General features: G+C 50.9%; 6 non-coding genes across 6 annotated transcripts; all 6 read right to left on the reverse strand.

The window, feature by feature from the left end:
* Positions 1 to 4413: 4413 nt before the first annotated feature.
* Positions 4414 to 4486, reverse strand: TRNAK-UUU. Its single transcript has one exon. It is a non-coding gene; the product is annotated as a tRNA-Lys (tRNA).
* Positions 4487 to 5714: 1228 nt separating this feature from the next.
* TRNAP-UGG lies at positions 5715 to 5792 on the reverse strand. The gene is given in 2 exon segments: positions 5715 to 5750; positions 5757 to 5792. It is a non-coding gene; the product is annotated as a tRNA-Pro (tRNA).
* A 6093-nt stretch (positions 5793 to 11885) lies between these two features.
* TRNAE-UUC lies at positions 11886 to 11957 on the reverse strand. Its single transcript has one exon. It is a non-coding gene; the product is annotated as a tRNA-Glu (tRNA).
* Positions 11958 to 33374: 21417 nt separating this feature from the next.
* TRNAF-GAA lies at positions 33375 to 33447 on the reverse strand. Its single transcript has one exon. It is a non-coding gene; the product is annotated as a tRNA-Phe (tRNA).
* A 1056-nt stretch (positions 33448 to 34503) lies between these two features.
* Positions 34504 to 34585, reverse strand: TRNAS-UGA. Its single transcript has one exon. It is a non-coding gene; the product is annotated as a tRNA-Ser (tRNA).
* A 15757-nt stretch (positions 34586 to 50342) lies between these two features.
* On the reverse strand, positions 50343 to 50560 carry LOC120393655. The gene has a single exon (XR_005592107.1). It is a non-coding gene; the product is annotated as a small nucleolar RNA U3 (small nucleolar RNA).
* Positions 50561 to 66144: the final 15584 nt, after the last annotated feature.

Below are 66144 nucleotides of genomic sequence, written 5' to 3' on the forward strand. Positions count from 1 at the left end.
GCAAGACATGCAGGGGTATGTCTGTGTGCTGAGACCTCCGAGGCTTTTCCATGCCCTGTGCTGTGAAGCTTGTGTTTGGGACACAGGAAGTACAAGCCACATGGCAAAAGGAATATAAAGGGCAGCTGCATCATCTCCATTTTGTCTTCAATCCCTCTTCCTACCTCTGGAGCAACTTCTCCACAAATTGAAGCCTGAAACAAAGGACTGAAAGACCCATCGAACTTGTGGATGTGTTCCAGACGGACTTTCAAGCCAGCAGCTCAACAATACTGCTAATAACCTGATATATAGATTTTGGAATGCATCTCACTGCTTTTCCATTTAACAACTTTTTTTGTGTCGTGTCCTGTCTTGTCTTTCCATGCTAAAGGATTGGCTGGCAGTGTGGTCTTTTGGGTAAGATCCAAACCTATAGTGATCTTGTAATGTGGCTGACCTTTTGGGGTCAGAAAAACATTTTGTATATGAGCAGAATTTTTAGATAACCTCTCACTGTACTGGACCTAGGTGCTGATTGGGAGTCGGAGAACTGGAATGCAATAAAGGGGGCCGTGTGATTTCTTTTTTCAGCTTCTCGATAACCCGTGTGTGGGATCAGAAGCACAGTTTGTGACTGGTCGTTAAACTCAACTTCAGTGTTAACCACCAGTTTTGGGAGCATCTGCTCTCCCTTTTTCATCCTGCCCTGACCCTGGCATTTTCAGTGTGGACTGCCCCAGGCACACCCGTTACACTAAGCACTGAAGTTAAATTAATAGAATGTTTTTTATGACAAAGTTATGAAATCAAGTGACCTCCTTTGTTTTCTTTCATCTGAGCAGGGTTTCCAATTTCCCAACCTGATGTGATCTCCCAGCTGGAACAAGGGGAAGAGCCATGGGTCCCAGACCTCCAGGGTTCAGAGGAAAGAGAGATCCTGAGAGCTCCCTGCACAGGTGAGGAAATATTAAACCAACTCAGAAGCTGTAAGTGCCTGAAGGAAACATCTGGGATGCCCTACAATGCCCTTGGAAGGTCTCTCAGTTCAGTATTGTCCCTAGCAGGGGTCGTATCCTTAGGGTAAATATAGCTCATGGCTTCCTGTAGACACTAGCAGACACCAGGCAGTAGCTTCCTCCCTTCCCCCTGTGAATTTGGATGGGATGTGAAGCCTGAATTGATCCCCTCCTCTCTCCTGTTTGGGGAAGAACTTGGGGGAGTTCAGTTCCTGGTTTTTATTTGACCTCTCTCCAGTACTTGTTTTGGTTTGGCCTTCCCCTTTCCATCCCTGTTTGAGGTTTCTGTCTCTATCACAGCAGGTGACGCAATGGTAGGTGAGAAAGAGGAGCAGAATTCTCAGCAGGAAAATGTTGAGCAAGTGGATAAACACAGAGCATTATCACAAAGATCGAAAAGGAATGTGTCCTGGAGTCATGAGCAGGAAAAATCCTATGACATTCAGCACAGACCAGAAGGAGAGCAGGGAAACCAGCCAGGGGAGAAAGTGGGTAAATGTATTTCCTGTCAGGAAACTCAGAAGGACCTCAAGGAAACCACAACACAACAGGGAATCCTCAGCAGAAAGAGAAAAAATACATGCAGTGAGTTTGGGGAAAACGTATGTGATTACTCCATCCTTATAAAGCATCACAGAATCCACCCAGGGAAGAGGCCCTATGAATGCAGTGAGTGTGGAAAATGCTTCCCTAGCAACTCAGCCCTTTCCGAACATCAGAGAATCCACACAGGGGAGAGGCCCTATGAATGCAGTGAGTGTGGGAAAACCTTCAGTCGCAGTTCACACCTTATTAGACATCGGAGAATCCACACAGGGGAGAGACCCTATGAATGCAGTGAGTGTGGGAAAAGCTTCACTAGCAGCTCAGACCTTTCTAAACACCAGAGAATCCACACAGGGGAGAGGCCCTTTGCATGCAGTGAGTGCGGAAAATGCTTCACTGAGAGCTCAGCCTTTTCTCAACATCAGAGAATCCACACAGGGGAGAGGCCCTATGAATGCAGTGAGTGTGGGAAAACCTTCAGTCGCAGCTCAAACCTTATTAGACATCACAGAATCCACACCGGAAAGAGGCCCTATGAATGCAGTGAGTGCGGGAAAACCTTCTGTGGGCACTTCGCCCATGTTAGTCATCAGAGAATCTGCAAGGGAGATCAACAACATAAACACCTCTAGGGCTATCAATACTTTTTTTCTTTAATAATTTTCCTGATTCCCACATAGTAACTTTTAAAGCTGATTGAGCTGTTTGCAACATGGTTATCCCTCAGTTTGACCAGATGAGTGGCCCATTTTTGCCTTTTGCAGTTTGCCCTGTTTTGAGGTGGACCCATTTGTCCTTTCTATCAACTCCATTATCCCATGAGTAATTCTAGTGTGCCCTTCCTATCAGGAATCAGGGAGCATCACATTTATACTATTCCTCCTATTTCAAAATTATTGTTAGTCACCAGTGATACAGATTGTATCATTGCCACTTGTTCTCACGTTGCTCTGGGTTGTCCTGAAGAGCAGATATAATGGGAATTTTTCAAATTATAGTTAAATGAAGAGGAGCAGGGGCAGGAAAAAAATGTAATTTCAGCCTCTGTGACACTGGAAGGAGATGGGGAGATGCAGAGATTCCTCCTTCCCCATCACTGCAGAACTGTTACCTTTGTCTGAGCCATGCAGAGGTTATCATCATCCCATTCTATCCATCCACTTCTCAAAGTGTCCTGTGAGGAAGAGTTCTCAGCTGTCTGTGCTTGGAGATGATGCTTTGACTTCTTTAATCCTATATCAGAGTCGCTATGACTGGAGATGAAAGTGTTAAAGACCTGGAAGGGGAATTCAAATGGATCCCAAACACAGTGTGCTCATTGGGAGTTTAAATCCCAGGTTCCATCTATTGGTAAAGCCACTTCTGGCAAGGTGAGTGGTTTTGTCCCCCATTAAGGCAATGCTCGGATACTAAAAATTTTGTAAATAACATAACTGGCTATTGAGACAGTGCTGAGTGAAGTATGTTTGAATGGATCAGAGGAGAATGTGATGGGAAAATCTCTTGTCCTGATTCTGAATAATCAGATGTAACCTGCTCTGGAATTTCACTTCACACTTTCATTGCCGTATTCTATCTCTCTGCGATGTGGGTTTCTATCTTTCCTGAAGGCTGTTTGGTCACTCAATTGGATATTAGTTCAGTTTGATAGGATGTAGCGCAGATTTATTGGAGAATTTAAGACAAATGACTATTTGCTAAAATCATCATTTCTCACTTCAGCTTTGCTTTTTCCCCATCCCTGCATGATGACATGGAGAAGGTTGAGGTGCAGTTCTGTCAGCATTAGAGAACTCTCCAATTTCCTGGACAGGCTAACAAAGAAACAGCAGTGATTTAAAATCTCTACTCAGAAATGGTGAATAACAGCGAAACCCCAACTAACTGAAGGAAGTGCATATGATCACAGTGTAGTTCAATTGTTTAAGTCAATATTGTCCCAGATGATCTGGGGAGAGAATTCCATGGTAAGTGATTTTGAACTAGGCACAATGCCCATGTATTTGGTTCCAAAGCCTTTGTAACCCAGGCCCTACAGAAGATCTTTCCTAGCTAATCTTATTGTATTGGAGATGCTGCCCTTCATGATGCAGATATTGAGGAAATAGAAGTGGAGTTTTGTTGAATTTATCCTTTGTAGGTGCTAAAAATGTGTAGTGTAGTGGCTTTCATGGCCTTTGAGAAAGCAAGACAGAGCCTTGGAAGACCCAGCAGGGTTTGTGGCACAGGAATTGTTTTCAGATTCTACTGAGACTTCAACTCAGATTGCAGGATTCAAAGTCCTGAGTGCTGGCCCTTACACCATGGGACCAGCAGAGCACCTGTTGATTACTGTAGACTTCCAGCAGGGAGGACTCTGTGGGCAGGGGCGGCTCTAGGCATTTTGCCGCCCCAAGCACGGCAGGCAGGTTGCCTTCGGCGGCTTGCCTGCGGAGGTCCGCCAAGTCGCAGGACCAGCGGACCCTTCGCAGGCATGCCGCTGAAGGCAGCCTGCCTGCCACCCTCGTGGCGACCGGCAGAGCACCCCCCGTGGCTTGCTGTCCCAAGCACGCACTTGGCGTGCTGGGGCCTGGAGCCGCCCCTGTCTGTGGGGACAATTTTTTCTGGCAGGAAGGATTCAGTGGGAACATGCCTCTCTGGCCAGCCCTGCATTTGTTCAAAAAGTCAGCACCCAGCACTTTGCTGCAGGCCCAGAGGCCTTTCTTCCTCCAGACTGTGAGGCCAGTGGACAGGTGAGGCAATAGCACCTTGAGTCCCAGGCAGTAAAGGGCCCTTCCTAGGAAAGGCCATGTCCTGAAGAGGAAAAACTAAAGTCAAGGAGAGTCCTTCTAAAACCCTTTGGGGAAGTTACAGGAAGAAAGCATTTCTTTGCCTGACCAGGGACTTGAACCCTGGACCCTCAGATTAAAAGTCTGATGCTCTGTCAACTGAGCTAGCCAGGCTCACATTTGAAAAGTGGCAAATTTCATGCAGAAGAGAAACTAGTCAAGAAAAATGAGGGCAGGAAACTATGGAAAACCTGCTACTTTCGCTCTCTTAGCAGTCCTAGCCCCAGCCTGCTCCTCCATCCGGTGCCCTGAGGCCTTATTGTTTTTTTCATTAAATATCAAATCCAGGAGAAAACACAGTTATACAAAGCAAAACGAAATCACAAACAGAAATGTCATTGGAAATACAGAAATAAAAAAGGAAAATGCAAACCACATCACTTTATCGTGTCGGGGCCATTCCTGTATCGAGAGCACCCGCCAAGGTCCCTGTGTGCTTACGAGAAACCTGGACGAACTCATACCACAGCCTGAACATGAAACTCAACTGCTCCCAGGTGCCGCAGTAAAACCCTTTCCCTGCTGTGACGTTGCACTCCATAGGATTTTATGAAAATATGCTAATGAGTGTGAATATAAAGTGACTGGACTATGCTTCATGCAAAAGGTCTCTTGTAAGGTATCATTACAAAGGTTATAATCTACGATGTGTGTTCATCCTATTTGTATGAACCGATCATTCTTGGATCTGAAACTAGAAATATGAACTATAGCTCTGAGGTCCTGTTGTAATGATGCAAAGTGAGAGCCATTAACAGTGGTTTGGACTCTTGATGGCTCCCATTAACCAGGACAATTGACTGGAGATGGCTCTGTCCTGCACCATCCCTGAGTCAGGCCAGGAAGAATGAAGGCTTGGGGGTCTCACGGGACATGTGACCATGTCACCTGGTACAGGAATCCATCTTAAACCTGGGGCTTTTCCCCAGGAGAGAGACAAAAAATTCCTGCCTTGTACCAAAGCTCTATAAGAGGGTGGAACTGAACAAACATGGCTGCAGTCATGAGACATCCCCAGCTACCACCTGAGCTGGAACAAGGACTATACCAGGTGAAAAGATTGGGCCCAGACTAGAAATAAGTCTAGTCTTTGCCTCTCAGTCTGTGCAGATGGGACCTTTCCTCCAGTGCTGGAGGATTCTCCCTTCTCATCTACTCTTGTCCCAGGCAACACAACTGATGGGAATCTTAAACGTACAGAGGAGACTTAGGAGCAGAAACCCCCCCTCCACCTTCCATGCAATTGGCACTTATCCATCACTGAACAGGATTGAAACTCCTGCAGGGAGACTGCTGGGCCACATCCTCTGGGCATGAGCAAAGCAGCAGGGTGAAAAGAACTTGGAGATGCTGGGGATTGAACCCAGGACCTCATACATGCAAAGCCAAAGCATGTGCTCTACCACTGAGCTACATCCCCTGGAGGGTCATGTATGCTATAAGTTACACTCAGAGCCCTCCTGTTTCCAGAGCACCTAGTGGCCTAAAAGGAGCATGGGGGACACATTCCCTGCTCAGAGGCCAAACCTGCTGTCCTGGAGGTTGCTGGTTCTTAGAGGTCACTTTGCAGCAGGGCCAGATTCGATGTGTGGGGCAGAGCGAGTGGGTGCCCTGGGCTCAGGGTGCAGAGATACACTCAGCCCTCTCCCCTGCATTGGGTGGGGGATGCTGACACCCCCTGCTGGAAGGTAATGGGAGGGGAGGGGCGCTGTGAGTCGCCCAACACCTGACCTTTGTTGCAGTAGTGCTGTGGGGAGCTCCAGGTGTTTCTAGGATCTGCTCTTTCCACCTGCCTGTGAAGTCCAGCTTTCCCCAGCACATTCACTGCGGTGCAATGGGGTCACTGTTTCCATGGCTGAGCAGCAAAGAATCACTCCCAGTTTCCCTTCTATCTGCGGCAGGATTAGCCTGTGTCAGTGGTTAATGAGGTGGCTCTTGTTGTAAATTGTTATTCATTCCCCACCTTGACAATTCACACAGTCCCTTTCCTACTCAAATCCCCAGCACCTCGGTGATCCTGGTAGCAGGGGTTGGGTCCTGAGACTTTCACGGTTCTTTCCCCCTCCACCTGGAGTGAACTCAGCTTTTCCCCCATCCCAGACAATCCATGAAATAACAACAGGGGCATAAAGAAAGAGGGGAGGGAACATCTCACAGCCAGGGCTGGATGTGCCCAGGGCCCCCTGCTTGTCCATTGTTTCCATGGAATTTGGCCCCCTGCTTTGCACAAGGGACAGAGAAAGATCTTGCTGTTCCTGTGTCTGTGCAAGGAAAATTGTGCTTCCCTAGGAAAGAGAGGCAGGAAATGGCCCCATGGTGGGACAATATCCTCAGGATTAAGACCTAAGGACTCAGACTGAGAACTGATAGACCTGCACTCATCTGGGATTTAACAAATTATCTTCCATGGAGCAGGGCCAGTTCCAGTGTTTTTGCCACCCCAAGTGGAAAAAAAAATAAAAAAGCTGCAGCTCAACCTCTGCCGCTTTTGGCCTCAAGTCCTTCCCTCTGAGAGGGATGAATTGCTGCTGAAGTCTCCCCTTTCCATTGACCGCCCCAGGGACCTGCTTGTTGTGCTGGTGCCTGGAACCAGCCCTGCCATGGAGACACTGGGGCCTGGTCTACACTAGGACTTTAATTCGAATTTAGCAGCGTTAATTCGAACTAACCGCTCAACCGTCCACACCAGGAAGCCATTTAATTCGAACTAGAGGGCTCTTTAGTTCGAATTTGGTACTCTACCCCGACGGGTGGAGTAACGCTAAATTAGACATGGCTAGCTCGAATTAGGCTAGGTGTGGATGCAAATCGAACTTAGTAGCTCCGGGAGCTATCCCACAGTGCACCACTCTGTTGACGCTCTGGACAGCAGTCCGAGCTTCGATGCTCTGAGCAGCCACACAGGAAATGACCTGGGAAAATTTGAATTCCTTTTCCTGTCTGGACAGTTAGAATCTCATTTTGTGGTTGGACATCGGGGCAAGCTCAGCAGCACCGGCAGCAATGCAGAGCTCTCCAGCAGAGGAGTTCATGTAATCTCTGAATAGAAAGAGGGACCCGGCATAGACTGACCGGGAACTCTTGGATCTGATCGGTGTGTGGGGCGAGGAGTTCAGCTTTCGAGCTGCGCCCAACAAACGGAATGCAAAGACCTACGAGAAGGTCTCCAAAGCCATGATCCAGACAGAGGATACAGCCCATGCAACGATCGCTGCGTGAAAACCAAGGACCCCAGACAAGGCTACCAAAAATCAAAGCGCAAACGGACGCCACGGAGCCTGCAACCACTGCCCCACCAGTGACCATGGACTCTGATGATGGGACAGTGTCGACGGACAGTTCCTCGACGATGTTCGCGGACGGGGAAGATGAGGAAGTGTTTGTGGAGGACGAGGCAGGCGAGAGCGCTTACAACGCCGTTTCCCAACAGCCAGGATCTATTCATCACCGTCATGGCATCCCCGGCCATGAACCCGGATCCTGAATCAGGGGAAGGAGCAGTCGGTAAGTGATTTAACAATGTTAACTTTTATTCTTAATATAACAGGAATCAGAAGTGTGTGAGAAGGAGGTCTCTCTATATATGGTGATAGAACAGAAATCCTCCTGGGAGATCTCCACGAAGCTCTCCTTCCGTTAATCGATAAGCATCAGCAGGAGGTTCCTGGGGAGAGCTGCCTTATTGGGTGCTCCGTGATAGCACCCTTTTCCGCACGAGGCTTTCATGCGGTATTCAGGGAGCATTGCCTCCCCGAGCACGGCTGCATAGGTCCGTGGTTCGTGATAGATTTCACACAGCATGCGCCTCTATCTCCTTCAGTGCCCGTCCTCACGGTGATCTCGCTAGGAGACTCATGCATCTAAGTAGTGGAATTACTGTTATGGTGCGCCTGGTCCAAAGTATTTTTAATAAATCTGGACAGACGGCATAGCACCGACTCAGCACGCAGCTGCATGACGAGCGTAACGGAAAGCCAAAGAATCAAATGGACGCTCATGGAGGGAGGGGGGAATGAGGACGCAAGGTATCCCACAGTTCCTGCTGTCTCCGAAAATCATTTGCATTCTTGGATGAGCTCCAAATGCTTCTAGGGTCAAACACAGTGTCTGCGGTGGGTCAGGCATAGTTCGGCAATTTGCGCACACACCCCACCCACCACCAGAAGTGAAAACAATCCTCTGTTGACTCTTTTACATGTCACCCTATCTTTACTGAATGCTGCAGATAGACGCGATGGTGCAGCACTCAACACCAACATCCTTACTCCCCCCACGCTATGGATGGCTGATGGTACAAAAAGATGGGTATCCGTCCTCGTCATCAGCCTATTGGCACATGGGGCAGTGCAAAAGGGCTGGTAACCATGCCGACTAGCATCAGTAAGGTCGATCAAGGGCGCCTGTCCCTAATTTTTCATGGCAGATGGTGCAATATGGCTGGTAACCATCCTCATCATTGCAACACGGGGCTGAGCTCCATCAGCCCCCACCCTTCATTGTAAATAAAAGATTCAATTGCCCCTGGACTAGCAGAGGGATGATGGGCTCCTTCATCCACAGTCCTTAATGTCCTGCCTGGACTATCATTGCAGCTGGAGGCTTCCTTCCACTCATTTCTCACAAACAAGTCACTGTGTCTTATTCCTGCGTTCTTTATTACTTCATCACACAAGTGGGGGGACAATGGTATGGTAGCCCAGGAAGGCTGGGGTAAGAATGGAATGAACAGGTGGTGTTGTTGCAGGAGCACCCCCTGTGAATAGCATACAGCTCATAATTTATGCAGGATTGGACACAGAGCAGCTGTGCTCTCTGGTTCTATGATACAGTGGTTCTCTAGTACACTTGCCCATAATCTAGGCAGGACTGATTCTATTTTTAGATACCAAAAAGGAGGAATTGACTCAGGGAGTCATTCCCAATTTTTGCTTTTGCGCCCCTGGCTGCTCGGCCAGGGGCACTTATGACAGCACCAACTGGGGCAGTGCAAAAGGACAGGTAACCATGCCTATCTTATTACCATCTTATTACCAATTTATGGTATGGTTGATGGTACAATATGGCTGGTAACCATCTCTGCTGTCATGCAAAAGCATGCTACTGTATAGCGCTGCTGGCCCGCCTCTGTCAGCGGCATCTAGTACACATACGGTGACATACACAAAAGGCAAAACAGTGTCCATGGTTGCCACGCTATGGCGTATGCCAGGGCAATTCTGGGAAAACGGGCTTGAAATGATTGTCTGCCGTTGCTTTCCCGGAGGAAGGAATGACTAGCGACATTTACCCAGAATCCACCACAAAAATGATTTGTGCCCCAGCAGGCACAGGGGTCTCAACCCAGAATTCACAGAGACAGCCTAGACTCAGTTAATTGTTCGCAAAAATGTATCTTTGCAAGGAATTCACTCCCTGTTTCCCATCTCACAGCTTCCACTGTCTCCAGACCTGCCACAGCATCCTCACTGCAGAGGCTGGCAAAGATTAGGCGGCGAAAGAAAAGACAAGGGACAAGATGTTCGAGGAACGTATGGGCTGCTACCTAGCAGAGGCGGACCAGCAGAGCCAGTGGAGGGAGACCATCTCTGTGCCAGCGCTCACACAGCGAACGGGAGGAGAGGTGGTGTGAGGAAGACAAGCAGGCGACTGAAACGCTGCTTGGACTAGTGAGGGAGCAAACGGACACGCTCAGGCGCCTTGTGGATGTTCTGCAGGACCGTAGGAGGACAGAGACACCCTGCAGTGTATCTGCAACCGCACTCCCCTGCCACAAAGTCCCATACTCCCCTCACCGAAAATAATCAGGAGGAGGGGCGGCCGGGGACGTGAATACTGTCACTGCACCACAGCACAGTGCTCAAGTACCCAAAAGCTCTCATACCCTACATTTGCCGAAGTCCTTCACTTCCAGACTCACAGTAGTCCCAATCCCAGTCCCATCCCCTAACTGTCTACTTAATTAATAAAAATGCTTTGCTGTTAATTACTGTTTCTGTTATGTTTTTTCAAATAAGACTGTTTGAATGGGGGGCGTGGGGAAGGGGGTGGTTAATTACATAGGACAGTCACCTTTCCCAGGGTACAGACACGGGGGCAGGATCAGCAGCGGGTCACACACATGGTGCAGTCAGTAGGCACCCTGGTCGGTATGGGAGGTGGTTTCCAGGATCTGTGTGGGCAAGGGAGATGTGACTTTGCAGCGGGGGAGGGCGGTTACAGATCTTATACAGCGGTCCTTGTCCTGGACCGCTGAGTCATGCAGCTGAGGAATCTGTATCCGTCCTCCTCCACCACAAGGTCACATATCCGCCCGCACACAGAATTCCATAAAGAGGGATGGCAGGCTCCGTTGAAAGAAGCATTCCGGCACTGCGGACCGCTCTAGGAGCAGGAGCCTGTCATTCCTTGAGTTTAGAGGCGGTCTTTACATCACCGCACACCCTACCCAGCACAGCCTGCGTCCCAGTTTCAACCCTTTCATGAAAAGTCATGAATAAAGAAACCTTTGTTAAGTAATAATGGGACATGTATTTTATTTTTACACGTGTGCTGGAAGTGGGGGTAACGGGGTGAACGGGTATGTAACCGAAGAGGAGAGTCAACAGTAACTGGGTAAAGAAACAGGGGCAGGTTCAGCTCCTCTGTAAAGAAACTGAACAGTCACAGGTCACGCTGCTCGCTGGTATTTGAAGAGTTCCTTGTCGCTGTCCCAGGCGCCTGTATAAGGCTTCATGAGCAAGTGCATTAGCAGGCAGGCTGGGTCCCCGAGGATGATTATAGGCATCTGCACATCCACAACAGTTATTTCGTGGTCCAGGAAGAAACTACCTTCCTGCAGGCGTCTGAGCAGCCCACAGTTCCTGAAAACACACGCATCATGAACCTTGCCCGCCACCCGACGTTGATGTTTGTAAAACGTCCCCTATGGTCCCCAGTGCTTGCAGCACCATTGAAAAGTAGCCCAATTTCTCATCAGCTGACTGTGGAAGAGGTGGACGATAAAGTGCGAGGAGGAGAAACGGCGATGATCGCAGCGGGCTCCATGCTTGCAGTGCTGTGGCGTCCGCGCTGTCACTGACCAGAAAAGTGCACGAACAGATTGCCCGCAGGCGCTTTCAAGGAGGGAGGGAGGGAGGTTGTGATTGACGGTTCAATGACGACACTTACCCAAAACCACCCTCGACACATTTCTCCCCCCAGCAGGCATTGGGGCTCTACCCAGCATTCCAATGGGCAGCGGGACTGCGGAACTGTGGATAGCTTCCCACAGTGCACCGCCCAAAGTCGACGCTGGCCCCGTGAATGTGGGCTCAGAAATTCGAATTAGTGTATTTAGTATGGATACACAAATTCGACTTCATAAGGTCGAATCCACAAATTCGAACTAAGTTGATTCGAAATAGTCTTGTTGTGTAGACAAGGCCTGGGAAGATGGGAGAATAAGGATAAAAAAGTGGATTTATTTACATTGCAAGTGAAGAATAACTGAAGTAGTTTCAGTTTAAAGTCACTTTTCTCTGACTGGGAATTGAACCCAGGCCGTGGCAGTGAAAATGCCAAATCCTAACCCCTAGATCACCAGGGAGGTGATGATGTTGTTTTTCTTTTCACTTCTGTTACACTTTCTTAGGCTACTTTCTAGCCAATTTCTGAAGCTGCTCCATTGTCCTGAGGGGCTAAGAGCAGAGAACCCCTGTTCTCAGGGTCACAACCTCAGCCCAGCCCAAGCCACTGAAAAAAACTCAAATCATGCTTCAGCTTCCTCCAGCAGGATCACAGAGCAACACAAAGAAAACCCATCAGGAACAATCCTCCTCTGCCTTCATTTACCCCATTGCAACCCTCTCAGCAGCCCACTCTTGCGGGAAGGACACTGAGCTGATACGAGCCCTGACATAGAGACCAAGGAAGGGGTGTTGCTCCCCCTGGGTGTGAGCTGATCACATTCTGACTCCGTGTAACGGGGCTCTGAGCTTTGCCATCTTGTGAGTTCTGTGTCCTCAACAAGCAACCACAGCGCTGACCCCTCCAGATCCTTCTGCTGGGACCATGGGGATTACACAACAGCTGCCAGCCCTTTTTCCCTTTCCTTGTCCTCCTCGGCTTCCCAGACCTTCCCCACAAATGGTTCTATCAGGCACTGGAGGGATCTAAGGACCTGCAGGTTTCCCGAACCCACCTCTTAAGGAAAACAGTGATTCCCTTCTCTGACACTCCTGGGCCTGGGCTTCTTTTGAGTTTTTCCCCAGGGGGCCTGATTCCTGTGAAAATGTGTGTGGGGCACCAGCTTGTTTGCCCCGACTCTGGGAGCTGAGAAACTTTTTCAGACTCTCCCCCACTAGAGGAGTCCAACAGCACCTCCCCTTGGTGGGAGAATCCTAAATTCCACCCTTTCACCCTGGTTACTCTGACCAGCTGATGGCGGCAGCATGCTAAATCAACCCCAGCTCTCTGGTCTAAAAAGCAGCATTTAACCAGCCTTGTGACAGCTCCGGTTTGCTCACTGGAGACATAACGAACCAGGAAAGAAGGCAAATGTCAGACAGGGAACCTCAGCTCACAAATAAACACCTCAGGCTCTTTCTACACTGCGACTATTCGAATCTCCACCATATCATTGCAATAGCAGGGGTCAGGATTTCTCTGGGGCACTGAAATGTTTCAGGATTGGTGTGTGAGCTCAGCCTTGCATTCCATCCCTGATGTTTCATGGACTAACAACAGCAGCAGAAAGAAAGAGCCGAGCCAATATCTCACTGTCAGAGGTGAAGGTGGCCATGTCCCCTCTGTCTGACCATCGCCATTGCAGGAGAGAAGGTTTCAATACAATTGAATGCCCTGGCTCAGACCAGAGACACAGGGAGGTTTTGCTGTTCATGGTTCTGTGCAAAGGAAATTGTGTCTCTGTGTGAAATTTAGGCGGAAATGAAACGTCCACATGGTGGCTCAATGCCCTAAGGAATGTGAGTGATGGACTCTGGCTGAGAAATGATTTAACAGGAATTTGTATCAATGTATTGCCCTGATTAAAATCTATGGCTGTAAGGTGCCACTGTTGTTAGTACTTGAACTCATGTGGAAACACCCGAGTGGGTGTCAAGTCCATTACCTTAAAGAGGCGTAGTTGAATATTTTGTCAAGATCCAAATTTCTTGGTCAAGGTCTAGTCAATGTCTAGATGCCAGAGAAAATAATACAATGATGATAATAAGAAGAATATAGAAAGATTTTGCAGTCACTATAGGCATAACTATGATGATTGTTTCGTGTTTCACTCTTTATATCTGACACCATCACTGCCTTTCACTTTAGTCTTGTAGTTTACCAAGGGTAAAACTAAACATCTCTTCAGATACAAGGGAGTGTTTGTGTTCATTCCTGTGAGCTACACAGGGGCTTGATGTAGCTGCTTTCAATCCTCCAGCTCCGCCGGGATAAGTAGCATTTCAGGCTGCCACTGAACAGAAGAAGGGAGATCATTTTTTGATAGATTATGCCTCCTCTTCAAGGTGTTTGTCTGGCTGGCAGTCCTGGTTCCCAGGTCTCTCCTGAGGGAAGAAAGTTTCTGTGCAAAATACTAAAACTTTTAAGAAGAGAGGCGGGAAAGGCGATGGCCACATGATGGGGCCAGTATGTACCACAATATGGTTCTTTTATGTGGGATGACTCTGAACACTGACTGATCTCCACTCCCTTGTGTTTGAAGAGATGTTTAGTTTTGCACTTGGGAACCTGTAAGGCTGAAGCAATTTTATGGATGGTGACACTATGATTGAAGGGTTATTTAATGTTGTACAAATTGTTAAAAACACTGAGCTTAAACTGGAACTGCCTGTTATTAAAGGCTGGTTTCCCCACGCCAGTTCCATAAGCTCTGCTAGAAACACCCTGGCTTCTCTCCTGCCTCGGTGGGAACTGCAGGGAATCATCCCCTGCTGCCCTTGGCGCCAGGCTGGTTTTTCTGGGGAGGGGACGTGGAATTGATTTGTTTGCTGTTGAGAAGGGAGCCAGGCCAGTTCTCAGGGAACGTGAACTCCCAGCATCTTCCCAGCTCAGCCCAGGCTGCTGCCCTGTCCCAGCCTCTGTTTCCCTGGGGGCCCCGCGTGTTTGACTCTAGAGCAGGCCGAGCAGCAGCTGAGGCAGAGGACAGCCTGGGCTGGGCAGATGCTAGGAGCAGAGCACCAGAGGCCTCTACTGGCTCCCTCCCCAGCAGCAAACAATCAGTCCCCACCCGCACCCCGGGACAGCAGCCTGGCACCAAGGGCAGTGCCCAGTGTGGGTTTCTCTTTTTCCTCTTCCTGGGGTGAGCAGGGACCTGGGGGTGTTTCTAGCAGGGCAGTTGGAACTGAATTGGGGAACCAGCTTTTAATAACAGGCAGCTCAAGTTCAGACTAATTTTGTTACAATTTTCTTTATAATGTAAAATAATTCAAGAGTAAACAGGCAGGAATGATTGGAACTCTTTTCTCCCGTTCATAGACAGAAACGGCTTTTTGGCTTTTCATGATACGGGAGTCAGGTTCATTCACTGTTCAGAAGCAACGTGCTCAGAAGCCTGTTGTGTTTCACTTCTGAGGTCCTGCTGCCATCGTGTGACCATTTCCTTCCCTCCTTTCTGTCCAAAGCGCAGAGCCCAGTTCCTCCAGGGAGAGGACATCTTTCTTCTTTCCTTCCTCAACAGCCCCTTCCTTGGAGAGCCCCGTGCTGGGGTCTGGGTGGGGAACAGCCGTTTCTGAGGATTAATTTCACACCATATTTGGTGTTGATATATAGATTTTACAGCCAGACTAGATCACTAGGTACCTCTGCTCTGACCTGATTCAGAACAGCATCCAGAGAATTTTATCCAGTGACTCCTACAACCACCCCAAGATCTTCTGGCTGAACGAGGAGGGTTCATTCAGAAAGTCATCGTGTTTGGATGTAAAGGTGTGAAATGATGGGGAAATTGGCCCTCTTTCAAGTTTAAATGTTGTATCTTCTACATCTAGACCGGGGTGGCCAACCTGAGCCTGAGAAGGAGCCAGAATTTCCCAATGTAACTGCCAAACGTGCACCTTTGTATGCAACTGCTGAGTCAGTTGTGAACCTTCCCATCATTATCATTATCCCTTTGAAATGATGATGGTGATGGACACTTGGCTCGATATCCCAGTGTGCCCTGGACGTCTACAGGTTGCATTAGCCAATCCAACCATTCGGCACTTGCAGATGGGCACCTCTGTATTGTGCCTAAGTCTTGTACAGCTATGAAAGGCTGGTAGATGCCAATATTTTCCCATCTTTTTAATCTGCACTAATACCAGGCCAGGCCAGAGCTGGGAAGAGAGAGAGAGCAGCAGGTTTCCCCAATTGTTTCCCGCTTGCTTTTTCTTGACTAGCTTCACCTCTGCACCAACTTGCACTTTTCTACGTGAGCCTGGTTAGCTCAGTTAGAGCATCAGACTTTTAGTCTGACGGTCCAGGGTTCAAGTCCCTGGTCAGGTGATAAACTTCTCACCATGATTGTAAAAATCTGACTTTCTGGAGTCTTCTTTGGTGTTACTCTTTCTGTTCAGGATTTTCCTTTCCTAAGAAGGGCCTTTGTGTGGGGGGGATTGAAGGAACAACTCCTTGACATCCCCTCTGTCCTTGCAGCCTGGAGGAATAAAGGCCTCTGGGCATAGAGCATGTTCCTCCCCTGCACGCGCACACACACACAGACAAACACACAGAATATCCCTAAGGAATTAGAATCACCTGCTGCCTTCCCCTTTCCTGCTGGATCCCCAAACGAGGATGCTCTTCAGCCTAAACCCATGTCCCCTCTTTTCCCAGTGCCCTCAGTCCCAACCCTCAGTCCCTCCTATGCTCACTGCTCCTCACTGCCAACCAGAGCCTGCTCCTCTTCACCCTTCTCCTCTGTCCCAACCCACAGCCCCCTCCTATTCCCAGTGCCCCTCAATCCCAGCCCACAGCCCCCTCCTATTCCCAGTGCCCTCAATCCCAACCCACAGCCCTCCTATTCCCAGTGCCCTCAGAACCAACCCACAGGCCCCTCCTCCTCACGCTGCCCTCAATCCCAACCCACAGCTCCTCCTTCCTCCAGCAGCAGGTGCTTCAGACCCTCAGGAAGATTTTCTGCAAGGTTTCGTGTACGAGTCTGCAAGTGGATTTTACGATATGTTGGAAATAGGTTGGGTTGTTTGCCGAAATGATCACTTGTGGCTGGTGTTGGATTCCCAGTCTCCTTGTTATTGGGGCAGGAGAAACAAAGGGTCGTTATCCTTGTTGTGTGAATCAAGGACTCAACCCTGGGTGCAAACTAAATGAGTTGCCCACAGATTCTGGCAGCCACAATCAGCATTTGGTGCAAGAGCTCAGACCTATCCCTGTCCCAGAAGGAGGGGGCCATCCGTGTGGGGCTTGGACCACTGACCTATCAGCTCTTAACTCCCAAACTTTTAGTAACTCTATTATCAGTGCCAGTGAGTGTAATTTAAACCATAAGAAAACCACACTGGGCTAGATCAAAGGTCCATCTAGCTCTGTATTTTGTCATAAGAACATAAGAAAGGCCGTACTGGTCAGACCAAAGGTCCATCTAGCCCAGTATCTGTCTACCGACAGTGGCCAATGCCAGGTGCTCCTGAGGGAGTGAATCTAACAGGCAATGATCAAGTGATCTCTCTCCTGCCATCCATCTCCATCCTCTGACGAACAGAGGCTAGGGACACCATTCTTACCCATCCTGGCTAATAGCCATTTATGGACTTAGCCACCATGAATTTATCCAGTCCCCTTTTAAACATTGTTATAGTCCTAGCCTTCACAATCTCCTCAGGTAAGGAGTTCCACAAGTTGACTGTGCGCTGCGTGAAGAACTTCCTTTTATTTGTTTTAAACCTGCTGCCTATTAATTTCATTTGGTGACCCCTAGTTCTTGTATTATGGGAATAAGTAAATAACTTTTCCTTATCCACTTTCTCAACATCACTCATGATTTTATATACCTCTATCATGTCCCCTTAGTCTCCTCTTTTCCAAACTGAAGAGTCCTAGCCTCTTTAATCTTTCCTCATATGGGACCCTCTCTAAACCCCTAATCATTTTAGTTGCTCTTTCTGAACCTTTCTAGTGCTAGAATATCTTTTTGAGGTGAGGAGACCACATCTGTACACAGTATTCGAGATGTGGGCGTACCATGGATTTATATAAGGGCAATAATATATTCTCAGTCTTATTCTCTATCCCCTTTTTAATTATTCCTAACATCCTGTTTGCTTTTTTGACCGCCTCTGCACACTGCGTGGACATCTTCAGAGAACTATCCACGATAACTCCAAGATCTTTTTCCTGACTCGTTGTAGCTAAATTAGCCCCCATCATGTTGTCTTCTGACAGTAGCCAATACCAGGTGCTCTAAAAGCATCTCAACAAGGCACCACTGGGAGTTGAATCCAGCATCTCCTGTTTACAAAACAGGTACTTTAACCAGCTAAACCATGGTGCCTGCCTGTGGCCAAAGTACAGTGTCTGCTCACACCTGACTCCCTGCATCCCCACCTGGGCCCTACAAAGCAGAGGAGCAGGTGAGGTTTTTCTTGCAAGCTCTGTGTGTGTGTGAATCTTTGGCCAGGTCTGCACTACAAAGTTATTTCAGCAGAATTATATTGCTCAAGTGTGTGAAAACACACTATGCTCCTCGGTTGGCACTGCAATGCCACATCTGGTGACAAACTGCCCTGTTTTGGTGACCAAATAAAACCACTTCGATGAGCTTTTTGCAGCAAACTTAAAGTGACAGAGTGTCAGTGTAGACGCTGCTGTTCATTATATCACCATAACTGGCCTCCTCCTCCAGTATCCCACTACGCCTCTGTGAACTCGCTTGCCCTGCATTCCTGCTACAGAGCCATGGGCCCTCCTTTCATCGCCCGGGAAGTTCTGACAGCTGAGCCTGCTGCTCTGCTGCGGCAGCCAGGAGCAAATCACTACTGTGGATGCTGCTCTCTCCCGCACTGCGAACACAGAGCAGGGTGGTGGGAACTTCCTTACACGGGGAGCACCGCATCCGAACTGTGACACCCCCAGGACACCCCTTCCCTAGAGGAGGCTCTTACCCTCTAAACAGGTTCGACTGTTTTCTAGTAAAATCACTAAAAGGGAAGGAGAAAACTCGAAAGAGGTTCCTCCTGGTGCTCACGTCCGTGAACCCGAATACTCCCTCTGTTCTCAAAGAGAGACCTGGAGAAGGAGACTGGCTGAAGCAAAGCCACAGGGTCTCTGAGGTTTCCTGGCCCTCGCCCCGTCCTGCCTGGCTGATGTCAGCATCTCTCTGTGAGGTCACCACCTCCCCACCACCTTTGACCAATAGTCTGAGGTCCTGCAAAAGGCCTTTGTGATGTCACTGCCTGTCACGGACTCACAGATCGTGCCCACTCATGGCCCTGTGGGGTCCGTGGGGGGTGCCCCTTTCAGTGCGACAGCCCTTCTCGGGGGTCCACTCTCTCTTGGGGTCAGGCCCCTCCACCTCCTGGAGCCGCACCTCTCTGAGCCTTAGCACGTCTGTCTCTCGCCGTGGGCCCCATCAGGGAGTCCACGCGCTCTGGATCCCCTGGGCCTCCTCACCCCCGAAGGGGATGATGCCCCCTGTTCTCTAGCCCGGAGTGACTCTCAGCCAGCATAAAACAGGAGGGTTTATTGAGAGTTGAACACAGCACAAGAAACTCTCAGGGCCTCAGGCCTGGCCTCCCTCAGCCCAGCACATCCCAGTCCCCCTGCAGCCAGGTGGGCTCTGCCTGCTTCCCCTCGCCAGCCCAGAGCCCCCCTGCTTCCCAGCTAGGCCTCCGATATCCCCGGCCCCAGGCCCCGCCTCTGTCCATTGTCTTTTCTCCAGGTAAACAGGGTTGCCTGGGCCTCCTCTCCTCTCTGCCCCCCTCTGGCTGGAACAGGTTGGTCACGGGGTCCTCTCCCCGCAGCCCATTGTCCTCTCACTGGCCAGAACCGGCTGTGACTCCTGAGCTGGGTCTCCGGGTCACCAGGTCACCAGTCGCTGGGGTCTCCATCCTCCAGGCCATCAGCCGGGGTCCCAAGTCCCCCTCCGGTCCTCTGTAACAACAAACTCCATTTCCCCTCACCTCGTTAAACCAGTAACACCCGGGGACACTGAGTCCCACTCCCTGTGCATGCAACCCACTGGAAAACACAGAAAACCCTAAGAAAATCCCCCACTTCATCAAAGAGCCCAGCACCTCTCCTCCTCTGGGCACCTAGAGCAGAGGCGGCTGGTGCTGATGGCTCCAAGGGAAGGCTTAAAAGCAACAGAGGGCAGGGCAAGAGGAGGGCAGGACCATGCCTAGGTGCGGCCTTCAGACAGGCACAAAAACACCCAGCCAGGCTGCTCCCTGCCATGACGAACCCCCACTGAAGCATGCGGGGTGGCTGCTGATGCTCTGTAGCCAACATCAGAAGACAGTAGGAAAGCAGGGCCAGCCCCCGAGTGGGGCCTCTGACCGTTCCCACTCAAGGTGCTGACTTTGGCAGTGGGGCAGGAGATTTTACCCCAAGAGGCTTTTCCCCAGCTGGCGAGAAGCAGAGAAACACCCAGGCTCCCAAGGCGCTATGTAGCAACCCCCCTCCAGCACAGGGACAGGCGCACACTTGGAAGAGGGAAACTGCTCCACACGCTAGCCCGGGCAGCTGCCCAGTTTCTTTGGCAAGTCAGGAAGTGTAGTAATGACGGAGCCGAGTCAGTCAGTCTGTTCGTGAGCGCTGTGGAGCCGCCAACGGGCTGTCCACGTCTATTTATTATAAATGGTTACATAAATCATGCTATTATGCGCATGTGCTAACATAATCCAACTACTTCGCCCCCTCCCCTGATTGGTGCCTTATGCATTGTGTACTCCCAAAGTATGCACCTGGTCAGCGCTTTATCTGTGTGTCTCCTGATCGGGAGCGTGGGGGTGTGGGAATCACTTCAGCCGCTCTAAACTGGGCGCATTCCAACCCCTTAGCGCTTAGGAAGTGTAACATTCCTACATCCCCTCCTTTTCTGTTTTGTCGACCCGTGCCTGGTCCACATGTTTCATGATTTTATGGGCATACATGACGGCTTGGAATGTAGGCAGGGGTTTGCGCCGACAGGGTGTAAAACACATCCTAATATTATTAGGAATACACTGAGCAAAGCAACAGAAACCAATCCAGCAGGCAATAACAATCAAAGCATATTGCAAAACAATTTGGACCCATCCCATGGATGGCAGCCACGCCCAAAGGTCATTCCACCATGATGGGTTCCTGTCCTGCTGAATGTGTTGTGCCAATTCTTGGAGGTTATTTATGTGTGCATAAATCCGTTTAGAATTGTCTGTCAGATTAAAACAACACATGCCATATACTTCCTCACATCCCACATGGCTGAGCAATAGCAGGTAATCAATTGCCGCTCAATTATCTAATATGGCATTACAAATTAAACATCCCCGTTGCATGTGCAGCACTGCCCGGCGCCTTACATACTGGGACCAGGCAGGAGCCTAACAGGCCATGCATTTTAGGGGCCTGCTATAAACAAAAGGAAAATTAATAGGCAAGGATCACAAGTTAAGCCCATATATTATAACACATACGGTTATGCTATTCAGGTTCGGCCCTAGCCTGTAACACACAAAAACAACACAACAATATGGTAAAAAAATTAGCAATCAAACAAGCAAAAATAGCAGCAGTAAAATTCTCGGGGGTAGGCTTGGACTTGTTATTTTCCAGCGTTTGCTGAGCCTGCTGCGCTAGTCGTTTCACCTGCCCCCAGGTAACCTCTGGTGCCGTCTTTGTGGCTCGGCACACTGGAAAGGTCTTGGTTAGGCAGATTGAAGTTGGATATCGGGTTTTTGAGGCTTTGATGCCACGTCATTGTGCCACGGTCGCACGTTCTGGCAGGGACCCACAACGGACCTGTGGGAGTAGCACAGCGGCATGCCCCGTCCCCAAATTCTCAATGGAACGGGGCCATACCAATTAGGGTCTGGGCTCTGCCTATATTTGACAGATGGGCGTGGGAGTGGGGTTTTTATCTTAAATGTCATTCAGTGACTATAAAATTCTGAAAGACATTTAAAATATTTAGGTAAACAATACTATCGCTAATTAATTTTGCTTGGCTCCCATGGTTGGCCCATCATCCCCACTGTTTTATTTTGCTTTTGTAGGTACTCTTAAGTGTACGATTGATCCGTTCACAATGGCTTGACCTGTGGAATTATACAAAATACCAAAACGTGGTTAATTTGCTACCGCGCAGAAATTTGCAAATCTGTAAAAATGTAGGCGGGCCATTATCGGTTTTTATCTGCCGGGGCGGCCCATTACGCCACCGCAGCAAGAACATGATTAATCACGTGTTTGGCCTATTTGCCCGCTGGGGTGGCCCAAATGTAATGAGAGTAGGTATTAATGGTAACATATAAATATTTCCAAGGAAAAAAGGGGAATAAAGCGTGACATCCATTTGCCAAATTTGATTGAATTAAAGGCCGAGGGGTTAACACCCAATTCAAAATTATAATAAAACTGGCACAATAATTACAGGTTTAAACAATATATTGGGCTTAAATTAAAGGGACCATAAAATGCTTCACTAAAAATTTAGCAATTTAATAAAAAAATGCATGACTATCAATGGGATCCGAAAAGAACAGAATGGGTTAACTGAAAAAAAGCTAAAAAAAAACACTGGCCAGTCAAGGACACCTCCGCAACTGAAACTTGGCGGACAGCCAAGAGGAAGGGGAACTTGGCGAAGAGCCAAGAAAAGCTGCAATGAAAACGGCAGGACTTGGCCGGGCAATAGCAAAATATATTAACCAAAAAGGGAAGGGAAGGATCACCATCTGGGCCCATGAGTCCCCTTGGTGCTGCTGTTTTGGCATATGAGCCCAAATCTGAACATAAATTCTTCCCACATAATTACTATCTATTACCCTGGGGACTATCTAAACGCCATATTTCCCGGCATGGGAATGAGGGAAGATTAGCCCCATCGTGCCCGGGGGCAGGGGTCCCGAGAGTTGGGTAAGAACCGCCACCACCTCCCCGGGGAAAGTGAGCTCCTTATCTTCCTGCAACAACAAATCAATTCCCGCACTTTCTAGGGTGGCCGCCGGGGTGTCATAGACGGTACCTCCTCCCACCTTTGGGCCGGGCTGGGGAGCGCCCGTGCCCTGTTTTCCGGAGGCTGGGCATTGGGCGGGGGATTGCTGCGGCATTGATTTGCCCAGTGGTAACCCTTCTTACATCGGGGACAAATAGACCTTGGCCTATTGAACTGCTGTCGCATCCCGGTATTGCCCCCCTCCCCCAGGGGCCCGACACTCCCTCTTAAAGTGGCCTGGTTTCCCACAATTAAAACACTTTCCCTGGGGTCTGGACCCCTGCTGCATGGCTGCTGCCAGCAAATTCATCTGATGCACTTGAGTGCCCACATCTGTGCACGCTTTTAACATTTCTGCCAGAGAGTACTCCGGTTTGGTCACAATGGACTGCAACGCCTTGCAGCAGTCCGCATTAGCATTCTCATAAGCAAGTTTCCTCATTAATTCCCACTGGGCATCAGGATTATCTACCTGCCTCTGGATAGTCTCCTGTAGTCTGTTAATAAAGTCCACATACGACTCTTGAGGGCTCTGGCGGGTGACGGTAAAGGACCGGGAGGGTGTCCCCGTCACCGGTACTCTAAACAGAGCTTTTAAAACACAGCGCCCCACAACCTGGAGCGTAACGAGAGGGATGTTCGCAGCCTGCTCTTGTAAGCCGGCAAACTGTCCGGCTCCATACAAGGCTCGGGAGTATAGGCCCCGAGGCCCGCGCCTGTTGTAATGCCTGCTGTTGAAATTCACTATCCCAAATAACATACTGCGCGGGGCTTAAAAGCATCCTACAAAAATCCTTCCAATCTTGGGGGAGCATGTTATACCCATTTGCAATCCCTTCTAACATGCCTCGAGTAAAGGTGGATTTCAACCCAGACTCGGTAACTGCTCGCCTCGCCTCTCTGAGAACAGAATAGGGGAGGGCTGTGATTTCCACTATGACCTCCCCCTCTGCGTTGCCAGGGAGATGTGTCACCGGGAAGGCAGCCAGTAGCTCTGTTATCTCCTGGCCTGTCAGCTGCCCTGTTTCCTTCTTCCTCTGTATCATTGCCTGAAAGGAGACAGCCGATAATTCGCTGTGAAGAGCCATCCGCACTCGGACATGCATCATGGCAGTCGGGTACCGCCTGAAGCGGCTTGGGAGGCAAAATCTGAGGGTAAGGAAGGGGGCCGAAGGCGCGGGGGCGAGAAGGCTAGCCCTGGAGGACGCTCCAATCCCGATTGTCTCCAGAGCCTCCTTGCATCGCTGCCAAAGCAGGAGCCACTGCACCGCAGCTCTAGGCTCTGCGTGCAGTGTCGCCCTATTTTTATCCAATCATCTACCAACAATGACCCGCGATCTGGGTACCAAGAACATTGGCAATTGATTTCAATTAACAACTGTTCTAACTGGCCAGAGAGGCTGGCCCGCCAGCCTGTTTTATAATAGCTTGCAACTCTTCGCATGAACTTTCTGCCAGCTGACAAATCCGCCCCATACTCACGAAATGAAGCTTTTCTAGCGAATATCGGTGCACCGGGGCTGTTCCAGCCGATGAGCAGGGGTATCACGGGGGTCACCAGATGTAGTAATGACGGAGCCGAGTCAGTCAGTCTGTTCCGTGAGCGCCGTGGAGCCGCCCAACGGGCTGTCCACGCCTGTTTATTATAAATGGTTACATAAATCATGCTATTATGCGCATGTGCTAACATAATCCAACTACTTCGCCTCCCCTGATTGGTGCCTTATGCATTGTGTACTCCCAAAGTATGCACCTGGTCAGCGCTTTATCTGTGTGTCTCCTGATCGGGAGTGTGGGTGTGGGAATCACTTCAGCCGCTCTAAATCCAGGGGCGGCATTCCAACCCCCTTAGCGCTTAGGAAGTGTAACATTCCTACAAGGAAGGGCAAAGGCGAGACTGGAAGCACCTGGGGCTCATGCCCCAGCCTGTGTGACACCCACCCCAACTCTTCCCGGGCTCTAGCTGAAGTTAGAGCATTGGCCTGAGCGGCCAAGAAGAGGTTCCAGCCCTGAAGGGAGCAGGACGTTCAGCCCAAAGGTAAAACTACACAAGCACAACCACGAAGGACTCAAACCCTCAATCGCCTGATCCGAAGTCAGACGCCTTATCCATTAGGCCACATGAGAAAAGGCCCTCCAGGCACTTCTTTGGAAAAGGCAGACACTGACGCCTCCAACGAAGTGGGGATTCACCCACGAAAGCTCATGCTCCAATACGTCTGTTAGTCTACAAGGTGCCACATGACTCTTTGCTGCTTTTGCAGACACTGTGTTTCTCAGGTCAGCTACTGAGGGGGGCCAAGACTCTCTGGGCACAAGAAGTCGAGTTCCCAGTGACATGTGAGACTTAATTCTCTGGAGCCAGGTGCAGGGCTTTGGCAGGGAGGCTCAGGCATGGGGGACTGGGGTGCAGCGGATGGACCGGCTGTCTAGGTGAGGAGATTTAGTCGCACTGAGGAGGAGGAGGATGAATCCTGCTGATAGGCAGTGGCCAGGGCCGGTGCAACCACTAGGCGAACTAGTCGGCTGCCCAGGGTGCCAAGTGGTTGGGGGCACCAAAAATCGCACTCAGGGGAGGCAGTGGAGTGGAGGGGAGCTGGGGCAGGGGGCTGGGTGGTGGGGGGGGCGGGCGGCCGGCCGCAAGCAAGGGGGGGGGGCGTGCAGGGGAACCACTCCCTGTCCCAGCTCACCTCTGCTCCGTCTTCTCCCCTGAGCACGCCGCCCCCGCTCTGATTCTCCTCCCCTCCCAGGCTTGCTGCACTAAACAGCTGAGTGGCACCGCAAGCCTGGGAGGCGGGAGACGTGGAGCGGCACCGCGAGCTCAGGGAGAAGGTGGAGCGGAGATGAGCTGGGGTGGGGAGCTGCTGCAGGGGGGGCTGCCCGGCTCTTCCCCATGGCCCCCGCCCCTGCACTCACTGCATGGTAAGTGGAGTGACCCAGCCCCAGCCTGGTCCACTCCCCTGGCTCCCAGCCACACCGCCAGCGAGTGCTGTGGGGCGGTTCCCCCCCCCCAAGCTTGGGAGCCAGGGGAGCAGAGCAGGCTGGGGCCCCCGGCCTCCATGGGGGGAAGCAGAAGGGGGCTGGTCCCAGGCCATCATGGGACATGGGGGGCCGGCTAATTCCTGCGGGAAGTGGAGTGACCCAGCCCCAGCCTGCTCTGCTCCCCTGGCTCCCAGGCTTGTGTTGGTGTTGGCTGGATTTGTGCGGATGTTTGTGTATATTAGCAATTGTGTGTGTGTGGCTGGATTCATGCATGTGTTTGTGTATGTTTGCAATTGTGTGTGTGCGCGTGCCCTGCTGCCTTCTGCCGGCACAACAACTATTTCTCTGTATGTCACAGCCCCATACCACTGACCCCAGTGGAGATTTCCATCTTACAAGGGCTGGCTGGCCTGACCCTTCTCCTCTGCAGAGTGTGGTGGGGCTGCAGCTTACCCCCTGTGGGGCAGGAGTGCCACGGTGTGGGGTGCTGGGCTCCAATGCACCTGGAGAGCAGCTCAGGTGAGGCAGGGCAGGGCGTGTGGTGTCAGTTCTGCGTTGCCTGGTGCTGGGCCATTGCACAATCCCCAGCCACGCCGCACAGCACACCCTGAGAGGGAGTGGGGGGCCAAGCAGATGATCCTGCATGAGGGGATCATTCTCATTGGTAGCCATCCAGTGGCAGTGAGTTCCACAGGCCTTGGCACATGCTGTGTGGGGAAGCATGTATTGTATTTGGAGCAGTGGGAGTGAACTGTGTGCAGTTGTGTCTCTGAGCACGATTGTGAATATTATGGTGTGTGTGGGGGGGTGATTGTGAGTGTGGCTGGGGGAGTGATTGTTGCTGTCTTTGGGGGTTGGGCTAGCATGTCCCTGTGGGTGTGTTGAGTGTGAGTGTTCTTGGGATTGTGTGAGTCCCTTTGTGTGTGTGTGTGTGTGTGTGTGTGTGTGTCACTTGCTGCAGGATACAAAATCCTGCAAAGCCATTTCCTACTGGTTAGCCCAGCAACACACTGATACAAACAGTGTCACAGACGCACACACACACAGAGTAGGGCTCAGCCCCACCACCAGGGGGCAGCAGGGACACACACCTCTCCCCTGGGCCAGCTTGGACAATTTCCCATCACGACCCGGCACAGTGCTGGTGCCCCCACACGGGGGTGGGCAGTGACTGAGCAGGGCGGGCAGATGTGCTGGATCTGTAAAAGCAGCAAAGAGTCCTGTGGCTCCTTATAGACTAACAGACGTATTGGAGCATGAGCTTTCGTGGGTGAATCCCCACTTTTCGTTGGATGGATTCAGAAGGAAGCACTTTGGGAAAATCAGTCAAGGCCCTTAGCAGAGCTGGGACACGGACCCAGTGGCCCTGCACCACCCTGGGAGGGGAGTGGGTTCTAGTGGTCAGAGCAGGGAGGGGGCTGGGCACCAGGACCCCTGGGTTCTATCCCTGGCTCTGGGAGTGGAGGGGGTGTAGAGCAGGGGGACTGGGAGCCAGGACTCCTGGGTTCCATAGGGGAGACTGTTTTTCCCTGGGCTCCCCTCCCTAGAGATCCCAGCCCAGCCCCCTAGTGGAGAGTGAGTGGGAGCCGGGGAAGTTGCTCTCCCACTTCAGAAACATGATTCAAAACCCTCCCCCATGGGCTGTGACATCATGGAACACCCCCCCACCCCGCAGATAGTAGAAGCTCCGCCCACCAGAGAAGGGGGGGTCTAGTTGCACCCACAAAACACCCACTCATGATTGCACAGAAACACCACACAGCCCTCTGCTAGGACAGAATCTGCTGCTCCTATTGCTTTCCTTACCACCATGAGCTGCTCCCGGCCAGGCACCACACCCCATTCACACGCCTTTGGTCACTATGCAGCTCAGTGGCAATCACTGCCCCGAAGTGACTCCGGCGCAGGCACCCACAGCACGAACTCCCCACACCGGATTCTGTCCACACGCAGAGAATTCTCTCCGCCGGGCTCCTTCGGTTCCTCTCGCTGCTCCCCGTCCTGCCGCCAGCCACTGCTCATCTGCATAGCCCCGCCCATGGACACGTGACACCTCCTGTCGTTTTGCTCTCCAGTGAATGAGTCGCCTGCGGGGAGTGAGCCCGTCAGCGCACGTCACAGCCGCCGGGCGGGGATTGTCTGTGAGCCCCGCGCTGGGGGCGGGGCTTCAGGGAGAGACCCAGCCCCATAGACAGCCTGGGGCAGGGAGCTATTGGGAAAAGGGATGAGGGGATGGGGGGAGAGACCCAGCCCCATAGACCTGTAGGAGCAGGGGATATTGGGGTCAAGAGGGGAGAACGGGGGTTGGCAGAGACCCAGCCTGGGGTGCAGGGGAAATGGGGTGGGGTGGAGGGAGACATGTCGGGTGGGGGTGGGGTGTGTGAAATGTTGGTCCAGGGAATCTGAGTCACTCCCAGGACATGCTGTGCAGGGGGGAGCACAGGGGCAGGGAGAGAGCCCCAGCCCCAGCCCCACAGAGCCCCAGAGGGATATTGGGGGCAGGGGAGGAGATGGAGGGAGGAGAGACCCAGCCCCATAGACCCCTAGAGGCAGCGGGATATGGGGGGGCAGGAGAGGGGATGGCAGAGGAGACACCCATCTCCATAGACCCCCCAGAGGCAGGAAATGAGGGGAGAAGGGGGGAGGGAGGGATCCAGCCCTATAGACCTGTAGGGGCTGGGAGATATTGGGGGCAGGAGGGGAGAAGGGGGGTTGGCAGAGACCCAGTCCGGGGTGCAGGGAAATGGGCTGGTTTGGAGGGAGCTGGGGAGGAGAAGAGACACAGGGCAGGACACATGTTGGGACAGGGAAACTGACTCACTCCGAATACATGCGGAGCAGGGCAGGGCGGGGGCAGCTCATGCTGGTCGCAGGGTAATTTCGGGGGGTTCTGATTCCTCACTCAGCCTGTCACTGGGCTGAGGAGACCTGGGGTGGGGCGGGTGCAGGGGCTGTGTGTGTGTGTCAGGCTGGGGGAGCTGCCTGGGCAGAGGGGCTGGAACCAGGGGCAGCTCCAGGCACCAGCACACCCAGCGCGTGGTTGGGGGGGGCAAGCGGAAGGGGGCTCTGCTGGTCGCTGCGAGGGCAGCAGGCACCCCAACCCCTCCCCCACTCTACCCCCTAGCCCCACTCCCCTCCCAGAGCTGGGGGAGAACCCAGGAGTCCTGGCTCCCAGCCCTGCCCCTCCCCCGTATTTCCACATGGCTCCATCCAACAGCCCCGCCCCTGAGTGGGGAGAGCCGAGGCCAAGGGAGAAGCAGGCAGGGGGGGCGCTGGGGGCGTGGCGCTGCGGGGGGGGGCGCAGGGCCAGGCCGAAACCCGGGCCACGGGAGTTCGTGTCAGGAGCCGGAGGGGGGCGGGGCGGGCTCTCTGTGGGGCGGTAGCTCCTGTCCTAGGAGTGGGGTGTGGGGATGTGGGGGTTTCTTTGCAACCATGAGTGGGATTGTTGTGGGTGCAACTAGACCCCCCCTTCTCTGGTGGGGCGGGGCTTCTGCTGTCTGCCTGGGGGAGGGAGGGGTCCATGATGTCACAGCCCATGGGGGGGTGGGGTTGAATCATGTTTCTGAAGTGGGAGAGCAACTTCCCTGCTCCCACTCACTCTCCACTAGGTGCTGGGCTGGGATCTCTAGGAGGAGCCCAGGAAAAAACAGTCTCCCCTATGGAACCCAGGAGTCCTGGCTCCCAGTCCCCCTGCTCTAGACCCCCTCCACTCCCTGGGCCAGGGATAGAACCCAGGGGTCCTGGTGCCCAGCTGCCTCCCTACTCTGACCACTAGACCCCACTTCCCTCCCAGGGTGGTGCAGGGGTCACTGGGTCTGTGTCCCAGCTCTGCTAAGGGCCGTGACTGATTTTCCCAAAGTGCTTCCTTCTGAATCCAGCACATTTGCTCCCCCCCGCCCGGTCACTGCCCACCCCCGTGTGGGGGCACCAGCACTGTGCCGGGTCGTGATGGGAAATTGTCCAAGCTGGCCCAGGAGAGACGTGTGTGTCCCTCTGTATGTGTGTGTGCATCTGTGACACTGTTTATATCAGTGTGTTGCTGGGCTAACCAGTAGGAAATGGCTTTGCAGGATTTTGTATCCTGCAGCAAGTGACACACACACACACACACACACACACACACACACACACTCACAAAGGGACTCACACAATCCCAAGAACACTCACACACAACACACCCAGAGGGGCATGCTAGCCCAACCCCCAAAGAGAGAAACAATCACACCCCCAGCCACACTCACAATCACACACCAGAATATTCGCAATTGTGCTCAGAGACACAACCGCACACAGTTCACTCCCACTCCTCCCAACACAAGGACCTCCTGCCCCACACAGTGTGTGCCGAGGCCTGTGGAACTCACTGCCACTGGACAGCTACCCATGAGAATGGACCTTTCCAGGAGACCAATAGACATGGCCGTGGCGACAGAGGGGGCTGGGCTCCCAGGGTCTGACCCGGGCTGAGACTGGTTCTGACCTAGAGGGGTCTATCCAGCAGGGGGCAGCGTGACCCACACACAAACCCACCAGAAGCGCCTTTCTGAACGGGTCTCCCAGGCCATCCCCCACCCTGCCCCGGGTTGGGTAACAAAGGGGCACGGGACTCTGGGCCGTGTCACAACCCGGCCCCAGCCCCTCGCCTCCCACACGCTGGCGAGTTGGGTAACTGCCGAGGATTGCACAAGAGAGAGTCAGAGCCAGGGAGAGAACCCAGGAGTCCTGGCTCCCCCCCGACACACACTCTAACCACTGGCGCCCCCTCCCCGCCCAGGGCTGGAGATAGAACCCAGGAATTCTGACCACCAACCCCGCTCTGACCACTAGACCCCACACTCCCCTTTTAGATTTTAGTCTCGCTGCCTCTTCTATCCACCCACCCCACCTGTCCATCCCTTTGCTGCAGGTTTCTGGGGTGTCACCGCTGCTCTGCGCTCCCCCAGTGCAGCCCAAGGCTTTTCCTCCCCCCAACCACACATCTTCACCCCCCTCGTGCTGGATCATCTGCTTGGCCCCCTGCCCCCTCTCAGGGTGCGCTGTGCGGCGTGGCTGGGGATTGTGCAATGGCCCAGCAGCAGGCAACACAGAACGGACACCACATGCCCTGCCCTGCCTCACCTGAGCTGCTCTCCAGGTGCATCGGAGCCCAGCACCCAGCACCTTGGCACTCCTGCCCCACAGGGGGTGAGCTGCAGCCCCCGCCACACTGTGCAGAGGGGAGAAGGGTCAGACCAGCCAGCCCTTGTAAGATGGGGAAATCACCACCGGGGTCGACGGTATGGGGGCTGTGACATATAGAGAAACGGTTGTTGCGCAGAAAGAGGGCAGCAGAGCACACGCGCACACACACACACACACACAGACTTGCAAACATGCACAAACACATGCATGAATCCAGCCACACAAACACACACACACTTGCTAATATACACAAACACCCGCACAAATCCAGCCAACATCAACACAACTGCTAACAGATGCAAACACATGCACAAATCCAGCCACATGAACACACACACTTGCACAGCCACAAACACAACCCCCAGAGCTGTAATAACACCCCCCCCCACAAAACCCTTACAGAAAACCACACATATACAAATACATGCAGAAATCAATCCATCCATCCATCCATACACACACACACACACACACTCCATCCCCATTCTGTGCACACACCTTGGGTCACTGCAACACTGAATACTTCAATTGGATGGGGGGCCCAGCACCATGGCTATTCCCTGCCCCCCAGGGCTCTCAGGGGGTGGATTGGGGGGGCACAGGGGGCACAATCCAGTGCCAGCCAAGGGGGGCGGGGTTAGAGGTGGAGATGAGGCCATGGTTTGTGCACCACTCGGTTCCTGGCACAGTCTCCTTTTCGGATTTTCATTTCTTGGTCGTGTTCACCTCATCACCACTTCCGGCCCAGCTCCCTCCTGCTGTGCACGATGGTTGGGGGAGGGGGGGGAAGGGGGGGTGGGAAGAACCCAGGAGTCCTGGCTCCAGCCCCACCTGTGCTAAGCTACGAGACTCCACTCTAACCCCAGCGCTGGGACTGGAACCTAGGAGTCCTGACACCCATCTTCCTTTCCTCTAACCACTAGACCCCACTCCCCCCCTTTTGGGGAGCCAGGACTCCTGTTCTGGCCCCAACTCTGGGAGCAGAGTGGGGTCTAGTGGTTAGAGCAGGAGGAGCCAGGACTCCTGGGTTTTGCTCTCAGTGCTGCTGTGTGACACTGGGTCTGTTTCTCCTCCCACTTTTCGGGTGTGGAGCCTGTAAACTCTCTGGGGCATGGCATTTATCTTGCTGTGTCTGGGCAGCGCCTGGCCCAACGGGGGCCTTGATTCTGCCTTGTCAACGGCAGCGCAGAAAGCCCTAGTGCCAAAAGAAGATGTGGGGCGGGGGGGGGGCAAGCTTTGCAAAAATCGGTCACACCAATAGGAAACCAGCCCAAGCAGTTTGTGACTTCACTTCCCAAAATTAGACACACACACACACACACACAGAACCCTGCTCAAACAGCCCCCTTTGCCAGTGCACCACCTCACCTCGTCCAGGCAGGTCTAGGTGGGACGCTCCATGTGGGAGCGGTGATGGACGGCACCATCAAGGTAGGTTCTGCAGATGGTCCTCCAGGTATGGGCGTCTCGGCTCCAACTGGCACTGGGCTCACACTGGGCTGCGTTCAGTTCCTCTCTCTGGTGTGCACCCCGGCTCCACAAACGCCCCCGCCCCCTGCTCTTTCCTTCTGGTACTAAAAATATCCTCTTCCTTCGCCCCAGAGAGACACACCCACGGTGCTGCTCAGCACACGGCTTCCCCCCACCTTCCCCCATTCCCAGGAGTGTGCAGGAAGGGAGTCATGATTGGGGAGAGCCCGTGTCCCGAGGGGAGGGTATGGGGGGGCTTGTCCCCTCCTCGCAGCATGGAAGTGCCAGTAGACACCTATGGATGGTCAACCCAAGCAGGGCCAGGACGGAAATGGGAGGACTGTGCCCCCAACATGGAGAATCGGGTGCAACCTTACTTAACGGGTCAGTCTGTCCTTTCTCTGACTCTCCCATTCCAGCTTCAACTAGCGCAGGTTCATCTGTTCTTTTTCATTCCTTTCCTTCTCTAGCTTGCATGTTCTTGCTTTCTTTTTTCCCCTCTACCTTTCATGCTCTTCCTTTCTTTCCTTCTTTTTCTAATTTTTTTCTCTCCCTTTATTTCTTTCTCTGCCTTTCACGTTCTTTTCTCTCTCTCTCTCTCTCTCACTCTCACTGGTTATTTTTTTCACTCGCTCTTTTTCCTCTCTCCTTCCAAGCCAAGTGTGTTCTCCTTGCACACAGATTTTGACAGGTTTTCCTCCTGATCAGCAAGTGGATTAAGCACGTCTTCAGTGGGGGTTTGGCATGGCAGGGAGCAGGCTGGCTGGGTGTCTTTGTGGCCGTCTGGTGGCCATGCATAGGCATGGTCCTGCCCTCCTCTGGCCCTGCCCTCAGTTGCTCTGTAGCTTGTAAGCCTTCACTTGGAGCTGTCAGCACCAGCCGCCTCTGCTCTAGGTGCCCAGAGGAGGAGAGGTGTTGCTGGGTCACTTTTACAGATGGCCCCTTCCCTGGTACTGCCCTTGCTCAGCTGCGCAGAGGAGCTTCCATCCCCAATCCCTGCCTGTCACTGCCCAGCAGCCCTCTGGCACCATTCCTGCCTCACTCTCTTCCTGCCATGTTGGGAAAGACAGCTCCCATCTCTTCTTGTTAAAGGTCAGGTGGGCCAACTAGGGGCAGAAGCCCATTCTCTGTTTTCCTACTGCAGAACCCAAGCTCAGGGACTCACCTTGGGTGCAGGCACCGCTGTGCTCCCAGAAAACAAGGCACTACTGCACAAAGACCAAAGAAAGGGCCTGCCAAAGCCTGGGATTGAACCAGGGGCCTTTAGATCTTCAGTCTAACGCTCTCCCAACTGAGCTACTTCAGCAGCTGTATGGAAGTATTTTGGCCTGTTGCTTCTCTGTCTGGGATGTTTTTGTCAGCAGTTGCACACAAAAAGGACAGGAAAACCAATGGCTGCTCCACACCCCCACCGGAGGAACCCGACACCCTTAGCTGTGGTCAGTAAGAAGTGGCTGTTGGCTGACAGGGCCTGTCCCCGAGGAGCTGGAACAGCAGCTGCCGCCTCCCCCTCGGCTCCAGGCTGTGGGAAATGCTCATTGCCTGGCTGCATGGGCGGCTGCTGCTCCGTGCTCTGGAGAGCGTCTGTATTGCTCTGTCAACCCCCCGTCTTCACTGAGCCAGTCTGGTAAGGTCCCAAGTGTCCCCTCCGGCCTGGCAGCTGAGAGTCTGTGCAGACATCAGCCCCCCTGCCAGCCCCACAGGCAGCAGCAGCACCAGCCCCCCAGCACCACAGGGGCACTCAATGCACTTCCTGAGGGGAAATGGCTCCTTGGCGTCCAGCTGCTAGAGTGAGAGCCAGGGGAGAGCAGTGTCTGGCTCACCGTGGGGGAGAGAAGAGACCTGGTGAGTGCAGATCTCCCTCAGCCTCCCCCTGCAAGGCTGGTCAGTTGTATTGTCACTGTGATAGTCAGTGCTTCCCTTCAGGGCCGGACCTAGAGGGGTCTGTGACAAAGCCCCCCTTTTCTCCCCAGGCCCTTCCCCCACTCCACCCCTTCCCCCAAGCCCCCACCCCTGTCCCATCTCTTCCCACCCTGCACCTTCCTGCCCCATTCCTCTCCCTCCCCCACCTCTTCCTCTCCCTGCTCCTCCCCCTCCCCGCCCAGCGCCTCCTGCACCCCACTGAACAGCTGGTCACTGGCAAGTGGGAGGCGCTGAAGGGGAAGAGAAAGAGCTTGTCAGCAAGGCTTCAGGCACTGAGAGTTTGCCTGACCCCTCAGGGACACAGGGTGAGGTGGTGTCCCAGGGATCTCTATGAAAGGAGCAGAACAGAATTTACTTGGGGTGGGGAGAGAATTGAGAGTGTCTCAGGGGGTTGTACAGAGGTATTGCCCGGGTGAGGGACTGGCTAAAACACAGGCCTCGCTGTGAACAGGATTTGAACCTGCGCAGGGGAACCCTATTGGATTTCAACTCCAACGCCTTAACCACTCGGCCATCACAGCCGTGAGCACAAAACTGCCCCAATGCCAGAGAAACTGGTAAAGAATCACAATGCCCAGGTGTGAAGTCATCTGAACTACAGGATTCCCACCGCAAACCTGGCTCCCAAAGCACAGGGGGGATTTGGGGTTTATTCTCTTTGCTTAGCCATGTGCAGTCGCTCATGCTCCAATACGTCTGTTAGTCTATAAGGTGCCACAGGACTCTTTGCTGCTTTTACAGATCCAGACTAACACGGCCCCTCTGATACTCCTAGTGCCACTCTCCAATGGATCCCCATCCTCCACCCACCGTGAGGTAGGTAGGAGCGGATCATCATTATCCCTACTTGAAAGAGGGAGAAGCTAAGGCTGAGAAAGGAGAATTAACTTGTCTTAGGTCACACAGCCAGCCAGTGGCAGAGTTGGGAATAGGATCCAAGAGCCCTGATTTTCAAACTAACCATCAGACCTTGAATTTCACACATTGAATGACCTGAATAAAGTGCTCTCGGATGAGCTCCAGACCAACAACAGTGCACAGTAATTATTCAGCAAGTATTTGAGGAGAACTGCAATGTTCGAGAGAATCATAAACTGCTCAGAGACCATTAATGAAGAGAAGCAGCAAAATTTGTCAAACGTATGACTGGTTCTGACTTATTTCCTTGGTCTTAAAAGAGAACAAGGACCTGAGTCTCCTCCTGTCAATAACCCCTGCTCAGCCAATCAGGTACAGACTGAGGACGGGAGGCTGAGGGTTCTCACCAGAGAGCCCAAAGGATGGCCCAGGTCACTGGTGGGGATCACTGCCTGAGCACTATTTCAGCCCCACATTTTTGGGTGGACCTCCCACAGTGGGAGCTGCAGAGCACTCCCCTGCAACACACACACACACACACACACACACACACACTCACCCCTCCTGGTGTTGGGAGGGGAACAGGTGAAAGGACAAAAGAAGCAAGAGACAAAGAGAAAGGAGGAAGGGATGGATGGAGGAAAAGGTGAAACAAAAAGGATAAACCCTAATGACCACAGTGATTCTATGGGACAAAATCCCAGGTGCGAAATAAAATTCTGCCTCCTTAAGTTCGTGTTTTCCATGCCTACAATTCAACTGTCACCAGATGGATCAGACTGAACAGGTTTCAAACCTCGAGGAGGCTCTTACCTTCTAAACTGGGACGTCTGTTTTCTAGTAAAATCACTAAAAGGGAAGGAGAAATCTCGAAAGAGGTTCCTCCTGGCGCTCACGTACGTGAACCCGAATACTCTCTCAGTCCTCAAAGAGAGACCTGGAGAAGGAGACTTGCTGAAGCAAAACCACAGGGGTCTCTGAGGTTTCCTGGCCCCTCACCCCTGTCCTGCCTGGCTGATGTCAGCATCTCTCTGTGAGGTCACCACCTCCCCACCACTTTTGACCAATAGTCTGAGGTCCTGCTGTTGTGTATTTGGTTGTCATGGTTTTTGTTGCTATGGCAACTGAGTTAGATTATTATGGGTTAGCTCAACCGGTTTCAACCGGCTGAGTGAGCTCTCTGTGTCTGTAAATAAAATGGAGGTTTTGGTTTGCTGCCTGCTCTCTGGCCTCAAGTGATTGTTTCCTACACTGGCTGCCCAAGGATATAACAAGTGGCGACGAGGGTGGGAACCTGGTGCTGCTCCAGTAACAGAAGGAAGTAGAAGTCAAGGTAAAGAACAAACAAACAAAAAAAGCTGCTTGTTTGCACTGACTGTGAAAGTGAAACTAAAAATCATGGCTACTCTGACCAGGCCCCTGGAGCCTTTTGATGAGAATACAGAGCAGTGGCATGTGTATACTGAGCGTTTTGAGCTTTTTGGTATTGCAAATGACATTACAGAAGCGAAGAAGGTGCCAATATTCTTAACTATTGTAGGGGCTAAAACCTACTCTCTGCTACGCAGCTTACTGCACCCTGTTAAGCCTGAGACTAAATCTTACAGTGACATTGTGGAAATCCTGGGGTCTCATTTCTCCCCAAAACCACTGGTAATTGCTGAAAGATATAGGTTCCACAAAAGAGACCAAAAGGAAGATGAAACAGTTGTACAATTTGTAGCCATTTAAAAAAAGCTAGCAGAACACTGTGAATTTAAAGAGATGTTAAATGATGCCCTGCGTGACAGGTTAGTGTGTGGCCTCTGCAGTGAAGCTATACGGAAGCGCCTACTGACAGAGGCTCAGCTTACATTACAGAAGGCTGTTGATATTGCTGTCTCCATGGAACTGGCTACAAAGGAGGCACAATACATCGGTGCATCCCCTAGGGTGCATAAAGTGTCACAAGAACTGACCCACAAAACGGTGCAGAGTCAAGAATGTTACCGCTGTGGTAAGCTGGGTCACCAGGCATCAGAATGCTGGTGTAAGGACCTGGTGTGTCGACACTGTGGCAAAAAGGGACACATTGAGTATGCCTGTAAACAAAAGAAAAAGAGGCCTGTGGTCTGGCCAACAAAAAGAGGAACCTTGCATACCCTAGAGCAGACCCAGGATGATCAAGCAACAAAGAATCCTGTGGCATATAGACTAACAGATTTGCAGCATGAGCTTTCGTGAATACCCACTTCTTCAGATGCAAGACTTGCATCTGAAGAAGTGGGTATTCACCCACGAAAGCTCATGCTGCAAAACGTCTGTTAGTCTATAAGGTGCCACAGGATTCTTTGTTGCTTTTACAGATCCAGACTAACACGGCTACCCCTCTGATACTTGACAGGATGATCAAGGTGACACCTCCTCACAAGAGGAAGTGCCACTGCATGTTTTGTCTTTGGCAGCGGGCTCACATGAATACTGGGTAACCCCTTTATTGGAGGGCAAACCTATACGCATGGAACTAGACACCGGTGCAGCTGTCTCGCTGGTTCCTGAGACTGTGTATAAGGAAAAGCTACAGCATCTTCCGCTTAAGGCAACAAAAACTGTTCTGAAGACGTATACAGGTGAAGCTGTGCCCATGTTGGGCACTATTGATGTTAAGGTGGAGCTCAATGGACAGGCAGCTAAATTGCCACTGTTTGTGGTGAGAGGTGACTACCCAGCCTTAATGGGTAGGTCTTGGCTTGGGAAGATTCCACTGAACTGGGCAGAAGTGCACCGGATGACTAAAGAAGAAACCAGTCTAACCCCTATTCTAAGGAAACATGCTGCTGTTTTTGGAGATGATTTGGGAAGTATTAAGGGAATCACTGTGACATTGAACATTAAACCTGACAGTCCACCAAAATATCTGAAAGCCCGAACTGTGCCATATGCCATCAGGCCAAAAGTTGAAGCAGACCTGGAGCACCTGGTCACCAATGGAGTCCTAATACCAGTTACCCATAGCTCATGGGCCACTCCTATCGTTCCAATAGTGAAGAAAGATGGCTCTCTCCGGATTTGCGGTGATTTTAAAGTCACTGTCAACCCAGTGTTGTGTGTAGAGCAATACCCGCTTCCCCGCATCGATGACCTCTTCGCAGGCCTGGCTGGGGGACAAAAGTTCAGTAAGATTGATCTGAGTCAAGCATATTTACAGATGCACGTCGATGAAAAGTCCCAAGAGCTGTTGACTATTGTGACTCATAAGGGGCTTTATCGATACTGTCGCCTACCCTTCGGAATAACATCTGCTCCCGCCCTGTTCCAGAGGGCTATGGACCAGATCTTGTGTGGCTTGTCAGGAGTTCAGTGCTATCTGGATGATATCCTGGTCACTGGAAGAAATGAAGAGGATCACTTAAAGAATTTAGAGGCTACCCTACAAAGACTGGAAGAGTATGGCCTACGAGTTCGCAAAGACAAGTGTGAATTCTTCAAGCCCTCTGTAGAATATTTGGGACACATCATTGATTCTGCAGGTCTTCATAAGGCCCTGCAAAAGTTAAAGCTATTGTGGAGGCTCCCCCACCTCGAAATGTAAGCCAGCTGCGCTCATTTCTAGGACTCCTGAACTATTATGGAAAGTTCATCTCACAGTTAGCCACACTGCTAAAACCACTTCATGAGCTCCTTGGGCAGAACAAGGCCTGGAAGTGGACTGAAGCCTGTGATGTTGCGTTTAACAAAGCTAAGGATGCATTGCTAAATTCTGAAGTTCTAACGCACTTTGATCCATCCTTACCACTGCAATTGGCCTGTGATGCCTCCCCTTATGGAGTGGGAGCAGTCGTGTCACATATTATGCCTTCAGGAGAAGAGAGACCTATTGCTTTTGCTTCACGCACTCTAAGCAAAGCAGAAACTAACTACGCCCAAATCGAACGTGAGGCATTAGGAATTGTTTTTGGAATTCGGAAGTTTCATCAGTACCTGTTTGGGCGAAAATTTACTCTTCTCACAGACCATCGACCTCTGACATCAATTTTTGGACCCTACACAGGCATTCCCCCATTAGCTGCTAGTCGTATGCAACGTTGGGCATTGTTAATTTCAGCACACACATATGAAATCAAATATCGGAAATCCACTCTGCACGGCAATGCAGATGGCCTCTCAAGGTTGCCTTTGCCGGTCAAACACCAAGATAGTGCCCAAAAGGAAATCTTCTACTTTGAACAGGTAGAGAATACACCCATCACTGCTACTCAGATAAAGAAGGCAACTTGCGTTGACCCAGTATTGTCCCACGTTATGGACCTGGTGATGCATGGAAAATCTCGACAAACCTCTCCGGTCTCATCCGACCTTGTTCCCTACATGTCCAAGCGGACGGAGTTATCGGTCCAATCTGGTTGTTTGTTGTGGGGGAGACGTGTAATTATTCCACCACCACTGAGATCACAGATGTTAGAACAGTTACATTCCGGTCACTGTGGAATAGTGCGCATGAAGGAAATTGCACGAAGCTATTTTTGGTGGCCTGGACTGGACAGCGCTATTGAAGAGAAGGCAAAAGCTTGTATGTCATGTCAGGGTGTGAGGAATGCACCCCAGTGGGCACCCTTACACCCATGGACTGGCCTGAAAACCCGTGGCAACGTATTCACGTTGACTTTGCTGGCCCCTTGAAGGAAGCATGTTCTTGGTGGCAATAGATGCCCATTCTAAATGGCCAGAAGTCTCTATAATGCAGTCCACTTCTGCAGAGAGTACTATCCAAAACTACGAGGACTCTTTAGTCGTTTTGGTCTGCCAGAACAACTTGTGAGCGACAACGGACCGCAGTTCGTTTCTCAGGAGTTTCAAAATTTTATGAAGGCAAATGGGATACACCACATCACGTCAGCACCATATCATCCGTCCACCAACGGATTAGCTGAAAGATTTGTGCAGACAATGAAAACGCTTTGAAATCAGCAAGGGACAACACTCCATTCAAAAGTGTCTGGATACCTTTTTACTTTCCTACAGAAACACACCTCATGCTACGACCCACGCATCTCCGGCCTTTCTAATGATGGGACGACAGCTGCGCACTTGCTTTGATCTGCTGAAACCTTCTGAACCCCGACAAATTGTGCAACATCAGCAGCAATATCAAGTCATCAGACGGGCACCCAGAGCAAAAGACCGAACCTTTAGCCCGGGACAGCCAGTTTTGGCTCGGAATTATACTTCCAGAGCTAAATGGGTTCCGGCCACAGTCATCACTCAAACAGGACCTGTTTCCTACACAGTCCGGACTGCAGAGAATCTTACCTGGCGGCGACATGTAGATCAGCTGTTGCCAGGTCATGCCAGTCCTCAGGACACATCTGCAGTTGAGGGGTCTGACTTCACCTCTTCTGGTGAGGGACCGAATCACGAGTCACCTGTTTCTGACTGTTCTCCTCCACATTGCCGGGCGGCTGAGATACCCCTTGCCCAGCACGAGCTGATACTACCTCCTCACCTGTTCGTGCTGCGGACCCTGAGCCCCTAGTGCTTTCGGGTGCAATAACACCAGAAGTTCGCCGTAATCCACCTAGAGACAGAAGGCCTCCTCATCGGCTGGATCTTTAGCTAGGGCGAACCCACGGTTATGGGGCAAAATAATCCCCAGGGTTTAGCCGGGAATGGAGGCAGTCTACCCTCCTTCTCTAGTCTAGTGTGTGTTTTATTTAGGGGATGTTCTTATTAGGGGGGGGAGGAATATGTTGTGTATTTGGTTGTCATGGTTTTTGTTGCTATGGCAACTGAGTTAGATTATTATGGGTTAGCTCAACCGGTTTCAACCGGCTGAGTGAGCTCTCTGTGTCTGTAAATAAAATGGAGGTTTTGGTTAGCTGCCTGCTCTCTGGCCTCAAGTGATTGTTTCCTACACCGGCTGCCCCAAGGATTTAACACCTGCAAAAAGCCTTTGTGATGTCACTGCCACACCCCTCCCTTGCTGTGCTAATGTCCTGCCCCTGGCCAGGCACTTTGGAGGTTTGAGCTACTCCCTGTGGATCACCCCACTCAAGGAGCGTTCGTTCTAGGCAGCAAGCCGGCTAGACAGGAAAACATCAGACGCTGCTCCCAATGCTACACTCAGTTTTTCAGAAATTAGTCGACTTGATGGCCAGAAGAGACCATTAGGGCATCTAATCTGACCCCCTGCATATCACAGGCCTCCTGTATGACACAAGAGCTACTTTGGGGCAAACACATTCCAGAAAGGCATCTAGTCTTCATTAAATGACATCAGGAAATGGCAAATCGACCTCTTTCCTTGGTAACTTGTTCCTGTGGTGAATCATCCTCGCTGTTGAATATTTGCATCTTATTTGTAATATGAATTTGTCTTTTTTCACCGTCCAGCCACTGGGTCTTGTTATGCCTTTCTCTGCTAGATTCAAGAGCCCTTTCATATCCAATCTTTTCTCTCCATTAAGGCCCCTCAACACTTCAATGAAGTCACCTTTCAATCTTCTTTTGATAAGCTAAACAGGTTGAGCTTGTTCAATAGCTCACTAGAAGGCATTTTTCTCCAGCCCTCAGAACATTTATTGGCTCTGTTGGTGTCACTAGGCCTAAGTAAACCAAAGTTGTGACTACAGGCCTGAGTGAACCAGAGGTCTTCCATGCTGTGAACTTTAACCAGCCTAAGATGCTAACAGACAGCAAGCAAAATGTGTAACTGTCAGCTGTCTCAGCTTGCAAATGCAGGAGTTTAAAACAGCAGAAGCGGTGGGGAGGAGGGGGAGAGGGGGGAGGAAAATCTGTATGCGTTTGTGCTGTGAAGGCCATAGATAAGCATGCGAATGAGAACTTTTCTAACACGCTGAAATGTAATGTTTAAAGTAACTGCTGTTGGGAAGGGAGGGGTGAGGGGGAAAACCAAACAAAAGGCTTACACAAACAAGTGGGGTATAAATGCTGGGACCCTGCCTGCGCACGGGTGTGCAGGATTTGAGATGCTTTTTCTCCCTGGCACCTTATTTGGGCTCAAATAAACCTGGTTTTGCTTCTCCACCCTGGTGTGTCAATTAGTGCTACGCACACCGGGCAATGAACCCTGCTGTTGCTCCGCCTCAGGCTCTTTGAGCTGGCAACAGCTCTTTGGTTATCAGACTCCTGAACTGCAGCTGGATGTGACTCTTGTTCTTCTGCACAGCACAGCTCCTGGAGAAGAGGGATCTGCAAATGTACATTCATATGATACCTTTGTTTAATTGATGAAAACATAAATTGACACTTTGAGGACTGAAACTGATTTCAGCTGATAGACAGCTTTACTAGGTATTTATGCATTTGGACAGTGAAATGTTGAGTGTTTACATCCATATCAAGCAACCCTGTACAGTGGAGCTCCTGAACAGAATGGAGAATGAAAATGAAAATGTTTTCCTTTTTTTAAAAAAAAGAAAGAAGGTTATAAGAAAACACTGGGGGTTGAATCAAGGACTACTTGATCTGCAATCAAGCACTTTACCACTCAGCTATACTCCCATGATAGCAAAAGCATGGACTCATGATCTCCAGGACTTTGAAGGACAGACCCTCCTTCATCGAGGTCCTTTGCCATTCCCAGGCTACAGATGGTTTTAAAAATGGGGTTTGATTAAACTTGTTAAATGTGGTAAACACCACAGCTTGCACACCCACTGATATAGCTTCTCCCACTGACATACCTGCCATCTCTTGGGGAAGTGGATTAACTGCTCCCACAGGAAAACTCTCTCCCTTTAGCATAGAGCAGTGGTTCTCAAACTGTGAGTCAGGACCCCAAAGTGGGTCATAACCCTGTTTTAATGGGGTCACCAGGGCTGGCATTAGACTTCTTGGGGCCTGGGGCTGAAGCCAAAAGTCTGAGCTCCACCACCCAGGGCTGAATCCCTCAAGCTCTGGTTTTGCCCTCCCCCAACTGGATAAGAGGGCACAGTGTGAAATGTTTGGGGACCACTGGTTTAGGGTGACGTTCTCAATCACTTCTATGAAGTCCAATAAAAGCTATTCCTCACCCACCTACCCCTCCATCAGGACCGACTAGGTATGTTCTGCTGCCCTTCACTCATGCAGGAAGGATAATAACATTTCATTCCACTCAATCGTAAAGTGATTTGTAACCTGCCACCAGCCAAAACTGGTCATTTTTGGGAAAGTGGCCCCATCATGCTGCATATCTAGGCAGAGTAGGTTTGTCTATGCAAACATCATCTGTTCCTGAAGTCTTTCCCCCAGCTCCTCACTAGATGTGAGGAGGGAGCTCATTCAGCCCCTGCTTCCGCTTAGTATTTAAAAATGCCTTATTGCCCCTGTCTCTGCTGACCTTAGATTTCTCCTCCTGTCCTTTTTTTTACAGTTATGATGAGGTGGCTGAGTGGTTAAGGTGATGGACTGCTAATCCATTGTGCTCTGCATGCGTGGGTTCAAATCCCATCCTCCTTGGATGCATTTAGTCTTCACCCATCCTTTATAGACAACCATCTCCCCATTTGGTATAATGACAGATCAAACAATGGTACTTCTTGCAAACAGAAACTCAGAACGCCCTTACTTTAAATAAAATGTCTAAATCCCAGATTTCTAAAAAAAAAAAAAAATTCTCTAGTTCTGTATTTCTTAGTTTTTATCTCAAAAGGGAACATCCTCCTCATCTCCCTCAACCACCCTGGCACCTCCCCAAATTATTAAAATACCCTCAACCCGAGCAAGGCCAGAACAGTGAACCAGAGCTAGTGTCTAGACCAAGCTGTTCTGAAGGAGGCAACTCAAACATTTCCTCCCTGCTTCCCTTGGCAAGGTCTGACTGAGAAAACAAAATTCCGCAGACTGAAAATTTTCTGCTGAAACACCCATACTAGTCTGTTTGGGGACGTTGATTTGAATCTATTATTATTATTCTCTTCTGATTCATCTCAGTTCAGTGTTTGTCCTCCAGATGTGTTTACAGGTATTGAGGTGTGGGGGAGAGAGGCCAAGTCATGATGTCTCTTCCTCCCTTTCATAGTTTCTTCCAACTTGCTAGGAAGCTCCTTTGCTACCATGTGACTCAAGCAGTGTCCATTGTCGCTGTGCTATCTCGGAGAAGCCTGCATTGTACACGGTTCCTGGGATAGTCCTTGGGAGTGTGGATCCCGTCAATGGGCCAGCAGCGAGTCTGGCTCCTCCCTTGTCACACCTGAAAGGCTGGTGGGGGGCATTTCCCAACCTCATAACATATCTCAGTAACACACACAGAGCAAAACTTCATAACTTCCCAACCAATGCGAGCACACACAATCCAACACGATATTAATGTTCAACAGATCAAGACTTTTGAAATGACACCTCACCAGGCAGACTTTGTACAAACCATCTCATCATTATATGAGAGTGGTGAATATGGGGCTTCCAGGTGCTGCTTTGAGCACAGCGTGCCACACCTGGGCTTCCATTGCAGTGGAGACGTCCCCTTAGAGTCCATCTCTCCTGGGATAAAGATGGCAGCAGGGCTGGCCTGGGTCATCTGACTTGGGCTCCTGGAGCTAAAGCTGAGGGGCTAAAAACTGTGGTGCAGATATTTGTGTTCACGCTGAAGCCTGGGTTCAGAAACCCTCACCCCTCATGGGGCCTCAGAGATTGGGCTCAAGCCCATATGTCTGCACTGTAATTTTATAGAGGTTGGGAGGGAGTTTAGCAAGTGGAAATGGTAAAACCACATTGAGGGAACTGGACCACTGACCTATCAGCTCTTAACACCCAAACTTTCAGTAACTCTATCATCAGTGCCTGTGAGTGTAATTTAAGCCATAGGTCCATCTAGCTCTGAATCTTGTCTTCTGACAGTAGCCAATACCAGGTGCCCCAAAAGCCACTCCTCAAGGTACCACTAGGAGTTGAAACCAGAATCTTTTGTTTACAGGACAGGTGCTTTAATCAGCTAAACTATGACACCTGTGGTTATTTAAGCCATTGTGTCTGCCCACACCTGAATCTCTGCCAATCCCCACTGGGCCCTGACAAGCTTTGCTCATGTTTGGATTCTGTAAAGCAGAGGAGTAGGTGAAGTTTTGGTCCCAAGGTGTGTGTGTGATTCTTTGGACAGGTCTACACTACAAAATTAGGTTGGAGTAATTACATTACTTAGGCTGACAATGCAGTTATATTAACCTAATTCCAGTGTAAATAGCAGCTCAGCTGTCAGAACTTTCTGGAGCTATGAAAGGGGAGGGACCCAACCTCTGTAACAGGAATGCAGGGCAGGTGATTTCACGGCAGGCATGGTGGGATACTTGTAGAGGCCAGTTATGGTGATATAATGACCAGCAGCATTTAGACTGACAATTTGTCACTTTGAGTTTGCTGCAAAAAGCTCTAGACCTCTTGTCAAGGTGGTTTTATTTTGTCACCAAAAGAGGGAAGTTTTGTCACCAGACATGGCATTGCAGTGTGTGCACCAGCCACAAGCTGCTGACCGAGGGACTGTTGTGTGTTTTTCACACACCTGAGCAATATAATGATGCTGAAATAACTTTGTAGTGCAGACCTGCCCCCCCCACCACACACACACACACACACACACACACACACACACACACACAGCTTGCAAGGAAAACCTCACCTGCTCCTCTGCTTTGCAGAATCCAAACACAAGCAAAGCTTGTCAGGCCCCAGTGGGGATGGCAGGGAGTCAGGTATGGGCAGACACGGTAGTTTAGCCACAGGTAGGCACCATGGCTTAGCTGCCTAAAGTGCCTGTCTTGTAAACAGGAAATCCTGGGTTCAACTCCCAGTGGTGACTTGTTGTGTAACTCGTGGGGCACCTGGTATTGGCTACTGTCAGAGGACAAAACACAGAGCTAGATGGGCCTTTGGTCCAGCCCAGTATGGCTGTTTAGATTATACTCACAGGCACTGATAACAGAATTACTGAAAGTTTGGGAGTTAAGAGCTGATAGGTCAGTGGTCCAGCTTCTCACAGATGACCCCCCTCCCTCTGGGACAGGGGCAGGTCTGGGCTCTCACAGCAAATGCTCATTGTGGCTGCCAGAATCTGTGGGCGGCTCATTTAGTTTACACCAAGGATTGAGTCCTGCTTCGTGCACCGTGTGTGAGAAAGAAAATCCTAAACCGCCCTTTGAAATAACGAATGCAGCAGGACGTGTTATTGTCCCTGCCCCAAAGCAGACAGACCAATGGAGAACTGCCATTGAGTCCAGGGTAATACTCCACTGACATTTTACCTTTTTTGCTTGCTAAACTCCTCCCAACCTCGTGGGGTCCCAGAGCCCAGTATTGAGCTTGATCTGAGATGTCTACAGTGCAAATTTACCACCCCACAGCCCTAGCCTGGGAGCCTGCACTGGCACGGGGCAGCCATGGGTGTTTCATTGTAGTGTGGATATAGCCTAGCATTATGTCTACACTGCCATTAACACACCCACGTCACTATTCTCAAGCCCTGGGTCAGTTGATTCAGGCTTGTGGGGCTTGTGCTGCAGGGTTATAAAATGACAGTGTAGAGAATTGGGCTTGAGCCCAGCCTCCGAGACCCCATGAGGGGTGAGGGTCTCCAAGCCTGGGCTCCAGTCTGAGCTCCAGGATCCCAAATCAGCTCATCCAGGCCAGCCGGGCCAGCGGGATTTTGTCACAGTATAGATGCCCTCTCAGGGTATGTCTACACTGCAATGTAAGCCCAGGGTTAGCAGAAGTCATGTCAGCAGCCCCAACACATAAACGTAAACCACGAGGGAAAGACCCCCCCCCTCAAATAAGCTGGGCAGTGTCCTTCTCCCTACGGTTCGTAAGTCCAGCAAACAAAAGTCCTTTAACATGAGCCATCCCCTCTCTGCACCCCACTCACAGCTGTTGTCCTTAGTCAGTGCAAGCCCAGAGGTGCCTCTGTAGAGTTCACCTGCCATCCTGGGTGGAAAAGGGGGGAAATAAGAAGGCTCCATACTCACTATGTTGTCTAGGGACTCACTCATCTCTTCACAACCACCCTGTCCTAACGTTGGTCTGACACCTCAATTTTAGTATTGAGACCCAGAGCTTGGCCCACTTGGCTTTGGAACCCCTGTCCCCTGCCTAGCAAGTGCTATTGAATTGAGGGTGAGTCCCTCAATCGGGGTCTGCCAAGCACAGTTGTGCTGCCCTTGATTCACACAACAAGGATAACAACCCTTTATTTCTCCTGCCCCTGTAACATGGAGACTGGGAATCCAACACCAGCCACAAGTGATCATTTCAGCCAGCAACCCAACAGATTTCCAACATATTGTAAAATCCACATGCAGACTCCTACACGAAACCTTGCAAGAAAATCTTCCTGAAGGGGTCTGAAGCACCTGCTGCTGGAGGGAAGGAGGGAACCGTGGGTTGGGATTGAGGAGCAGCATGAGGAGGAGGGGGCCTGTGGATGGGGATTGAGGGGCACTGGGAATAGGAGGGGGCTGTGGGTTGGGACAGAGGAGAAGGGTGAAGAGGAGCAGGCTCTGGTTGGGAGTGAGGAGCAGTGAGCATAGGAGGGACTGAGGGCTGGGATTGAGGGGCACTGGGAAAAGAGGGGACATGGGTTTAGGCTGAAAAGCATCCTTGTTTGGGGATCCAACAGGAAAGGGGAAGGCAGCAGGTGATTCTAATTCCTTAGGGATTTTCAGGTGTGTGTGTGTGTGTGTGTGTGTGTGCGTGGAACATGCTCTATGCCCAGAGACCTTTATTCCTCCAGGCTGCAAGGACAGAGGGGCTGTCAGGAAGTTGCCCCTTCAAACCCACACACAAAAAGGCCCTTCTGAGGAAAGGGAGAATCCTGAAGAGAAAAAGTAACAAAGAGGACATGAGAAAGACAGTTTAAGATCTTTGGGAGTAGTTTATCCCCTGACCAGAGACTTGAACTCTAGACCCTCAGATTAAAAGTCTGATGCGCTACCAACTGAGCTAGCCAGGCTGAGAAAGAAACCAAACAAGTTGGTGTAGAGGAGAAACTAATCAAGAAAACAAGAGCGGGAAACAATAGGGAAATCCTGCTGCTCTCTGGCCCGGTCAATACTATGATTTTATATCAAATTTAGCAGCGTTAAATCACATTAACCCTGCACCTGTCCACACAATGAAGCCCTTTAGATCGATCTAAAGGGCTCTTAATACCAGTATTCGTACTTCTCCCGACGAGGGAGTAGCGCTGAAATCGGTATTGCTATTTCGGATTAGGTTAGTGTGGCCGCAATTCAATGGTATTGGCCTCCGGGGGCTATCCCACAGTGCACCATTGTGACCGCTCTGGACAGCAATCTGAACTCGGATGCACTGGCCAGGTTGACAGGAAAAGCCTCGTGAACTTTTGAATTTCATTTCCTGTTTGCCCAGCATGGAGCCGATCAGCACAGGTGACCATGCAGTCCCAGAATCCAAAAAGAGCTCCAGCATGGACCGCACGGGAGATACTGAAGCTGATCTCTGTATGGGGAGATGAATCTGTTCTATCAGAACCTGTTCCAAAAGACAAAATGCCAAAGCATTTGAAAAAATCTCCAAGGCCATGATAGACAGAGGCCACAACAGGGACTCGACACAGTGCTGAAACTTAAGAGCTGAGAGCTGAGACAAGCGTACCAGAAAGCCAAAGAATGAAATGGATGCTCATGGAGGGAGGGGCAACTGACGTCTGTAGCTATCCCACAGTTCCTGCACTCTCGAAAACCATTTGAATTATTGGCTGAGTTCCCAAAGCCTAAAGGGTCAAAAATATAGTCGCAGGTGGTTCAGGGTATATGTTGTCCCCTCCTCCCCATGAAAGCAAAGGGGAAAAAATCATTTCTTGCCTTTTTTTCCAATGTCGCTGTATGTCTACTGGATGGTGCTGGCAGATGTGGTGCTGCAGCACTACACAGCAGTGTCCCCTTCCCTTCTCTAGATGGTATGGTAGGACTGATATCCCTCATCGTTGTCCCATGAGTGCTCCTGGCAGGTCTTGGTGAGGTCAGTTGGGGTGCCTGGGCAAAATGGGAATGATTCTCAGGTAATTCTCTTCTTTAAGCTTTGTCTAATGGAGATTCAGTCCTGCCTGGAATATCATAGCAGCTGGAGGCTTCTCTCCCCTCCCCACTTTGAACTCTACTTGCAGAGGCAATAAAGTCAGTGTTGTTTCAAATTCCTGCATTCTTTATTACTTCATCACACAAATGGGGGGATAACTGCCACGGTAGCCCAGGAGGGGTGGGGGAGGAGGGAAGCAATGGATGGGGTTGTTGCAGGGGCACCCCCTAGAATGGCATGCAGCCCATCATTTCTGCAGGATGTCTGGGGCTCTGAGCTGGAACGACCGTTTGTCTCTCTGGTTCTTTAGGAGGCTTGCCTGATAGTCTAGGCAGGACTGACTCTCCCTTCAGACAAAACTTAAAGAAGAGAATGACCTGGGGAGTCATTCACCTAGGCCGGCCAGGAGCATCCAGGACAGCAGCAGACAGTACAGTATAACTGGTAACTATCATTGTAAACTTGCAAAGCAGCAGATGGTACAGTATGGCTGGTAACCATCTTTGTTAACTTGCAAAAAGCAAGGGAATGCTGCTGTGTAGTGTTACAGTACCGGCCTGTCAGCACCATCCAGTAGACATAAAGTGACGGTGACAAAAGGCTGAACGGGTTCCATGGTTGCCGTGCTATGGTGTCTGCTCAGGCAATCCAGGGAAAAGGGCGCAAAATGATTGTCTGCCGTTGATTTCACAGAGGGAGGATTGACTGATGACATTTACTCAGAATCACCCGCGATGCTGTTTTTGCCCCATCATGCACTGGTATCTCAACCCAGAATTCCAATGGGTGGGAGAGACTGCGGGAACTATGGGATAGCTACCCACAGTGCAATGCTCCAGAAATCGATGCTAACCTCGGTACATGGACCCACACCGCGAATTAATGTGCTTAGTGTGGCCGTGCACTTGACTTTATATAATATGTTTCCAAAAACCGGTTTCTGTAAAATCAGAATAATCCCATAGTGTAGACATACCCTGAGACAGCTTTAGAACCCTCTACCCACTATACGGCCAAGAGACAGCTACTCTCAGATCCTGTGTGGATTGTCTGATGTGCTTGGGGCCAAGAGCAAATCATGCACTTCTGCCAGAGCAGGAGAAGTAAAATAGGGGCTTCCCAAAAAATGGGACAGGAAGAAGAGAGAAGTGGAGAGGCAAATGGAAAAGGAAAAGAACGTGCAGACACAGAACCCTACCTAAATACTGAAATAGATTACAAGAAAAAAAAGAGAGAGCAGCATAAAGAAATCTTTAAACTCTTTCAGTAAGTACTGAACTAGAAACTTCTAAAACACCATTTTCACACTACCTTTACTTTTTTTAAAGAGAACTGAAGAAAAGCTTTAAACAAGTTCAGATAATACAAAAAAAAGCCAAAACATTTATTTTTAAACTTGTTTTATAAGGACTAACCACTCAGTCTGTGCTCTTTTCCTCTACAGCTTCCCAAAAGGAAAACAAGAACACTCATCACTAGCAGACAGCAGATACATTAAAGCAATACTATCCACTCACTTCATGCTCAGAAAAGAACACTTTAACTCATCCTCGTGGTTAGCAAGATCATACACTTTCAACCACACTTCTCTAGTTACAAACTATAGAAATGATCCCTGAAAGTACAGTCTTAACAAAACTGTCCTCGGCTACACATCCAGGCTAATATGCACAAGCTTTCTTCCCACGGTGAATGTTTTCATACAATGGGTTTCACCCCCAGCGAATTAAAGAACAAAAATCTAAAACCAGGTCCCCATTTCATTAAGCACAATTGAGACAGCTTTAGCACACTGGCCATTAGAAGATGTTTATGTCGCTATTTACAGAAACACACCTCCTGATTAGCATGTGGAGCTCCTAGCAACTAATCAAACCCTCTTGCTTTGCCATACCTCTCACAGGCTCCTCTGTAGCACATGACAGCTTGTCAGGTACAGACAATCTGGACGGGTCAGCCTTATCTAGCACGCTCCGCAGCTGTTTCTCTCTGGCTTGCTCTCAAATTCATCTGCACTAGAAGTTTTTGCAGGGTTCTATGTTACCGGTGGTACCTGCACTAAATCAGTGGCTCTCAACCTTTAGAGACACCTGTACCCCTTTCAGGAGTCTGATTTCTCTTGCATACCCCCATTTTTTACCTCACTTAAAAACTACTTGCTTACAAAATCAGATGCAATATTTATAAAAATAAATCCCTTGAATATAAGTATTGTACTTACATTTCAGTGTATATAGAGAACAGTATAAACAGATCAACATATGAATTTTAATTTGTTACGAATTTGCTAGTGCTTTCTATGTAGTCTGTTGTAAAACTAGGCAAATATCTAGATGAGTTGCTGTACCCCCTGGAAGACCATTGATACCCCTGTTTGAGAACCACAGCACTAGATCACCCTTACTTTTAGAACTGGTGCCACTTGACCCAAGGCATTCGGAACCATTTCAGTGCTAGTAGACAGTGGCAACACAGCTGCACTAGGTCTGTTGTTCCTCCCTGCACAATTCCCACTTGGAAAGAAGAGAACTTCTGGTCTGACTTTATTTACTATTGTGAGCTGCATAGGCAACTTTCTCTGTGTTATGTGAGCACCATTCACACAATATATTTACTACCTCTGCAGCCATGGGTGGCGGGGGAGCCCCCACAGCCCCACACCACTGTATATGGACCCTGCAGCTCCCAGCTCCTACAAGTAGACCCCAGAGCTCCCAGCCGCTGTGAGCGGACCCAGGATTTCCCAGCAGGCATTGATGGCGTGAGGACCCTGCAGCCCCACGTCATTGCTAATAGACCCTGCAGCACTGAAGACCTTGGAGCTCCCAGCTGACACAGGCAAGCGAGGGAGCCCCCAGCTCTCAGACACTGCAGGCAGAGCCTGGAGTGCGCAGTCACCATGGGGGGTGAGGAGAAGCCTCAGCCAAATGCCATTGCAGATGGCCCCATAGCTCCCAGCCACTGCAGGTGGATGCCAGAGCCGCCAGTTGCCATCGGGACCCCACGGACCATGGCCACCATGGGCAGCGAGGGGACCCCATGGCCCCCAGCCACCACGGGAAGCGAGGGGACCCCATGGACCCCGGGCGCCATAGGCAGTGAGGGGACCCCACAGCCCCCGGCCGCCACAGGCAGCGAGGGGACCCCATGGACCCTGGGCACCACAGGCAGCGAGGGGACCCACAGCTCCCAGCCGCCATGGGCGGCGAGGGGACCCCATGGCCCCCGGCCGCCACGGGCAGCGAGGGGACCCCATGGACCCTGGCTGCCACGGGCAGTGAGGGGACCCCATGGCCCCTGGCCGCCACGGGCAGCGAGGGGACCCCCCAGCTCCCGGCCGCCACGGGCAGCGCGGGGACCCCATGGACCCCAGGTGCCATGGGCAGCAAGGGGACCCCATGACCACGGGTGCCACGGGCAGCGAGGACCCCAGCTCCCGGCCGCCATGGGCAGCGAGGGGACCCCATGGACCCTGGGTGCCATGGGCAGCGAGGGGACCCACCCGGATCCTGGCCGCCACAGGCAGCGAGGGGACCCCGCAGCCCCCAGCTGCCACAGGCAGGAACTGTCACCCAGCGACCAGCAGAAAACAGCAGCGGGCGAAGGCATCAAGCAAACTCTCAGCTTCTGCTGCTGCCACTCCTTCAACTGGCTCTCGGTTTGCCCTGTTCACTCTGCTTCGCTGCTGCTCCACGGCATTGTCCATCACCCTGCTGCTGAGAGCTCCTGTGTCGCCACTTCCCCTGCTGTCACCTGCCTGTCTCCTGCGGCCACGTAGTGGGGGAACCTCACTACAAGTGCAGACTGGGCAGCCTCTTTCATTGCAACACCATGGGCAGGGCGTGAACCGCCAGCTGGGGGAGACTAACGCCCTGCCCCGCCCCTTCCACCTGAGGCCCCGCCCCTTCTGCAAACACCCCTGTGCCCAGCGTACACCAGCCCTTAGATCCCTCTTGGTATTTCAATGCAGGCACTGACCTGTGAGAGGAAAACATCAGCTCCAAACACAGAGACTGAATTCCCCACATTTAATCTCGCTGCACTTTCCAGAAAGTCACAACATTCATTTAGTTCTTGTTAGACAGAGAAAAAATAAGTGACACTAAGTTTTTCAGTTAAATAAAAGTATGTGTTTAATTAACATAGTAAAATATGTCCTGATTCCGCTAAATAACACCGCAACCGGAAATAAGAAGAGACAAATCTTGTCAGTGACGACTAATTTTGCAAATGATCTTCCCATTATTAATTTCCACACCACCCCCGTTGGAGGTCTGGGCACCTCCAGTGTCACTGCTCTGCATTCACCTTCCCCTTAGAATTGTTCTCGGACATTCCCAAATTTGGAAAATTGTGCAGTTCACAATGTGAACAGTGACCCCGGCTCCTTCCTGCACCTGCTCTACATTGCTCCACAGCAGCTTCTCCCCCTGCAGAGTCACCCCAGCACTGCAGTGCAGCCGCCCAGGATTTTGCAAAAATTAATAATACAGAGTTTGGAGGAAAGGAAACATTTGTGAGTTGTGGAAATAGGAAAAGGCAACAGTTGTGGTGTTACAAGAAGGGCAGTTTTGTTTAATAATAAAACCCAGTTATATAAAGGTAACTGTATGTGCAGCTCTGTGCACTCACGTTGATGGAAGCTTAGTAATTAAATTATACAAGAGGGTCAGGTAAAGTGGCTGCTACCATCACTATGTTTTGTCCCGAGAAGCCTTTACAGCCATTCTGAGGGGAATGGCCCCTTGCCCACAGAAATGGTCTATAGGGGACGGCTGCAGCAGCAGGCGGAGATAATCTCATCAAAATGATTTGACTCCTGGGCAATGTAAGCAAAATCACTAAAGGAATGTCCGGTTTCTATTGGCACTTAACTTGCCTGCCCCTGGCTGGCTCTTGTACAAGATGGACGTGTAATCGGGGTACAGTTGTGTAAAAAAATTATTGCAGTGCAGGTTGTTAGACAAAACAAAATGTTTTGTGTAATTGTGTAAGGTTTTAAAAACCTAAACTGAGACTTATGGTTTGTAATATAAATGTCATGAAGGTTAAACTATGGAAGGAATGTGCTTTTTCCCAGGACGCAGTGTATATTGGAGAAAGGGTAAAAGAAATGCAAACAAAACATGGTACTTAGCTCAAACCCCTATTAGGGCTCCAAAGGGAGCCACAATAGGTTGTGGTTTTTCAGATCTGTGTGTTTTGAAGCAGAAGATGAAAGTGGAAAGTAATCAGAACTCGGGTGGAAGTTGATTGTGTCCCTTTAAGGGCTTGTCTACACTACAGGACTATTTTGAATCTACTTCTAAGCTCGCACTTGTGGATTCGATTTGACAGTCGAATTTGCGTATCCATACTAAATACACAAATTGAACTTCTTGTTCACATCTACAGGGCCAGCTTCGACTTTGAAGGGTGACTGGTGGTCCTATCCTACAGTTCCCGCACTTCGCTGCCCATTTGAATTAGGATTTCCAATGCATGCTGGGGAAAAATGTGTCGCCATTGAACCGTCAATCCCGCCTCCTGTCTTCCTTGAAAGCGCCCGCGGAAAGACCAGCGCTTCTTCTGGTCGGGTTACAGCTGCGGACGCTACGTTACCGCGAAAGCATGGAGCCCGCTGCGACATCGCTGCACGGCGGACATTGCTCGCGACATTATCGTCCGTACTTTTCCACAGTCCGATGCCGAGAAATCCGAAGCGAGGAGGCCTGCAGCACGGGTGAGGAGGCGCGCAGACCTCTTACAAAGCAGGGTACGCCGGCAGTGGAGATCATGGTGGTACGGGTCAAGCTCCATGGTGTGGAAACGGGCGCATTCTAGCCTGGAACAAGCACAGACTGGTGGGACCCGCATAGTGCTGCAGGTCTGGGATGACAGAGCATGCTGCGAAACTTCAGGATGCGTAGTGGCACTTTCTCTGAACTGTGGACTTGCTGTCCCCTGCCCTGAAGCGCAGGGACACAAGGATGCGAAAGCAGCCCTGACTGTGCAGAAGGAAAGTGGCCATAGCTCCTCTGGAAATCCTGCTACGCCCAGACAGCTACCGGGTCAGCAGCGCAACCACTTCTGGCACCCACCGTGGGGATGGCACATTCAAGTAGCCCACGCAATCGTTGAGCAACTGCTCCTCAAAGGTAGTGACTGCCTGGAGGTCGTCCAGGCCATCATGATGGTCGGGCCGCGATGGATTCCCAAACTGCGGTGGGCTACAGATGGACTCATCCCTTATCTCACCAGCCCACTGGCAGGCCAGTATACATTAACTGAAAGGGCTACTTTTCAATTTGGTGCTGCAAGCCGTAGGACCATAGGGGACGCCTAACAACATCAACGCCGGGTGGCGGCAGGCCATGATTGCAAATTAGGGAATTGGTTCAGTTTAAAATGCCTGCGCGCGCAATTTCTTCCTCACAAAAGAACGCCAGTAGCAGCCCGCCAGATCGTTCACTCGGCCACGTTCTGCTCACGAAGCCTCTACGTTGCTTTCGACCGAAACTCTGGTCGCTAGCGCACGGTGGAGCCGTGACGCTCAGTGATGGCGACTAGCCGACGCCGAGATCGCCGTCATCCCCGCAGCTGCGCCGCGCTGCCGTGTGCTCCATTACTTCGTGAGCATAGCGGCGAGATCTTTGGCCGCTTGGGAGGTTGAGGTTCGGCTGCGCCGTTTACGATCACAGACACTCGGTGCCGAGATTATCCAGCCGGAATGACATGCATCAGGCTTTGCGCCGCCGCATAGGGTACCTGCAGATCGTCCACTGATTTTAAGAGAAGCTGATCAGGTAGTTTCACTTTCTGTTATTTGCTCTTAAATTCGCGATTACGTTTTAGTGTTTCATTAATAATGACTCTTATCATTTATTTCGTTGAAACACGAGTTATTCTGCGTTGTGCCAAGGTGCATACCGACGGGTGGGTTTGTAGGGGCAGGGTGCCGTCTCGGGATAGCCGCCACACGGCCGGGTTTGGCGTTGAAAGGCGAGGGGCGTGTATGCGCATTTGCCTCGACGAGGTCTATTTTGGGGCTCGCAATGGGAGATCGCGACTGATTAAATGCAGGAAGGGAGTTCGCCTTCACATTTCGGTCAGGCACCAGACCGCACAAGACATTGTCAAGTGAAAGACCCGGGGCAGCGATACACACACAGACGCCTCCCGGCAAGACCGCAGTTCGTGGTGCTCCAAAGCCGATCTCGCAGCCGTTCGTAGCATTACACCGGCCATGCAGCACACACAATTCCCTCACAGAACAACAGAAAGCCTGATCGTGACGAACAGTCAGTAACACTGCAATCCGCTTTAATAATGTAATACAGTGGGGGTTTAACTTGAGTTGGGACTGGTTAAAGAAAGAGCTTTGCATACTATAGCCGACAGCCGTTCCTGGCCATCGTGCAACACGTTTCCTGCCGCCTCTTCCTCGCCTAAAATACTTTGCGAGGGGACAGGATTTCTGGCGTTGAGGTGGTTGCAGATGCACTGCAGGCCTCCTTCCGACGCGTGTCTGCAGAACATCTGTTGCGCGCCGAGTGCTCTGCCATTGTGGCCAAGCTTGAGTCGCCTGCCGGTCTTCCCGGTTAATACCCTTCCAGGTGTGTGCGGCGGTTGTTGATACTTTCCTCGATTGTGTTCAGCCAGTTTTCCGTTTGGGAGCTGGCTATCAGTTCCTGAACATGTCATCCTCGTCTTTTTTGCTGCGCCAATCGGTTGCCTTCGCGTAGGGATATGGGCAGTTCGAAGGAGTTTGCTGCAGGATGTGAAAGTAGGTGATTTCTTGAACACATATATTGCGCTTGCCAACAGCAAACACAGTTCAGTCAGTTTCCTCAGAACAAGATCAAAGCAGGAACTGTCAGGAGAGTCCAGAATTGTCCGGCTCGAATACGGTTGGCGGCATTGAGAGCGCACAGCTTGTGAAAGATGGCTGCACATCTCTCTTGCACAAAGCTCCTGGCAGCCTGCAGCAGCCATACCGCTTATCAGTTGCTGAAACAGCTGCATCTCCTGCTAAAAGGCAATGTGCAGCAGAAAGGATGTCTTTGCAGCCCTCCCTCAGCGAACGATCATTTACGTTACTTTCAGAATGCCGCAGTTAGGCGCGGTCATATTGTTGCACCTACTGTAAAATCACAACACATAATCACCACACTACTGCCTGTTAGATGCAGTAGGCTTGCAGATCGATTTCGGTATGGTCACCGTGCCCAGAGCATCGCGATGCCGCGGACGCACCGTGCACGCACACCAGGAACATATGCAGCAATGCTAGCAGAGGCCAGGTTCCAATTTATACCGAGGTCCCGGCGCTTCGTCGAGCGCTCAACAAGATTTTCTTCCGATTTCCACTCATGCGAGGTTTGCGAGGAATCAATGACACCTCAGAGAATGTCGCCAGAGGACTATTTGATCTCATTTGACCTTCTCTTATATAGTTTACCATATATTATAGTTTAATATTTAGAATGTTTTTAAATTGTAAATATTTAGAATTTTTAAAAGTTCATTTGTGTGATCTTTCTTCATATAACTTGATATGTTTAATATTTAGAATTCCTGTAAATACGTTCTATTTTTTCATATCAACGTTATGAAAATAAATGTTTATATTTGCAAAGGTATTTCATCGCCGATCTCTTCCTCGATTCCCGGAAGTCTCTGGTTAATTCGGTAAATCTGGTAGCTGTGAAAAGTGACACAGATCTCTGGCTGTCAGGCGCCAGTGTTCGCCGCTTAAAGACTTCTTCTCGAGGGGGAATCGTTCGCAGCATTATCTTCGCCGCCGAGTTCATCGCCAGCCGGTAAAGACCGCAGATCTGTGAATGCAGCATGCAGTGCTCGGTAGAAGCGAGCGCCGAGCGCTTGGCCGTCAGACTTCGATGGAGCTCAGCCCAGGTCCACTACGCCAGCATTGTGTCGCATCTCGATCTTTAGCCCATGGCTTTAGAAACCTTTCGCGTTTCAGCTGAGCGCAGCCGGCCATTGTCAGCTGGTCCTGATCATGCTGGGATCTTTGCCTGGGATGTCGCCTGCTGGAATGCTGCAGGTGCCGCGAGCGCCGATGTGCAACCAGAACGCCAGATTAAACGCCAGAATAGTGAAATGAATTACCGTGGCTGGCCGCAGGCCGATCGTCCAGAGCCGTCAACAGACAGCACTGCGTGATAAAGCCCCGGAGCTGCTGCGATTACACCACACGCCACCCGAGCTGGCGCGTTGCTCACCTCGCCGCGGGAGCACCGCCTAGTCCAGTTATCTCCAGTTCGAATTAAATGGGCTTCCTGCGTGACGGGCCAGCTGTTGCTCGACAACGCCGATGGCTCTGAACGTTCAGTGACCAGCTCAACACGTCTTCGAGCCGCCGACGGCTTTGATCCAAAGCCGCCGAGCGGGCGAATGCAACGACCCAGCCGATGGGGAAGGAGAGAACACCATCGCGGCAGCAAAAAGCGAGCTGCAATAATAAATGTTATCTGTCAGCGTCAGGTTACTGAAGACTCAGATTGTGGCTCCTCCAGCGGGATGAAAAACAAAAATGTTCGGTTAAGGGGGACGTTAACTTGCGCAGCGCACAGCGCGCTTCGGTCTAAAGCGTCTCCTCAGTTGGCTTCCGAGGATAACTTACAGCTGGTACAGCAGAGCAAATTGGCTGTAGCCTTCAATTCGTTGTAAAGAGAAATCGAGGCAATACCACTTCATGAACATAGTCGACCAGTGAGGAGTAATTACCATCTGACATAAGAACGTAATAGTTCGAGGAATTCTTCTGTTTTTCCTAATAGCAAGAAATTTGCAAAAGCGAAAGTGGTATTACACATTAAGCACCAATCTGAACCGGGTGTGCGAAATTGTTTTCTTTGTTTTTCAGACATCACAGTGCTGGTGCCAGCAAAGATTAAAACCATAATACTCATGAATCTACAGCTATTGTTGTTCAGGTGCTTGTCTTGTTAAAGGTTATTGTTGTAAGTTTCAATGAACGAAAATTACGACATTAGTGGGGGATGGTTAAAAGCAAATGATTCGTAGTGATTATTCAAAATGCCAGCGATAAATACCCGTGTAATAGCACGCCAGATTACTGCCGGGAACAATGGAGAGCGTGTAAAATGGCAACTGAGAAAGAAGACGTTTGGACGCGCCCGACGCGGAGGACATTACCAATGGTTCATGGTAGCGCGGACAAGGCGCATTGTATGAGTAGTTTGCTGAAATGCACATATTGGGGGCAACACCCTCTGTTTCACCCCACACTGGCAATACCAGCTTCGGCTGCCAAGACAGATATTCGTATCTTTCTCGCTGTGAATGTTCTAATAGCATAGCGGTTGATTCTACAAAGCACGTGTTGGTTGACAATAACCCATTTTTCAAAACACCAATGGCCTTCATGATGGACAAAGCACGAAAATTCGCAGCGCAGTTTATAACGGGCGCAGCTGTTACTTGACCGTCGGCGAGAGAAGGCACTTTGCAGGTCGGACAAACATGCTGCAGCGCTCAGGTCTCTGCACAAGCTGCGATCGTCATAGGCATTGGCATGCGCCATGCTGCCCATGGAACAAATCGAGAAGCAACAGCAGCTCCCCGTATAGATACCGATTCGGTCCTTCTGCGAAGTTCACCATAGCGGGGAAGCCCGAACGCCACTTGAACAGGTGTGCCTTCGCATAGTATAGCAGGCACGCACACACTGGGACGAATATCAACATTTTCCGGCTCAATCAGAACAACAACATAGCAACCCATGCCTTGCCAAGGGGAGAATGGGAACAGGACACAGGCAATGTGAAGTTGGATAGACACGAGAAGGAAACTGATTGCTTGCTGGAAGTTCAACTAACAAACATCTGACTCAGCTTCACTGGGATTCTCATGTGACAAGTTGCTCTGTGTGTATGCAAGAAGGGAAGTGAAGGACAACCTCCAACACTAACTGAACATCTACCCACACATTTCAACCTCTTCTTTCACACTGTCGTTCACCAGGGCCAGCTTTACCCAGACAGATCCACCTCTCTTCAGATGGCTTTTCCGTTCGTTTCACCACTGAGGTGCGGGGAGTAAACACTCTTCCTTTCCTTCAGTCTGAGCCAAATAAGACACTGCTTGTTATCATGGGAATAGAGCATTTGTCAAAATGCCCATTTCTTTGGGCATTTTCAAGATCCACATTTGCTCAGGCCTTCAGCTTTCGGTGAAATAAGCGCCATGTTTCCTCGGCAAGTAAGAGGAGGCAGTTTTTCATCTTCAGATGTCTTCGATTCTAGAAAGACATTGCCTGTTCAGCCACTGGGGCCTGTAGGTCGTGGAAATTATCTCAAATGATATTTTTCATATTAATCTTGAAGTTGGGGTCAATCTCTTTCAAACTTAAATAAATTGCACTTTCGGCAGCGAGGTTACTGTAAGGCTACTGCTGTCTTGCCAGCCGCTTGTAGCTAGTACCTTTCTCTGACAGTCACACAGCTGCCTACATCTCGAGAGCCTCTCAAGGCACTATGCGGGTGGGAAAGGGGACATTATGGGACAAGAGGCCATCATTCTCACGCCTTCAGCCTTCAGCTCAGCAGCCAGAGGTGCCGAGCCTTGTTAGGTCACTCAGCCAGGAAATAAGAAAGGATGAATGAAGAAGTCAGGAAATAATGCGAAAATGAAGAGGTTTGTCGAATGAAGCCGCTCGAGCTTAACATCTTCTCGTCAGCCAAAGCAAGACTCAAAAGTCGATTCATTTACATACAGATGGTTGTGTGAAATTAAAAGGAGCCGTTGTCACAGTGTTAGTGTCGCCTCCAGCAGTTACGGTTGAAAACACTGCACTCAGAGGTCAGATGAAGTTTGCCCCTAAAATGTGAAGCTTATTAACAGACTACCAGCAGAACGCCACGAACGTCAGTACCGAGGCCATTGTATGCAAAACATTCTCAAAATTTGGAATCAGATCTCAGTGACAATAAAGGTGCATAGCCTGCCCGTTATGTCAGCGTAATAGTCAGCCGCCAGTTAGCTCGAGAAGCCAGCGCCAAGATTAAAATCAACACCGTGAAACCAGTCTGTCCCCAAAGGTGAATTTCTCTGTGGCTGGATGGTTTCCTTCAGCCGACTTCAATATAGATCGTGCAGTGCTCACAGAAATGTTTCTCCGACGGCTAGATCAGCAGCCAGGTCGCCGACATACCACCTTCTCGGTCAAATGTCAACAACGACATGTGTCTTATGAAGGGAGCCTGACTACGCCACCGGGGACCATACACAGCCACCAGCACCAAAGCCACAGAATACAGCAATGCTCTCCCGGTCGGATCACTTCTGTCAACACTCCAGCCTCACTTCGGCCAGAGCTTCGCTCCTCTGCTCATTAGCACCCCAGAGCATTAATGGGCATTTTCGAACACCACGGTTGGTGTCTGCCAGCCTGCGAACATCAGCACCGCCTCCTGCCTGACACGCCATTTCAGATGCCCTTCCTGTACGTTCTCTTGCCGTGCATGGCAGAGTTTTCATCCTCTATTCCTGCCTGTACCTTCGGCACATCTTCGAGGAAACACCTGTTCGCTTTCGTTACGTTGGGAAAGACAGCCATCTTCCTCCTGTTAAAAGTTGTGCGGGCCAATCTGTGCAGCCCATTCTATGTTTTCTGTTGTTAAGACTTCGTGTCGCTCCGGCAGTGGGTGCAGCGGGCGCCAGCGTTCAGGCTCTCCGCAGGCCCCGCAGCATATACGCCACTTTCATCGGAAGCGCCCCGTGTCAGCGCCACACCTCTGAAACTCCGTCATCTGGGCGCAGGTACCACCGGGCTTCTAGAAAACAAGCTGCCTCGCACGTTATTTGTTACCTCGCCGATTGAACCATTCCAGACTGTCATCGCTTCAACCGAGCCGATACAGCCGTGGCTGCTTGGCCCGGTGCTTTCAAACCGGGGATAGCTTGGCAGCCGCACACTGCGCGGCGTCATCGAGCGCTGAAGACTGCTTGCTCGCCTTCGCTCAGCTTGACTTGCCGCCCATAAAGCTGCCGACCCGGCGGCGAGGGGATTCGGGGTCAGGAGAGCTGGACCCCGGGGGTGCCAAGTCTTCCTTCGTGTCCGCTTCCACGCCAGTTCGCCTTCTCCCCGATTTCACATCGCAGAGAGCCACAATGGTAAAACGGTCCAGCCAGCGCTCATCACTCTCAGAGAAACCCCGCCATGTTCTCTCCAGCTACCGAGCGTCCCGTGCCCATAACACAGAGGATCGATCGTGCCCTTCGCCGGTGCCATCAGTCTCCTGTTTACATCGTCAGCGCGCCGGCACAGCAAGACACCCGTGAGGAGGCGCCGACACCGAGCCTGCTGGAGTCTTTAGTTATTGCGACGATCATCGCCCTGGCTTGTGTCACGAGTGCCAGCGTTACGTCGCCTCAGCAGTCTGGGCGCCAGGAACACTGCGCAGCTTGATTCAGCTCGATCCATCAGCCGATCAGCAGCTCACAGCTCCCCACCCGGTTCTCCTGCGCCGACCTACCCTTCAGCCTCGACTACCCCCACCAGCTTCACGCCACCGTAGCCGACGAGTCGCGAGGCGCCGAAGGAGTGAGGGTGACGCTAGGTGGGCCTAACGATGGCTGGCAGAAGGTGCGCGCCGAGCCGTCGGGCACCTGCTCAGGTGCTCGCCGCCAGGGGACGCAGACGTTTCGCAAGGCCATTAAACAAGGCTTGCTTCGAGAATGTGCGCCCAATTTCACCTTCAGGGCCTCAGTGGCCTAATGGACAGTGCATTTTCCAAGCGTAGATTGCTCAGTCTTCCACTGCAGAAAATTCTTCCTCCAGTTCTCATTTTCCTCAGTGAGTTGGAGACGTTTGACTCAAAGGTCGATCTGGGAGAGCATCTTCACTTTCGACAGTCCTTTTCTAGACTATCAGCAAACACTAATACCAGTGTTCTGTCTGAGTGAACAGAAGGAAGGAGCAGCTTATTTCCGATAGTGAAGTGACATGACACATACGCCGTTCCTGTTGAGAATGGATTCAAGTCTGAGACAAAGCAGAACCCGAGAATGAGTAACAGCGTGAAAGAAATAAATGCGTTGCTGAAGGTGTTGGTTCGACAAATTTCAAGAAAAGAACATTTAGAGACTGGCTGCCACGCCCATCGAGAATTACTGAGAAACATTTCAATTCATGCCAGGAAGAGCGGCTATTTAGCGCATATCAGCTTTCTGATAAGACGTTGAAGAGCAGATGCGGTTGCGTTTCCAGTCAACTGCTAGAGAAGACAACACAGATAGGATATAGCAGGGCAGACTGAGCTCACGGATGGGGATTAGCTCATCATCAGGAGGCGAGCACTGAAAGATGCGGCCGAGTTGCAGTGCGTAAACACGGTGCCTACCCCCGCGCATGCGGTGCGGAGGCAGTTACCGAGTTCGGCTGGTCGGGGAAATTTAGGGTTTGCCATATTTCGTAGAGAGCACTGGGGCTAAAATCAGTAGGGGAAATGCTGTCTGCAAGTCACTGACAGCCAAGAGCCGGAGCGGGTGCCACACATTACAGCTCTGCCAATACACAGTAGCGCGCACTGCGGTAGTTATCCCGAGGGGTGGCAGCCGCAATGCGCAAACGGGGGCCGGGTGAGGTGACAGAAAGGTACGCGGGGGAGTGAAGTGTTAAAGGTCAGCATGTTGCTCCAGCTCAGACAGCAGCACCCCCACCTCCTCACACACCACAACAAGCAGCACCACACACGGTTGCTTTGTCTCCAGAGAGCAGCATCGGCCGTCAGAACGAGCTGGGGGATGACCGCGCCTGCAACACGGCACTGACTTCAGGGGACAGACACTCCGAGCACAAACACAGTGCAAAACACGCCAGCCGATGCCCGGGTAGTTTCAGCAGGGCTCAGTGAGCTTTATACTCTCTCATGAGGTGATTACAGAGCCGCTCACCCATGCCTGCAGCGTGACACCAGATACTGCCAGCACGCTGACTGCAGCAGCTGCTCTCAGACATGCTCACTTGTGTGACTTACTAGCACAGAATAAATACAATAGACGTGTGAATATCAGAAATCGGCACCAGCACAGAAGCTTATATTAAAGGAAATTCCAAGGAAATAAGAGTTTAAATTATCCTTCCACATGATCCGCACGAATTCACTGTTGTATACCTAAGCAGAAGTAGGTGTCAGACGCCAAAGTTGTCAGCAATGAAGCCGCAAAATAAATGACAAGTTTAATTTATTCACCTGTTTTTATAACTGGCGTTAAGAGGTAATAGATACAGACAGCACTGTAGCAAAAATATCTAGCCTTATGTTCCATCTCACAATCGTCGCCTTACACCAGACAAGTCAGCAATATACACCTCAGCACGTACACAAGGTGGCAAAAGTCTTCACAGGCACCATATTCGCTATTTCACCTCGGCTGCTCCTGCTCTCTCTGCTCCGCTCCCACTCTGCTCAGGCAGTCTGCTCATGAGGATGGGATTGCGACTCATTGTTGAATAAAGCTCGGTTTTACGTTCAGTTAACTTGAGCTTTGCCTTCTCTCGTTGCCTCTGGGGATCGTCAGTTCAGGTCTCGATTTCTCATTGACTCTTCCTTCTATTGCTGCTACCAGTTAACAGTTCCCCACTGCTTTATGTCAACAGTCTCAGCTTCTTTGATCTGCTCCTCCACGATGCAACAGAGACAAGCAGCACGAGTTGAAACCCCATGGTGTAGTCTACGGGCAACTTGTTCAACTGCAGTGTGAGACGCTGTGTGGGGAGAGACAGTGAGCGTGTTGAGGGTAGGAGCGATCATTACGCTGTCCCTCCTTGAAAGAGAGTTAAGGCTGAGAAAGGAGACCGACTGTTCTAGTCACACGGCCAGTCAGTTAATTCAAGAGCCCTGGATTTTCATCTCCACATCTGAATTTTCAGACATTGGACGATTCGAATAAAAGTGTTTTCAGATGCAGCCTCCAGACAATAACAGTTCACAGTGAATATCAGCAGCAGCTGAGGAGAATCTGCAATGTTATGAACATGAACTACCAGACATCATTAATGCAGAAAGCAGCAAAATCTGTCAAACATATGGTTCCTGACTTCATTTCCGGTCTTAAAGAACAACAAGTGACCTGAGTTCCTCCTCAGTCGGTCAACCCTTCGCTCAGCCAATCAGGCAGAGATCGAGGATCGCCGAGGGAGCCTCAGAGCCCAGTGGATGGCCTGTCACCAGCAAATTCAGCCTCATTTTGCGGGACTTCATTGAAGCTCCAGACCTGCCAACACACACACACACAGGCCACACACAAACAGCCACACAGCCACACAGCCACACTTCTGCCCTGGAGTTGCCTAAACAGGAGGCTGTTTTCTGCAAATCAGGAAGCGAAGAAAACCGAAAGAGTTCCTGACGCCACGCACGAACCTCGGCCTTCTCAGCCCTACACTATACAAGTCCACGTACGCGACCAGCCGAGCCGCATCAACGTGAGCGAATTCGAACTACCCTAGTTCAATCACTTTTTGCTCACCCAGACGCCGCCGAGTTTAACTCACAAACAGCAGCCGATCACGCCTCTGCCGCTGCGGAGACCGAGTTCAGTCCAGCGCCCGGGTTCACCCGTCGCAAGCCCAGACCAGACGCGATAGTTCAACTCCGAGCGAATCCCGTCACAAGCCGACCAGCAGGTAAGCGTAAACGTGCTCTCAGTTCAAAGATTCCGAGATGACTCATGAAGCAGTCAATAGGGGTCTCTGAGTAAAGCTTTCTGGCTCGCTCAGCCCTGCTCGATGTCAGCATCTGTCTGTGAGGTCGTCACTTCATCACCTTTGACCGTCAGTTCGAGGTCTCGCAAAGCCTTGTGATAAACATGCCGCCACACTCTCGCCGTGCACGTCTTCTGCTCTCGCCCAGCACTGAGGCTTGAGCTACCCTCGTGGATCACCTCAGCCAAGAGCAAACAGCCAGGAGCAGCCGGCTAGACAGGAAAGATTGTCTGCTGTGTGCCTCACTGTTACACCAGTTTTCAGGTCAGCGTCGAGCTTTATGCCAGCAAAGAACACAGCACTCAATTTCCCTCGCATCACAGCTCTGTATGACACAGAGTTGGCTAGCAATCACGAGCCTGTCTCTCCACAGTATCAGAGATGAATTCAATACTTCTGGTAGCTTGTTCTGCAGAATCATTCTTTCGCCGTTGAATATTTGTGTCTTGCTTTCAACATGAACTTCCAACTTACCTTCCA

Source organism: Mauremys reevesii, unplaced genomic scaffold (assembly GCF_016161935.1).
Source record: "Mauremys reevesii isolate NIE-2019 unplaced genomic scaffold, ASM1616193v1 Contig29, whole genome shotgun sequence".
Classification (NCBI taxonomy): domain Eukaryota; kingdom Metazoa; phylum Chordata; order Testudines; family Geoemydidae; genus Mauremys; species Mauremys reevesii.